Source organism: Homarus americanus, unplaced genomic scaffold (genome assembly GCF_018991925.1).
Source record: "Homarus americanus isolate GMGI-L3 unplaced genomic scaffold, GMGI_Hamer_2.0 scaffold53880, whole genome shotgun sequence".
In the NCBI taxonomy this organism is placed as follows: Eukaryota; Metazoa; Arthropoda; class Malacostraca; order Decapoda; family Nephropidae; genus Homarus; species Homarus americanus.
Genome location: NW_024742610.1, coordinates 1 through 67,500, shown reverse-complemented (window position 1 = coordinate 67,500; position 67,500 = coordinate 1). Strand labels below are relative to the sequence as shown.

Below are 67,500 nucleotides of genomic sequence, written 5' to 3'. Positions count from 1 at the left end.
ACACAGCCAAACGTTTACTCTTGGCTTCTGTCATATACCGTCAATAGGGTGGTAATTAACAGAACAGACAGACAGACTACTCCCAAGCCATAACGGAATAAGTAAGCTCTGACTTTGAGGGTTCTGACATTTTCTATTTTGAGAGCTGACAGTGACTGACTTAGACCCACACCTTTAAACGTCAGCGAGTAATGAATACGACACAAGGTTATTAATTACACACACACACACACACACACACACACACACACACACACACACACACACACACACACCTCACCTCGCCTGTGGGACTGAGTACGAGATGAAGGTTAATTGATGGCCGGAGCAGGTGAGGGAGTGAGGATGATAGAGGAGAAGAAATAAGAATGATGGAAGAGGAGAAGTTAGTAATAATAATAATGATAAATACATAAAGTATACAATAAATTTAAACTTGAATAATTAATTCAAGGTTATTCAGAGACTCGACCTGAAATTAGTGAAATGAAAACAGTGCCAAAACAAACGTAGTGTGTGTGTGTGTGTGTGTGTGTGTGTGTAATTTCATTCAATATTTACATACAGATATACATTTCATGATGTATTATATGGTTTTTACCCCTCAAACAAACCCCCCCTTTCACCCCCTCCCCTCCCACGCACACACACAGAAAAATGCGTGCACACATTTCAAGACAAAAGTGTCGGTAGTTGACTGAGGTGCGGCGGAGCGTCTGCCTTCATATGAGGGAGTCTGTGAGGCTCCCTCCTTTTGATGCCGGGGAAATTGACCTCCAGCAACCCACAAAAGATATAGGGCCTCTCTCTCTCTCTCTCTCTCTCTCTCTCTCTCTCTCTCTCTAAGGGTTAAAGGTGAATAGTTATTATATATATATCAGTTTCCTGTTTATCCTTTTCTTCCTGGTCCGTATTAACCAGTTTTTATCGAGCTCTTAGGAACCGTCAAGCTCCTAAGCAAGACTAAGACCAGTGCTTGAATAAAACATCTAGGGTGATGTTCAGAACCCTAAAGAAGAAGACCTGTAGACGAGACTTGTAGACGAGACCTGTAGACGAGTCCTGTAGACGAATCCGTAACCTGAAACACAACCAAGAGACACATTTACCTCTTTCAAGAACACACACAACGGGTATTGGAAACTTCTGAAGGAAACTATTTAGTCTGAACGCTCACTAAACACAAATTTTACAAAAGCAATATTTTTTTTTTGTTGCGCGGCCGAGTTGTAAGAGAATGAGAATCTCTTTTCCAGGTTCCCTTAAGCGTGCTTCTCTTTGCTCGATCCTCCATGGCGTCTATACTTTCAGGGAGAATTTATTCATAGTATCTATACAGTACTTTCAAAAACACATTTCGAGTCTTTGTGTTTATTTTTGTTTCTATCTCACCCAGGTTTCATCTTTCCTGACCTGACTGACTATGTTTTCGCGCGTGGGATTTTTTTTTTTTCGTCAATGAGCTGCCAATTCTTGCTGACCCGTGTGTGAGGTGTATAGGATTGTAAGGAGCAGTCAGGATATGTCAGGTATAGGGTAGGGGTGTAGGATAGATGCTAGCCAAGGTCCTCATCGTGTGTGTGTGTGTGTGTGGGAGGGTGTTCTCAAGATTCACACACACACGCACACACACGCGTACACAGAGCCTTCAGGAGGACTTTTGCATGTATGAATGACCCAATTTGAATATTTTGGTGGGTAGCGGTCCTTGCTGACTACTCCCGCTGGTGCCTCACATTTCATCACAGATTAACTTTGAGCTACAATATGTGTCCCCTGATCAGCTCTCCTCGCTCCGGAACTCCCCCTCCCTTTCTCTCTCTACTCCCTTCTATCTCCCTTACTTCATATTTCCTCCTTCTTCCCTTGCTCTCTCTTTTTTCCTTCCTTCATTACGCTCTCTTTCCTCTTTTCACTTCCACGCGCTCTTTCTCTACCTCCTCCTCCTCCCTCCTTCCTCTTTTCCTCTTCCTTCTCCCTTACTTTCTCCTCCCCCCTCATGCCCAAACTCACTCACTCTTCCTTCTTCCTCCCCCCTTCCCTTTTATTCCTCTTTCTAGCGCCTCTTTCCTTTCTTCTTCTTCTTCTCCCTCCTCCTCCACGTCTCCCCCCCCTAGTGCAGTTGCCGCCTATGTGGAGGATAACATAAAATGACCCAGAATTGAATTTGCATAAGCACTTGCTGCCGCCGTGTGTGTGTGTGTGTGTGTGTGTGTGTGTGTGTGTGTGTGTGTGTGTGTGTGTGTGTGTTAGCTCCTACCATAACAAACTTTTATTTCCTCCACGTGAAGTAATTGTAACCCTAATAATTACAACATAAACAACAACAACAGCAACAACACTCGACACGAACCATAACAACAACAACAACACGAACAAAGAATCATAATAACCATAATCAATTAAAACAACTATAAAACTATAAAAAAAAATCATAACTTATAAATAACTTACAACACTTTTATCATTTTACTCAACATTAGAACGAAAAAATAACTTCCCACTGACCCGGAGTTATTAGCCCTCGTGAAGGAGTTATAACTATTCTACTACTCGTAAATAAATAACCTTGACCACCTCACACGTCGGCAGTTTGTTCCACTCGAGGTCCTACTTCAACCACCTCCCCCCCCCCCTTTGGTCCCATCTCGACTTACGATCCCCATTTTGAACCTTTGACTTCCTCTTTTTGAACCTGTAATCCTATTCGAACCTACAACTTCATCTGGAACCATGATTTGCCCCATTTGAAGCTTACACCACCCTATCTGAACCTATGAACCTTCTAATTGAACCCATACCACCCTATCTGAGCCTATGAACCCTCTAATTGAACCCACACCACCCTATCTGAACCTATGAACCCTCTAATTGAACCCACACCACCCTATCTGAACCTATGAACCCTCTAATTGAACCCACGCCACCAATTGAACCCACAACACCCCTTATCTGAACCCACAAAACCCATATCTTAACCCACAACACCTTATCTGAACCCACGCCACCAATTGAACCCTTCTTTGGTACGAAATGGGTTTATTGTCATTATATAAGGCCACTGGTCCACCTTCGTCTTGTGATTCTCCTCTCCTATGCTGGACTACTGCCAACCATCCTCCATTCTCCCACTGTCTTCAAACTTTATTAATTTATCTCTCTCTCTCTCCTTTCTTTATCTCTATCTTTTCTCTTTCGTGTCTTAGTGTGTGTGTGTGTGTGTGTGTGTGTGTGTGTGTGTGTGTGTGTTTGTTTTATTCTTTCTTTCATCTCTCTTGTGGTTTTGATTCTCTGATTCTTTAATTCTCTCTCTCTCAATTTTTCTCTTCTCTCTATTTCTCTCTCAAAAACAAGACTGCATTAACGTTTTCATTATTCATTATATTGCTCCATTTTATCATTATTCACATTACGTCATCAGTATTTATCCCATTACCGAGATTTAGCTATGTAGGGTAATTTAGGCTCCGGTTAAATTAGGTTATTTTTGGTCTGGGCCAACGTAATAATATCTCTCTCTCTCTCTCTCTCTCTCTCTCTCTCTCTCTACACAACAGGTAGAAGCCAGCTCATACCAGGTCTTCATTACCAGGTAGAGACCAGGTCATACTAGGTCATCATTACCAGGTAGAGACCAGGTCATACTAGGTCTTCATTACCAGGTAGAGACCAGGTCATACTAGGTCATCATTACCAGGTAGAGACCAGGTCATACTAGGTCATCATTACCAGGTAGAGACCAGGTCATACTAGGTCATCATTACCAGGTAGAGACCAGGTCATACTAGGTCATCATTACCAGGTAGAGACCAGGTCATACTAGGTCATCATTACCAGGTAGAGACCAGGTCATACTAGAGTCATCATTACCAGGTAGAAACCAGATCATACCTTGTTCTCAGCCCCATCCCCTCCCCGACCTTAATTAGGAACAGCCCTCTGGGGACTGGCCACCAGAGATCATCACTCCCCCAGTCGTTCGATACAGTCCCGCCCTTGTTCCCCAGGACCTGCCTGTAGGAGAGGTCAGCAAGTAGTGTAGTGTTTACCTGGTTGGAGGGGAGGAAAGGGAGGAGAGAGGGGGGGCTTGTACTGTGGTTGTAGACAGGAAGATTTTTGGTTGGGGTTAGGTTAGGTTGGGTTGGGTTAAGTTAGCGTTAAGTTGGGCTAGGTTATAATAGGCTAGGTTAGGTTAGGATTAGTGCGGTTAATCTCAAAGCGAAATAAGCTTGGTGGTGGGGGTGGGGGGGACAAATCTTAAGCTGATCCAGATTTAGTGTATAGCCAGGGGATCCAGTCTGCCTCTGACGGACCAGTCCTTAAGGCAGTTTGGCTCATAAGTGCTGTAATATGATTTGATCATATATGAATGTCGACATTAATAACACTACAGTATGTCACCCCTCCTCCCTCCTCCCCCCTCCCCCTCCCTCCCTCCCTCCTCCCTCCCCACCCCTCCCCTTCCCTCCTCCACCCCCCCTTCTCCCCCCTTAATGTGTTGATGAGCCAGCCCGGTATTTGTGTTTACTCCTGATCACCTGTGTTTATTACCCATCATTCTACAGTAATTATAGCTCTCAGCGCGTCTGTGTTGTGTGTGTGTGTGTGTGTGTGTGTGTGTGTGTGTGTGTGTGTGTGTGTGTGTGTCCCGTGTGTGTGTGTGTGTCCGTGTTCTATGTGAGTAAATCAGTGCCCAACGCTGGAGTCCCTCATAGTTAATTGTGGAATACCTACCACTATTATCCTTGTTGTTGTAGTGAAGGACTGGCCGTGAGACTGACTGGCCGTGAGACTGACTGGCCGTGAGACTGACTGGCCGTGAGACTGATTGGCCGTGAGACTGACTGGCCGTGAGACTGACAGGCCGAGAGACTGACTGGCCGTGAGACTGACAGGCCGAGAGACTGGACTGGCCGTGAGACTGACTGGCCGTGAGACTGACTGGCCGTGAGACTGACTGGCCGTGAGACTGATTGGCCGTGAGACTGACTGGCCGTGAGACTGACAGGCCGAGAGACTGACTGGCCGTGAGACTGACAGGCCGAGAGACTGACTGACCGTGAGACTGACTGACCAACGGCTAGTAAGCACACAACCTAACACTGAGTAACCCGTATGGAGGAGAATTTCATTTTTTTGTCTTGATTTTTTTGTGCATAAATAAAACAAACAGGGTGATTATTTTCTCCTTGTGACTGTTGATAATACGAAGGTTTTGTAAGCTTCTACACACAAACACGCACACTCACACAAACACGCACACTCACACAAACACGCACACTCACACACGCGCGAGTACGTTATTTTGTGTTTTTTTAGTATCGATGAGTTTTTTTTTTTTATAATTCTCTCTCCAGGAAAAATAATATCTAGGATAGTGAAGAACTCCTGAGGATAACTTGTATAACGCGATATAAAAAATTGTGATGATTTTTCTTGTATTTTTTGGGGTTAACTCTTTTAAAATATTTTGTATTACTGTTATATTTGATGGATTTATTCATTATTTTTAAATCATGCTAAATCAGTTTCTTTTTGTGTTTATGAAGGTTAGGTTAATTTAGCGTATTTAATATTGTGAAAAAAAAACTGGGGTTAGGTTAGGTTTCTAATCATAAGGTGAGCTGGGGTTTTTTTTCGTCTGTTTGCTTTAGTGTGTTATATCAATTCTACTCATACAATTGAGGTTTTTTACCTATGATTAACTAAAATAGATCAAACAAAACACAACATCAAACATTGTAGATTTTGTAATGAAAGAAATTGAGAAGATAGAAAGTGACTTAGACTATTTTTTATTGCTTGTTAAATGTACCTTAAACCAACCTACTCGCCTTAATGACACACGAACAGACATATTTGTAAGGTGATTAGAGGCGATGCTACGTCATAACTACCTGACCAAACTTAGTTAACTCACTGTCTTTGTTGTTCCTGGTCTTTGGTGTTGATGAGTATTTGTCATTTTATTTATTTATTTGTTTATTTATTTTCTGTACTGAAACAAATCATCACTGACAGTTTTTAATGACAGGTTACATGACAGTTGACAGGTGAGTGTTTATAATGGTAACTGTATATGAGTTTAAAGTACACTCTTACGTGACAGTTAACATGACAGTCTTAAATGACAGTTCAGGCGACCATCTTACACGAAAGGGCCACTCACAGTCTCTCATTACAGTTATTACAGTTTTAAGTGACAGTGTATCACAACAGTCTTTATATGGTGGTCACTCACACGACAGTCACTCATACGACAGTCACTCACACAACAGTCACTCACACAAGTCACTCACACAACAGTCACTCACACAACAGTCACTCACACAACAGTCACTCACACAACAGTCACTCACACAACAGTCACTCACACAAGTCACTCACACAACAGTCACTAACACAACAGTCACTCATACGACAGTCACTCACACAACAGTCACTCACACAACAGTCACTCACACAACAGTCACTCACAAAACAGTCCACTAACACAACAGTGCTCTAGAGTCACTCACACAAGTCACTCACACAACAGTCACTCACACAAGGTCACTAACTTCGCCCAGTCACTAACACAACGAAGTCACTCACTGACAGTCACTAACACAGGCATTCACTCACACAGCAACAGTCACTAACACAACAGTCACTCACACAGCAGTCACTCACACAGAGTCACTCACACAACAGTCACTCACACAACAGTCACTCCACACAAGTCACTCACAAGTCACTCACATGATCCTCACAAGTCCCACTCACACAACCAGTCACTCACACAACAGTCCACTCACACAAGTCACTCACAAGTCACTCACACGACAGTCACTCACACAACAGTCACTCACACAACAGTCACTCACACAACAGTCACTCACACAACAGTCACTCACACAACAGTCACTAACACAACAGTCACTCACACAACAGTCACTCACACAACAGTCACTCACACAACAGTCACTAACACAACAGTCACTCACACAACAGTCACTCACACAACAGTCACTAACACAACAGTCACTCACACAATAGTCACTCACACAACAGTCACTCACACAACAGTCACTCACACAACAGTCACCATCCAATCAACCACTCCAATACTAATTCACAGTCACAAAACAATAAGAATAAGATAAACAAAAATGCCCCATAATTAACAAAAGTCTCTGTACCTGTTAATTCTTTTATTAATTTAATTTACTTCCCAACAAACTCAAAACGATCTATTACCTAATATTTCTACGACTCGTAATATATTCTAACTAAAAAAAAAACCTTAATTCATAATATTTTTTAATTACATTTTCAGTTCTGGGTAAACGGTAATAAACCCTGATTATATATTGTTATAAAATGCGTATATATTATTTGATATTTAGTGACACGTGGCTTATTTATACGGGGGATTATATTTATGTTCTTCGTAAATATAATTAATGATGTGTGAATTATTTTGAATTATAATTTCCTCACGTTTAGATTCAGTATTTGGTGGTGTTTTTTTTTATTGTGTGTTGATATGAGTGTTACTAATGTTGCATAGTACATGGTAGAGGAACGTTTCTCTCTCTCTATGCATGGAGATTCACCTATTGGGACCATCATGCATAATGAATCGTAAATGTTTTTAAGCTCACTCTCCCCCATGCATGACAAATCACCCATTTCCCCCAGCTCACTCACTCTCTCCCCCATGCATAACAAATCATTCATAATTCCCCATAATTGTTGATTAACTGCTGGTAGTTAGTGTTGGCACTACCAGTTATGTTTTATCACTGTCATTTCTACGATAATTAGGACTCTTGCTGTATGTGTGTGGGAGGGGGGGGGAGGGGGCACTGTCTGGGTGACTCTGGTGGTGGTGGGTGTTGCTTTTATACTAGTCTTGCCTCCTACACGTGTTCCTACACATGCTCCTACACATGCTCCTACACATGCTCCTACATAAGTCTTGCCCTACTCACCAGTTTTACTCCATTAACACTGGAACACATTAAAATAGTCGTCCATTATATATACGTCCTAATGGTAAGGTCAGGTCAGGTCAGGTCAGGTCTGGTCAGGGGCCAGTTAAGACTAGGACCAACTGCTCAATCACTTATTTAGGCCTCTTACCTGTGCGTGGTCAGTTAATTAGATGAGGGTGTGGGGCGTGGACAGGTAGGCACAGGGTGGTCTGTTTTTTTTCCTGTGTCTGACTCTGGTATCGGGAGATTTGTGATGGAGTTCTCGTATGTGTAACTCTTACGTGGGATGTGTTATATGAGATGTGTTAGAGACCTGTTATGTGAGTCGCGTTATGTGAGTCGCGTTATGTGATACCTGTTATGAGATGTATTGCTAGAAATATGTTTATTGAGACAAGTTATTTTTTCCAGTATTACAATCTTTCTACACACACACACACACACACACACACACACACACACACACACACACACACACCAGAGGTCCTAGGATGAACCACTTGTGATAATTAACACACAAACTCCTGTTAAAAGAAGGAGGCTCCGTCGGCGTCGTCCAAGTATATCCAACTTCTCAAGATCGACCTCATTAAGACGAAACTTTCTCGGACAAAATTCTTCGGCTCGAACTTTCCTTCCTCCCTCCCTCCCTTCTTCTCTCTCTCCCTCCCTTCCTCTCTCTTCCCTCCCTCCCTCTCTCTTCCCTCCCTCCCTCTCTCCTTCCCTCCCTCCCTTCTTCTCTCTCTCTCTCCCTCACTCTACGTTCAAAAATCATGCAGTCAAAACTTGTCTGGTTAAAACTTTTCGTCCACCCGACAAAATTTTCCGAAGAGTCTTTTCATTTTAGTGGATGGAAGGGGAGGATGGGGGGGGGGTGTTAGTAAGTAATTATGTGTGTGTGTGTCTGATGTACGTATGCATGTATCAGTGTCTGTATGTATGTAAGTATATTTATATATGTTGTGTGTGTGTGTACTGTATATTAGGCGCACACACACACGGATTGATTATTATATATCATGCCCTCTCCAATGTCTTGTGAGGAGGAGAGGAGGAGAAGTGGAGGAGGGACTGAGGGAGGAGGAGAGGGCTAGGATGATTAGTGGAGTCTTATCTGACGTCTCACTCACTCACTCACTCAAGAATACAGGAAATACCTACAAAAATACACATAACACAACATACAATCACCTTCTAACAACTACAGTAAATACAATCCCCTCTAACACTCTTCAAAATTACAGTCACTTTTTACAGCTACAAAATTACAGTCGACACCTTCAAAAATAATCATAAGTGACCCATTAACTAAATTCACACAATCCTGTAGACAAGGTAGCTCCATCTGTCACCCCTTACCCAACTGGCTACCATCTGTGCAGGAGGGAGGGAAGGGAACAGCTGGTGTAAGGGACAGATGGTCAACGGAGGAGGAGAAGAGGCAGGAAGAAGAGGAGGAGGAGGAGGAGAAGAAGGAAGAAAAGGAGAAGGAGGAGAAGTGGCTAGTGAGTCGACTCCTGGCTTTGAATCTCAAGATATTGGGATTCGAATTTTTCATGAAATTTTATTATTGTCTGAGTCTTTGTAATATTACTGGCACGGATATAATGTTCCCTTTAATAACACCTAACCTACCCCCTACCCCCTACCCCCCACACACACACTGATAACAGGGGAGGAAGATGTGTCTGTTTTGTACCAGATTTTCTTGTTAACGTGTTGTCTGTTGTCCGTCGGTTGTTGCTATTAACTGTGTTCCTATTCTATTGTAGTTGTGCTGTTAACTATTTCTCTTCCTCCTCCTCTTCCTCTTCCTCTTATTACCCCATCTTTATATCGTCTCCTTCCCATAATATCTCTCTACCCTTATTTCCATTATACCTCTTCCCTCCACCCTTAAACTCTCTCTCTTTCTCTCTCTCCTTCTCTTTATCTTCCCCCTTTTTCCACTTTTCTTCCTCTTCTCTATTTCTATCCCAACCTTTATCCTCTTCCTCTCTTTAATCCTCTGCCTCCTTAATTGTCCCTTTATCTTCTTCCTTCTCTACCTCTCTTCCTTCCCTTTCTCTCTGGATCTCTTCATTTCCATTTCTTATCCCTTTCTTTCCCTGTATCTCCCATCCTCTTCTCCTCTACCTCCCTTCCTCATCCCTCACCCTCCTACCCCTGTCCATGCAAGCTGGCATCCCTAAGTGAGTTTTCTCAAGCGATGATGGTGACCAGATGGTGCCGGAGGGTGCCACTTGTTCTCACACTCGAGGAAAAAGATCTCTCTCTTTCTCTCTATCTTTATCTCTTTTTATCTCTCTCTCTCTCTCTCACACACACACACATACACACACACACACACACACACACACACACACACACACACACACACACTTTCTCTCTTTTGCATGTATGAACTCCCTGTTTCCGGAACCTTTTGTTGAATTATAATACGAGGAGTCTCATTTTATTTTCGCAATGCTGTGGGGAAGAGAACTCAGTCTCGTGCATCTATCTGTCTGTCTGTCTGTTCTGTCTGTCTGTTCTGTCTGTCTGTCTGGTGTGGTCTGATCTGTCTTAACAATTTGTAATATTTCTCAACGTTTTAAATTTTTCGTAATAAATAATCCCAGCTTCTTGGAAACTTTGTGGAGAATGACCTTTTGAGTTGACCTTTTTACCCAGACTAAAACACTAAAGGGTATAGTTATTAGAGAGTGATTTGTGTTTATACCTCGCCTATTTCTGTTTGGGGGAGGGTATATATAGTGTTACCCCTGTGTGTTTGTCTGTCATTGTGACCTGTGTTCGGGGTTTGTTTTTCGTTCTGTGGCTTAAGTTCAGTGGTTTAACGAGGCCTGTCTGTCTGTCTGTCTGTCTGTCAGAAACGTGAAGAGTACAGTAACATTTTTTCCTCCTCTTCCTGGTTCTCTTCGTCCTCCTTTCCTTTTCCTCTTTCCTCTTTCTTCCTTCTCCTCCTCCTCCTCTAGTGGATAGCACTGCACCTGACCGCCACCATTTACCCAACTATAAAGTCAGGAACCCATCCACAGCTGGATAGACTAGGGGTGCCCTGGCCGTGGAACAAATACACATAGAACATAGGACAAGTGCATTACCCACTCGCCCACCGCACCCCAACCCCTAGTAGAAAAAACCCCGCGGACTCATCACTTGAATACGATATGTTAACCCTTGTAATACGATAGTTAACCCTTGTAATACGATAGTTAACCCTTGTAATACGATGACTTATTTCTCGAATGGAATAAAATTGTACAGAGGGGTTGGGTGATCGTGCTCAAGGGGTGGTATAGCTAATCCCATTAAATTTCAAGTCTGAGAGAAAAGTTATATTTGTCGAGGCTAGAATCACGATCTTTTGGTACTCCTGAGGATGCTGATTCCGAGTTTATGGTCGACAGTTCGATGGCGGGGTAATTAGTGTTCGTAATTACGCTTGGAAGATTTTAATGACCTTTTTCCTCAATGATAATTACTCTACCTCGCCAACTATGGGTTTCCGAGGTGAGTGGTTAGTGTTTTTTTTTTTGTTCACCTGGACGTAGGTAATTAGTTAATAAATTGAATTGTAAAGATTGATGAGGAAATATTGTAGTGAAGTGGGGGATTTATTGGGTAATACACAGTGAATATATATACGATATGAAAAACAAACTAAATTAAAAATGTCTTTGTATTAGAAATGATAAAATGATTTTGGTAAGTCAGTTATGCTTCCATCTTGTTCCATCTCACTCCCCTCACCCTCTCCCTCTCCCTCTCACTCTCCCCTTGGCACTATTCCATGGCCTCTGCCCTTTCTACCCAACCCTCGAAAGCAACCAGGCATGTTTTACACAGTCATTATAGTACAACACAACCCTTTCCTTGCCTCACTCCCTCTTCAATACTCTGTTTTTACTAACACCACTACTACTATTAACACTACCACCACCACCACCACTACTACTACCACTACTACTAACACTACGACCACCACTACTACTAGAGTAACACCACCACCACTACTACCACTACTACTAACACTACGACCACCACTACTACTAGAGTAACACCACCACCACTACTACCACTACTACTAACACTACGACCACCACTACTACCACTACTACTAACACCATTATCACCACCACTACTTCTAACAATATCACAACCGCCCTGTAATTCCACATGCTCTGACAACTTTTATCGGCTTGAGTGAAAACATATTGAGTGTGACGACTCTCTCTGTCCCCAGCTTGTGTTGTAATTAAATTGATTTGAGATTCACTGGACTGTTCATGGCTTCTCTTACCTGGTCTTTGTACTGTGTGTGTGGGTGTGGGTATATGTGTGTGTGTGTGTGTGTGTGGGTGTGGGTATATGTGTGGGGGTGTATGTGTGGGGGGGGTCCGTTGTATTCTCCCTCACTCCACACCCTTTACACCATATTTCCTCACGTGTTGCATGAGAGAACTTTATCACAATTTCCTCCATTCCCCTCTTTCATTAGTCCTTCCTCCCGCTCATACCTCCAGCCCTCCATCCCTCACACTCCAACACACACACACGCACACACACACACACACACACACACACACACACACACACACAGCTCACGCCTCATGTCAAACACGATATAAAAACATTTTACAAATATCACAAAAGTAAAACAAAAGAGAATTGTTGATAGAATAGATACAAGTGATCTGAACCATAATAACAATAGGGTTTATAAAGGCATTTGTTTGTATTGATGTATAACAGTTACGAGACATGATGGAATATACCCCCCTCCCCTCCCCCCTTTACCTCACGAAACATGTCCTCCCTCCTCCTCTACTCCAGCCTCCTCCTCTCTCCCATATCCCTCGTCCTCTCCTCCTCTCTCCCATCTCCTCCTCTCATCTTCCCTCCTCTCTTCCCCACCTACCCCTCCTCTCCCCCTACCTTCTCCCCCACCTTCCCTTCCTCTCTCTACCCCACCTCCTCCTCTCTCCCCACCTACCCCTCCTCTCTCCCTACCTTCTCCCCACCTCCCTTCCTCTCTCTCCCCCACCTCCCTCCTCTCTCCCCCATAAACACAAAAATAATAAACCCCACTTAATTCACACGTTTTCATAAGCCATGAAGATAAAAAAGGGAAAAAAAAGAAAAAACGGTGAAAAAAAGAAACTGTTTTATATTTGCATTTTTAACCTCAAGCGCTGGCTGATGACTGTGGTATTCTTCTTGCCTCCGGGCGTGAATTGGTTGTTTGCACATGTTGTATGCAAATGAGCTTAGAATATGCCAATGGTGTTTGCAATACCTCGAGGTGCGCAATGACTGTTTGTGTGTGTGTGTGTGTGTGTGTGTGTGTGTGTGTGTGTGTGTGCATTGAAGTGCATTGATGTACGTAATTATCGTGTATGTGAGTATGATTTTCTATGTATACATGTACTTAGTAAACACCGATACAATGTATTTAGTTGTAGTTAACCTGTACAAACTATTACGAATATTATACATGTAACGTAAAAATACATTATACATTCCTCTTATGAATACGAGTCACGAAAAATACATTATACATCATTATTACGAATACAAGTCACGAAAAAATGCATTATACATTTTTATTATGAATACATTATAGGAGAAAATCATTATACATTCCTACCCTCCATTGTGCTCCTCTACCGAGTCACTATATCACTGTAACTGCGTTTTGATGGCCCTCTCGCCTCCTCCTAACCCAAAACACAGCAACGGACTCACTTAAAGCTATATACAGGGCGGTACATTGAGCCTTGAAAAACACTACTGTATTCTGCATGAACGTCACCTGAAGAACGAACGCCCCCTTTCCCTGCATGAACGTTACCTGAAGAACCCCCCCCTTCCCTGAACGTCACCTGAAGAACCCCCCTCTGCATGAACGTCACCTGAAGAACCCCTGCGCAGACGTCTGAAGAACCCCCCCTGCATGAACGTCACCTGAAGAACCCCCCCCACCCTGCCAAGAATTTTAAGTTTAATTTGTGGGTTAATATTGTGGTTGAAAAGGTTTTAATTGGTTTGTGGTTTATGGTAGAAATGGTTTTAGGTTGAATGGGGTTTAATTTGTCAGTTTTTATGTTATAGAGAAATGTGTCTGTGTAGTGTATAAAGTTCACTCACACAACAGTAAAAGCGTAAACGTACATTTCACAAGTTATCCGTAAAGTCATTTAACTTAGAGCCAATCAACAGAGGCGTTTTAACACAAGACCTCGAGTGAGTAAACAAGCACAAAAAAAACAAGAATAAAAACAAACAAATAAATAGGGTTAGTAAAGAAGGAGTTAACCGGGACACTTAACGAGGTGTGAGGTGATTATGTAGTTAAGTAATTAGTGAGTGTAAGTGGTTCTTTTCATCTCCGTCCACTTAAGAGGATTGGAAGGGGGGAGGGAGAGAAAGAGAGAGGGAGGAAGGGAGAGAATGAGGGAGGAAGGGACAGAATGAGGGAGGAAGGGTATAGAATGAGGGAGGAATGGAGAGAATGAGGGAGTAAGGGAGAGAATAAGTAAGGGAGAGATGATATAACACAGTAAAAAACATAAAACAAACTCATTAATAACGTGAAAAACTCGATCGTAGTGAACTGCTCTGAAAAAAGAGACAAAATGTTCCTTCACTATAAATTATTCACAGGAGATACAGTAAATATTTTATAGTGTTGAATTGACGGTTCATAAGAGGATGGTTATAAAGTAGTACCAATCTCCCCCCTCCCTTCCCCCTTACTTCCCCCTCCCCTCTTCCCCCTCTCCTTTCCTTTCCCCCCTCTTCCCCTCTCCTTTCCTTTCCCCCCTCTCCCCCTCCACCCCTTAAGATATCTCTGTGTGAGTGTTGGAACCTTTCTGGGAGTGATAAGAATAAGGCCCGCGGCGACAGGGTGTTAGTTCACCTCAAAAGAATCCAATACTGTACTGTTTGTATGAGCCCTTGTAGTCGATCGTGGTATTGATAATGTTATAAGGAATTGAATCTCGTGGGTGATTTCTCTCTCTCTCTCTCTCTCTCTCTCTCTCTAAGGCATTTAAATCCATACGACCGATTGTTTATCATATACGCTTAAAGAATTGGATCTCTTATGGACGATTCTCTTTTGTTTTTAAATTTACGATTCTCTTTTGTAACTAAAATCTATACTCGATTATTTTATTACGTACTTGTAAAGGGAATAAAAACAAACCCTTTACGTGATCAACAAATGCGTTCTGGAGTATTGAATCGTCTATATGTTCCTATTATATTCTATTTAAGTAATGAAGAAGTGTTTGTAAAGCGATAATTTGTGTTGTGATCGGCTCTGGCGCGTATTGGGCGGGTAAAGTATAAGTAACGGGAGAGGGAAGTGTAAAGTATAAGTAACGGGAGAGGGAAGTGTAAAGTATAAGTAACGGGAGAGGGAGGTCTTTAGTGGTTGTAAATCCTATAATGTGTGTCGCCTCCATATGGTTTTACCGATAATGTTGCTGCTGTATAAACGTGACGGGATGGCATGTGTGTGTGTGTGTGTGTGTGTGTGTGTGTGTGTCTCATCAGGGGAGGGAGGGAAAAAGGGAGGGGAGAGGTAAGGAGGGAGGGAGAGGAGCGAGTAGCGTCAGAGAGAGGGAGGGAGGGAGGATAAATCTAGTTAGAGGTCGACCTGGGGGAGTTTTAATTCACTTCCTGGGCGGACGGTGTGAGACGCAGACCACAAGTAATTCAATTCAATGCTTCAGTTTCCCAGTGACTTAAAAGTGTCACTAAGTGTTAAGGAAAACTACCACGGCAAACAACTTAACTCTTCAAACTGATCTCTCTCTGTCACACACACACACACACACACACACACACACACACACTCACACTCACACACACACTCACACACACACACACACACACACTGACAGATTACAATAACCTCGCTCCTCCCGTCGTCTGAGTGGCGGGTGTAGCAGTGAAAAATCTCTCCAACACGTACACATTACATTAATAAATCACTGTCAGAGTATGAGAGGCAGTTCATAACTTGTGCATGTAATATGTGCCAGTGACACCACCTTTTCCCTTCTCTCCCCCTTCCTTGACGCTATTTTGTCTTCCTTTCTTCCCTCCTTCCTTCCTTCCTTCCTTCCTGACGCTACTCTGGCATCTTCCTTTCCTCCTTCCTTTCTTCTCTACTCTCCCCCCTCTCTGGCACCTAACAAGATGGCCCCAGAATTAATTTAGGAGAAGATGGTGGTATACCCTCTCTCTGTTATCTCCCTCTTAGTTACCGCTCTTCCCCCTTTCTCCACTCTCCCCCTTAGTTACCCTCTTCCACCCTTTACCCCCTTCCATTTTTGCTTCCTTTCCTTTCCACCGTAATCTCTCCCTTTCCTCACTATTCTGCTTCCCTTTTCCTCTCCTCTCACCTCACCTAACCCCTTCTCTCCCTCCTCCTACCCCACCCCACCACACCCACCCCACCCACCCCACCCACCCCCACCCCACCCCCACCCCACACACCCACCCACCCCACCCCACCCCACCCACCCCACCTCACCTCTCTCACCTCCACAGTTCCAGCCAAAGCCAATTTTACAAGGACACTCTCCCAGGACTCTCACTTGTGACTCTCAGGTTAGGTTAGGTTATGTGATTAGAGTCAATGTGGTGTGTGGCGCGCGCGCCGTGTGTGTGTGTGTGTATGTGCGTGCGTGCGTGTGTGTGTGTGTGTGTGTGTGTGTGTGTGTGTGTGTGTGTGTGTGTGTGTGTGTGTGTGTGTGTGTGTGTGTGTGTGTGTGTGTGTCTCCCCACCATATGTTAGAGTGAGTCGCCCTTCATCTTCTCACCTTCACACCTTGTATACCTGTAATCACCAGGACACACAACACCCCTTTGTTCTGTACACCTGTAGTGGTTGACTCAGTGTTGTGCAGCTTTGTATTCAAAACCTTTGCAGCATTCACCCTTGCATGCTTAAGTCTTGCAACCACAAGCCTTGCAACCACAAGCCTTGAAATCACAATCCTTGCAGAAACAGGCCTTGAAATCACGATCCTTGCAACCAATGAACCTTGCAATCACGAGCTTTGCACCCACGAACTTTACAATCACGAACCTTGCAATAATGCATTTTTCACTCATGATCTTTACAGTCTTCTTACTATGTTGAAGTCTTGCAATCTCTGAGGCTTGCAATTTCGATCCGTGCAATCTTGTAACTTGCATTCTCGAGGCTTACAATCCTGAACTTTAAAATGTTAAGCCTTGCAATAGAGAACAGTGTAATCTTATCTTCATGTTGAGCAAGAAAAGAATTTGCCTGTTATAATCTTAGTTTATTCTATGTATTTCCGAGAGCTTCTTAAAGTATAATTTTATAAGTGTATTTCATGGCATTTTTTCATCTGTATTTCATAGACTTTGAGCTGTATTTTAGTTTGCCTTTGTGACTGTATTTTGTACCCTTGTGTATATCCTGCCTAAGTGTTATGTATATCCTGCCTAAGTCTTGTGTATGGATGGGAAGTGACTTGGTGGATAGAGAGGAGGGGGATTGGTCTGTCAGTAAATGGATAGAGAGGGTGAGCGGTGGGTGGGTGGATAGATGACCTCCTTAGGCTTGAGCTAGTCGAGACCCCACTTTACCCCCAGGACTCACCACCAACCCACCACCAACCCACCACCAACCCACCAGCTCGGCCTAAATTTAACACGGGCTTTCCTTCGCCTGGAAATTTACTAAAGAAAAGTTTAGGAGTCACAAGTGTACGGGAGCAACATTGTCTCTTAAGATGGGAAACTGCTGTGGAGGGAGGAGGAGATGACACTTTCAACTTGAGTAAATGTTTTTTGTTGTTTTTTTTGGGGGGTCAGGTTTTCGTCAGGCGAGAGAGAGAGAGAGAGATCGTCTTTGTCTGTCTCTCCATTCATCTGTCTTGTTAACTTGTTTTATACACTTAATTTCTCCTCTCTTTTTGTTTTTTGCATAATTCCTTACAGCTCGAGGAAGGGACCACAGGTAGCTAACAAAGACCTATTGTTACACTGGTGACTGAAACCTTTTCTCTTAACACGTGTGTATGTTTTATGTATTATGTATATGTTTTGTGTATATTATGGTGGGGATTAATACACGTCATGTACCAACACTTAGGGCAGAACGATTAATTTCAGGTGGGTGGGTGGGTGGGTGTGGGTGAGTGGGTAAAATAGTGTATTTAAATGCTAAGGCTTTTTAGTCTCAATGTGTATGAACACTTCCCAGACGTCTGAAATGGAGACTCACAAGACTTTCTCGCAATAAAGATATTCTCACATGAACACTTAAGTAAGAGAAGGGGAGAGAGAGAGAGAGAGAAGAAGAGAGGGGGATGATAGAGATGATGATGAGAGAGAATAAGGAGGAGAAGAGAGAGAGGGGGAGAGAAGAGGGTGAAAGTATTACAGAAGGTAAGGAATAGGAGAGGGAGGGTGAAGGAGGAGGAAAAGCCATGACTCTCTCTCTCTCTCTCTCGGGGTGTAACTTCTCCTCCGCCTCAGGGAAAACTCTCACGGTAACCCAAGACTTGACAAATTTACACAGGTATTTCTTAATTAATTTTCCAGGATGACGTAATTCCCGGTGTCAACAAAAGCTGTACCAGGAAACCTCTTGTTGTGCGTCTGTGCTGAAGGAGAAGGTGTAAACATTTCTTGGGCGTAATTAACTTTTCGTATCGTCGTGTTATTACCGGGTGTTATTCTTGTTATTACTGTTATTGTTTTGTTAGTGTTATTATTATTGTTATTTACTTGCCTTCATTGCCGAGAGTATTATTATTATTATTATTATTATTATTATTATTATTATTATTATTATTATTATTATTATTATTATTATTAGTTTTTATATTCCGTACAACTAAACCCCCCCCCCCCCCTACATGTTCCAAACAGAAACTCGAACAGAAATTAATATTTTTAAGTATTTTTTGTCATCTGAACGAAAATCCAAAAATTCCCGTAAAAATTTTGTTGGGATTATATATATTAAATAAAATAAAAAATCCCAGACACAGCTTTTACCAGGTCGTTTCACGGTCACCGAACAAGGCTAGTGAACTCGATAAACTGGGGGGGGGGCTGTGGAGGGGGGATGGGGGGGTTGGTGTGAGTGGGGGGAGGGGTTGGGGGGAGGTATTTTGTCCCGGTTCTACAGCGCTAAGGCAATTATTCGGCTCATAGCCTCGAATCACCGTGTTGTTTAAAAGATTCCCGGTTGTGCTAGAGTCTGTGATTCTCCGACGTTTAGAGTGAATCGCAGTTCGACCCCCGTGTGAGACAGCGCCTTCTATAGGGAGAGTTTGACCAACTTTACACCATGAGCCGCCATTTTGTAAACCTCGTGTTGTGAACTGTCAGGTTTATTGATGATTTTATATACCCAAACTCTTTAAACGTTAATCTATCACCCCAACGCAACCGGATGACGCCATGTTTTAATAAGTAAGCTTAATTGTTTATTTTCCTGATCATTACTGTTACCAGACGCCATTTTGTAAACCTCACACTCAAACCAAGTTGGCATAGCTCGCCCTACTAAAGACGCTCGTGTAACTATGAGCCGCCTACTGAAGCCATCTGTTAACGTCTGGGATAACTACACCTAGAAAGTGGTCTATTTAGTGCTTATACTCATACAAAAAGAACAAAATACGTTTATTGTTATTTAATTCAATCCGCGATCCTCTTAGTCAAACCCACCTCGGTCTCACAGCCACACATCTGACTGAGCTGATTGAAAGGTGCTCAGGTGTGTGTGTCAGGTGTGTGTCTGTCCTGGTGATTGTGATAAGATAATTTCCTTTTTTATCATCTGAAGATTAGCCTAGGGTGTGTGTGTGTGTGTGTGTGTGTGTGTGTGTGTGTGTGTGTGTGTGTGTGTGTGTGTGTGTGTGTGTGTCAAATAAACACTATAGGGTTTAACTTCACTGGATCATGTAAGAAACTTTTCCCAAGGTAAATAATTTATGTAGAGTCTTTCAGTCCTTACAGCGGGTTTTGTAGAGTAATTCCTTTGTTTTTAAATGTCAAATGAAGCTCTAGTCGGTTAGGTTAGAATAGGTCGTCGTTTGTGTATTGAATATATAATTTTTACAATGTTATACTTTAAAAAATAGCTATGATAATCAATGAATATATTTTACAGTGTATTGATCTGATTCTATACAATACATTATAATTTTATCTTATTATTTTTACTTCATATTTTATTTATTTATTTTTTATTATGATTTATTATTTTTAATACCTTGGAATAAATCGTCGTGTTGTTTTATATAAAGATGAAAAGTTTTGTATTTTCTTTAATTATTTTCAAGATAATAAAATAATATATGCCTTATGACTGAAGTATAAAGGTTGAAGAATAAAATGAATATTATGAAAAAAAAAAAAGATTAGTTTTTGATTATTTTTGTACGTACCTGTCTCGGCGGTAACACAAAACTCAGGTGACTCAGGCGTAAATGTAACCTGTAAATAGTACACGTGTAATTTTGTTTCACTAGCCTTATGGAAATGTAGTAAAAAAGAGTGTGTGAAAAAATGATACAAACTCTTTTTATAACCAGAGTTTTAATGCACGTAGACATTTAATTAGAAAGCGAATATGTTCTTTATAATTTGTGTTTTTTAATAGTGATGTGAGGTTTAGTTTGTGGTGTTTGATCTACCTGTATGCATTATATATATATCGCCAACCTAACCTAACCTAACCATTAGAAGTGGGGTCCCAAACAACAACCATCCTACACGTCAAACAGCAACAACTATCCTACACCAAACAACAACCATCTCCATCTTGCCGTATAAGACGTCTTTCAACACCCTCTTAGTATTGAAGATTTATCGCTTCTTCTCTCTTTCGTCATCTTTTTGTCTTCTCGTCGCTTTCCATATCGCCTGTAAAGAGTGATGATGGTGATGGTGATGATGGTGGTTGGTGATGGTGGTGATGGTGGTTGGTGGTGGTTGGTGGTGATGGTGGTGGGTGGTGGTTGGTGGTGATGGTGGTAATGGTGGTGGTGATATTAATGTTGGTGATGGTGGTAATGGTGGTAATGGTGGTGGTGATATTAATGTTGGTGATGGTGGTAATGGTGGTTGATGGTGGTAATGGTGGTGGTGATTGAGATATTTATGCTTCTCTCCCTCTCAGCCCCCATATTCCCACTCCCTTTATCCTTCTTTCTCTCTCCCTCCTTCCACCTATCTCTCATCCTCACGCCTTCTCCTACACCCTCTCTCCCTCCTTCCCTCCCATCACCTCTCTCTCCCACTCCTTTCATCCCTCTCGCCCCACTCCACCAGGGTTGGCAGGGCCGGGTTAAGACACTCTTCCATATTATATAGTGTAGCGATTTATTGGATATAAGTCAGTACAACCTGGGCCCTCACCTGCCCTAATTACACCCAGCCCTCAATATGGGGCCTCGGGGTCGATAAGGGCCGCGAGGGGTGGGCTGTAGAGGGTGGAGGGGTAGCTGTGGGGGGGGGGGGCAGGGAAAAGGAGAGGGAAGAGGTCCCACTCCCTTCCTTCTCTCCTCCTCCCTCTCCCCATTCCCTCCCCACGTCCCTCCTTTCCCCCTCGTAGGACCCTCCCAACACTCCCTCAGGACACCGGGTGCGTGTTCGTGTCCCTGTAGCTTTGATAATATAATAATTATTAATAATACTGTGAAATTATTGCGCTTATAATTATATTAATTATTAGAATCTCTCTCTCTCTCTCTTCCTCCTTCATCTTTCTCTCTCAATTCCTTCCTCCATCCCTTCCTCCCTCCCTTTCTCCCTTCAGGTTGGACATGGTAAGAGCCTCAAGGACTCAACTTGTCACTTAAGGGTAGAGTTCTCCTTCCCTCCCTCCCTTCGTCCCTCCCCCTTCTCCCCCCTCCCCAAGCTGACAAGATTGGACAGCCAGCGTCAAAGGATTGGGTCGATGGAATGTAGTAGATTAATCTCAAGATGAGATTAGGATCATAGGATTGGGGTGAAATAATGAAGAATCAGAGTTCCAAAGTTGATCAGGAGACTGAGACTAGAAGGATGAGCTTAGGATGAAGGACGTGGATGGTCTCGACAATGCTCAGTAACGCGAAGAGTAAAAGTAAAGTGAAAATAACTTATCTCGTGTCCTCGAAAAACAATAAATAAATAACACGGAAGGGAAAAGGTAAAGTAAAAAAAATAATTGGTTCTCGGTCTCGTGGTCTCGTTGCCTCCAGACGTCGAGTATAATTAGGAAGTTCATTAAGGAAAAATTACACCCCTGAGAATTGCTCGATCATTCCTAATATCTGGAGAAACCCTCCTCTTCCTATTCCCCCTAGTGTTTGGTGTGGGGGTAGGGGTGTGTGTTGAGAAGGGATGAGTGTGTATGTATGTGAAAGAGAGAGAGAGAGCAGTATAACAATACACACCCAGTATAGCGCCATGAAAGTCTACGGTCCCACCCACCCACATTTCACTTACTCTCTAGTCTCTGCTCTTCATCGTGCTATGTGACCGTCCCTCCCCTACATCCTCCCCTTTCATGGTGTGGGTGGGGGGAGAAATATGACCTTCTATCACTCCTCCCTCACGTTGATGGTGTGGGAGTAGGGGAGAGGGGAATATGATCACCTATCCCATGCACTCCCCTACACCTTATAATATTGTCGTCAAAGTCTACGGTCCCACCCACCCACATTTCACTTACTCAGTCCCCTGCCCTTCACCACCCATAAGGCGACGTGGTGTGTTGAATCCATCTGTCCGTCCGCCCATGACAGTGATACAATAACCTAACCAAATCTCGTCAATTTATAATGTTTTTATATATATTTTAACCTGTTGTTTGACCTTTTGACCTGTTATTTGACCTTTTTTACCTCAAAGCTATACCAACTTTTGGGTTTTATTATAGCCTATATACTCGTATGTACCAAGTATATATATATAGTATACCTCTGACCTTTATCAAGTTACAGGCGTTTATAATTCGACAGACACCTGAATCACTTGACCTCCAACAACTACCTGACTCACTCGACCCCCAACAACAACCTGACTCACTTGACCTCCAACAACCACCTAAAGCATTCGACCTCCAACGACACGAATAATAACACCAGATATCAGATTTGAAAAGCTCTTAATATTAGCGTCATGTAATTACCATTTTAATCATATATGTTGATCTGAAAGCATAATAATTATATCCCTTTTATGTAATTCGACCCCTCGCCTCATATTAATTACATGAGAATTATTTTTTTTCATAACTGAATAGAATTTTTAGGTGAACTTGACGGAACTTTTCATTAAAACTTTTAGAATATAATTGGAACTTTAGATCTGTTCTGGGGTTCTGTTCTGTGTTTGTTTGTGTATTTATTTGTTTTTCTTTACAGTGAGGGAGTTTATCTAGTGAGCTTCTTTCCTTTTTAATTTTTTCTCTCCCTTTCTCATTCCCTCCCTTCTTTATTACCGCCTTTCCTCCCCTTCTTTATTCCCTCCTTTCCTCAATTCTTTATTCCCTCCCACATTATCTTCCTCCTTCCCTCCCTCCCTTCCTTCTTCCTTTCCTTCCTTATTTCCTATATTTACTACAGTTTTTCGTCTATCTTCACCCTGCTCTCTCTCTCTCTCTCTCTCTCTCTCTCTCTCTCTAACCTGGAAACAAACATTTAATTTACTGTTTGGGTCTCGCGTAAACAGTATCGCCAGCCCCTTGATGAATCGTTGCTACAACACTCTCTACCACACACTCTGCTGCCGCTACCACACTCTACCACACTTTACCGCCGCTACCACACTTTACTACCGCTACCACACTCCACCGCCGCTACCACACTCTTTCTCAATATACCGCTGCTACGACACTTTACCGCCGCAACCACACAGTATCACACTTTATCACCGCTTCCACACTCTACCACACTTTACTACCGCTACCACACTATACCACACTTTACTGCCGTTACCACACTGTATCATACTTTACTACCTCTACCACACTCCACCATACTACCACACTCACCACACTTCAACACCACGTTCATTCTGTTTTTGAAGTGTTTTTTTTTTTCGTTTTGGTGTCAAGCGTAAAATGCAAAAGGTTATACGCCACATTAGGGGGAGTAACAAATATTCTTTTTCATTTTGCGAACACGTTATTTACCTGATATATTTTTCAGAGTATGCGTCAGAGGGAAAGATGTTTATACGCAGAGTGAGGGTTGATGGGGACTTTATATTGAGTAAAAATGAAAAAAAAAATAACTTGAACTCAAATGTAAAATTATGCAGAATACTTTGGGATTTTCTTTTGCACTTATATTAATTTTGTTTTATATTAAGTTAATTTATTGTTGAATCTTAACCCCGAGTAAGTTTGTTTCTGTTAAATTGTTTTTTTTATTGCTTTAGTTAGGAATTTATTTCATTTTAATTCAAGTGGCATATTTTTTTTTTCAAGTTCATTATGAGTGCAAGTATTCTTTTGTCAGGTCTGTCTCTCTCCTCCTCCTCCTCCTCCTCCTCCTCCTCCTCTCATCAACTGGACGGCTTCCGTATATTACTTATACAGACCAACAAAAAATAGACATTTTAAATTCGTTTCTTAAGATGGTGAAAAAAATACTCCTCGTTTCTTAGGCTAGACCAACAAATAAACCTTTGTCGTGTGAGAAAAAGAAAAAAAAATTGTATGGAAAGTTTAATAAAAATAAACCTTTTATTTTAAGGGTAATGAAAAATAAAACTCGTGTCGTCAGGAAATGAAAAAAAAATAAACTTCGTTTCTTTAGGATGAAAAAACCTCCAGGTCCCGAGCTCACTAACAGGGCAGTTATGGTGACTGTAACCTTGTCCATATCTCCCGAAGATACAGAGTCCGTACGACCTTATTTCCGCCTTGTAGAAGCATACGGGTGTTCAGAGGTCACCGTATCTTATGGTGTACGATAACATCTGTCATGACCGCCGGAAGTCGTTAGTGAATCACCCGTTCAGCCCTAAGGTTGACCGTCACCGTAAGTCGTTAGTGAATACCACCCAGATGGTTAGTATAGTCTTTGATGGCTGTGGCCCTTGGTCTTCAAGAGTTGTCAACGTTTATATTTTATTCAGCAGAAGAAACCATTTTTCTGTGTGAGGTTCTGAGGCTTTTTGGTGGTGGTGTGTGTGTGTGTGTGTGTGTGTGTGTGTGTGTGTGTGTGTGTGTGTGTGTGTGTGTGTGTCGTGCCAACTGCTAAACTTTGACCAGCCATAGATCATCATCACAACTGACCTTTGACCCAACACACAGTGCCACTGAACGTCGCCCACCCGCCCCTCCTTCTTTCACCCTCCGTCCCTTAACCTCCCTCCTTTACCCTCACTCCTTCTCCCTTACCCTCCCTCACCCCTCCTCTCTCCCCCATCCCCCATGCCTAAAACCAATAAGGGTGATCGTCATGCCTCCGAGGGCCCCTAAGACCCTGCCCTTCCTACCTGTGCTGCAGGTAAAAGAAACGTAATTAAGACCGTCCCTTCTGCCGACTCGACTACAAACGACTCGACAAGACAGGTTCCTTCCCCTAACCCCTACCCCCCACGTTTCCTTCCTTTCCTAGATTTCCTTTCCTACCTCTTAAGTTCCCTCTCCTACCCCCTTAAGTTCCCTCCCCGTACCTCCAGATATACTTCCCTCCCCACCCACTCCAAGTTACTACCAAGTTTCTGTTATTTGTATAATTATTTTGTTATTAATGAAACCGTATGAGGAATAACAGGTGACATTCTACCAGCAGGTGACTGGTGGCATCAAGTGTATCGAGTTACCAAGTAGTATTAATGGGGCTTGTATCTCGAGCTTCTCACACTCCCTCATCTCTCAACCTTCCCCTCACGTGTGACATCTCATACTTCAATGATCCTGACCATAAAAACAACACCACCTTGAGCAATTAACAGCGTCTGGCGTTTCCCTCCATCCCGAAATGTTAAGATTATGATGTTACGCCAGACGATCGTTCTCCTGCCTTTTAACTTTACTAGCGATTATTTGACGACGTGAATGTAGGAGGTCTTGTATGTCTGTCTTCTATACGTAAGATTTAATGGTATTAATAATTAGTGTCCGGGCTTATGGCTGCCTAGGGCAAGGTTCACAACGTACGGTAATATACGTTTATTTCAGGGTTTTATTCTGGCGTACAGTATCCAGTTTACGTAAGGAGTGCTTATGTGTCTTTGGTACGCGTGTTTCATAAAGGTTACATTATGGAGAGATTTAAGGTTCTACAATTTATTTCAGTGTTGGTTTACTGGGTGGTGGTGGGTAGTTCATGGGTAGCTTTCAGGAGTCGTGGGTAGATCATGGGTACCTTTGAGGGCTTATGGGTACCTCATCGATACTTACGACAAGTCAAGTTTAGCACAACAACACGTGAACAGTTCGTGTGTATCTTGGTAATCCTTTCGACGACCTTAGAGGAAGATCTAGCAGAGTTGGGTCATGTTGTCGTCAAGCGTCTCAACGACCATTCCGACGACTGAGAGACAATGCTGGTTCTCGTGGCCTTCTCTCGACAGCCTCGTCCCACGACCTCAGGCAGCTTTAAGGAAGGGTCTTGAAACCCACCCAAACGACCCTTCTGACGACTCCAGGCCATTCCAGGATCTCGCGGTCTTCCTCAACGATCTTTAACGACCACCTCAACTGATCCAGACTGTCCCCAGCACCTCCCAACCGCCTCCACATTATCGGAGCTTATATGACAGCGGCTCCGTTTATTCCACCACTCTCCTCCTGGACCAATTATAGCCTTGTGCTCACAGGAGTTGGCGACTATCCTGAATTTCCACGACGTATCAAGAGTTATTGTTGGATGGGAGAATGATATTGTTTGGGTCTCGTATCTTACACCCTAATCCTTCCCTTACACCAACCCTTCCCTTCCCTGATACCTCAATCCTTCCCTTACACCCCCAACCCTATCCTTACCTCATCCCTTCTCAATCCTCACCAGAAATGAGAACCGAGTCCTTCTACCTCCAGGAGGGGGGGGGGGGATCTTAGTTCCTGTAAACAGTCTTAACAAAAGCACTCGACCAAGCTCCGTTGTTTTCTGCCCCAGGTACGGAGAACAAAGATGGCGGCGGGGGAAGGAGAAGAGGAGTAGGAGGAGATGGAGATGGAGGAAGAAGAGAGAAGGAGAAGGAGGGGGAGGAGGATGATGAGGAAGAAGAAGAAGAATGATGGTGATGCTTACCACATTTTACCACTTAAAAGAAAGGTAAGAACATGAGAATAAAAGAATGTTGTAAGAGAAAACAAACTCACAAATGAAAGAAAAGAAGATAAACAAGAGAAGAAAGAAACTTACAAGAATGAAAGACAAAATCCCAAGGAGAAAAAAAAAGGAGACGAGGGAGAGAGAGAGAAAGATGATAAAGAACTCGTTAACCTTTGACCTTGGTGTTTGAGAGAGACAAGAGAGAGAGAGAGAGAGTAAGCACGAGAATGACAAAATACACAACATAATGAAGATATAACAAGGAAAGAGGGAGAGAAAAATGGTACGAACAACATTAGTGATAAAGATAAACGAAACATAATGACATTCGTTCAGCTGTTTTGTCATTTTTGTTTAACTTATAAAGAAATTTGTTTTAACCTTAATTAGATTAGAGCAAATAAGCTTTGTTACTGAGTTGGGTGGTTTAGCGTTCACGGAAGAATTGGTTAATTTTATGGAAGTTCGCGTATTTTGAGGACGATGGGTAACAAAGACGAGGACAGGTAAATTACAGGTGTGAAGGAAGGACTATGTATAATTCTTGTAAATGATTTATTGATTATACGTGATTTGTATTAGATAAGTCGTGTGTTGTATGATTCTCTCTATCTTTCTCTCTCTCTCTCAAGCTGAGGTCTATAATCAGCTTATTCCAGCTTAATTTACCAGAGCTTAGACTGCTATTTGATACTCACATATATATATATACATTACCTTCAATAATTGTTTTGTCTCGTAAATATTAGATCAATTTGAGTAGTTTCTTCTATAATTAAGACTTGATATTTTATACAATTAATTTGTATATCCCCAAAGAACGTAATTCCACTGACTTTCATTATTATTCTCTTTTATCGTTCACTTACGTCTTTCTCTGCGTTTCGGTCACTTCACAGGCACCCAAGCGATGGTCGAGTCACCCAAACCTAACCAATGAGACGACCAACCTAACTGTATCTGACTTAAGAGGAATTATATATGAATCACCTCAGATATATATATTTTTTTAATAATTCGTATTTTATTTTCCTCATTTATTTTACAGTAATATATAATCTAAATTGGAGCATCGTTTATGGATGAATCTCAAAGCCAGTGTCCTTGTGTGGTGTATATGTTAGTGGCTATAATGCTTAGACGTCTACAGGTTTACAGTGAGTGAAAAAATGTTCCTTAAAAGTACAAGCTAACAAGCGTCGTTTAGATTGTGTGCTTTTGTGTGTGTGTTTTTTCGCGACGATCCAGAATCTATGTTTTTGTGTCGTTACGTCTTGGGGGTTTTGTGACTCAGTGTATGGATAATTAATCGATCGTGTTGGTATAGATGGGGATAATTCTGGTTGATGCTGTTGTCATTATTGTTATGATTAGAAGACTTTCGTTCATATTGTCAGAGAAATATTATTATTTATTCAGTTTTTATTTTCATCTTTTGTCTTTTGTTCGATTTTTTATGATTTGATTATAATTTCTGTATTATTTTTCTTTATTTTTATTTTATTATCCTTATTTACTTATTTTTTGCTCTTGTTTTGTTTTTATTTTGCTCTTGTTTTGTTTCGCCTGGTTGAGAGTTGCGACATATACAAAATGGGGAAACACAAAGCTCTTGACGAAATCCTCTCTCTGAACATTACATTAAATGACTCAATTTTGCAATATATCAACTAAGAGGATTACTGTAATTGTTTCCACTCGCTTATGCAACAATTCGCTCAATATGTTCACCATTTTACATCTTTATTTCATATCATTTTTATAGGGAGTAATTAAGGGAACGGTGTACAGGTAATGGGATACTATTGTGATTACTTTTCTCAACTAATTAAGGGCAAATACAGGTATAAGTACAGGTGCAGAGATATCATAATGGTTACAGTACTTAAATGGTGGAATGGATCTTTTCCCTTCCTGTTCCTCCTTTCCCTTCCCCTTCATCCTTTCCCCTTCCTCTCTCTCTTCATCCTTTCCCCTTCCTCTTATCCCTCCTTCTTCTACTTATCCCTCCCTCTTCATCTTATCCTTCCCTCTTCCTCCTTCCCTTCCTCTTCTTATTACCCCTCCCACTTCCTCCTTCCCTTCCTCTTCCCCCTTTCTCTTTCTCATATCCCTTCTCTCTCTCTCTCTCTCTCTCTCCTATCGCCTCCTCCTCCTCCTCCTTCTTGACGTGAATTATAAGTTACCCCTTGGAGTTTATTAAAGAAAACGGGAATCCAATTAAAGGAAATTCCGAGAAAGAGTTTTAATATTTATGTCAGTTTACCGAGACTAATTTCGAGCCATCAGAATCCGTCGCTCGAAGCTTTTCATTCTTCCTACTTAATGTTTTATTTATTATTTGTAGACCATTTTTTTTTTTAGATTTTTTTTTCTTTCTTTTATAAGGAGAGAGAGTTGTTGCCGGACGCTTGTGTGTGTATTATGTTACACGTCTTGGGTATTCTTGTGTGTGTGTGTGTGTGTGTGTGTGTGTGTGTGTGTGTGTGTGTACATGGCGTTATGAGTCTCGTCAGGGAAGTAGTGGTTTGATTTTTTAAATATTTATGTTGTGTGTGTTTTGGTTTGTCTGTCTGTCTGTCTGTCTGTCTGTCTGTCTGTCTCTCTGTCTGTCTGTCTGTCTGTCTGTCTGTCAACACTAGTAAGGTGGACAATATAACCTCTTAATCTCTGTCATCCCGAAAAAGAGAGACCCAACGCTCTCTCTCTCTCTCTATCTCTGTCAATGAACGAGCCGCTTGTTCACAGGCGTTCAACTTGACCCAGTTTATGTTCCGTCAAGAGGACAACTTGACAAAGAAGACAACGTGATGAAAGAACGATAAACATCACCGACTTTTACCTCTTAGTCTTTAAAACTTTTCTTCTTTTTTATCTTTCATTTTTGCATTTTATTTTTGCCTTTGGGATTTTATCTTTGGATTTTATTTTTTGAATTTTGTTTTTTGCATTTTGTTTAGGAGTTTATTTTTGTATATTATTGATGACTTAATGCAAAAAATATATAAAAAGAAGGACAGAGATTTAGAATGACATTTACAGAAACAAAGCTTTTCATCCTAACTAATATATATTAAACCGTATTTTTTTATTATCTAATGAATACTAATACGTATTTTATCCCTTTTGAAATGTTTATATAGACATTTATAGAGATACACATAATATATTTTAAGTTCATTAGTGAATATTTAAGTCAGGGAATGTTTATAGGAGGTATATGGCTTCGAGTGGATGAACTAACACCCATTAAGGACCTATTATGACTGGGACCTAACATAACAGTGACTTACTATAATTCGAACCTATTATAACATGAACCTCAATATAACCAACCATCACCCCCACGCAATTTAACCAACCCCCATAATTTAACCAACCCCCCACAATTTAACCACCCCCACACAATTTAACCACCCCCCACACAATTTAACCACCCCCCACAATTTAACCACCCCCACAATTTAACAATTTAACCACAATTTACCCCACAATTTAACCACTCCGACAATTTAACCACCACCCCCACAATTTATCCCCCACAATTTAACCACCACCCCACAATTTACCCCCACAATTTACCCCCACAATTTAACCCCCCACAATTTAACCAGCTACCCAAAACAGACCATTTACCCCTAATACACTCGACCTCCTCATGTGTAGGAAAGAAAATATTTGGATAACCTCGAAACCCATATTTTTTAGCGTTCCAGTTTAATTTCGCATAGCAAGAAGTTTTAGCGAAGATTTGCTACATTAGAATAACAAGGAGCCGCGTTAAGACAACTTGGCTCTCTGGGTTAATGCAGATTCAAGCAGTTTCAATGCATTAAATCTACATAGAAGTGTTCTAATCTCAGCTGTGAATTCTGATGATGATTATAATTGTGTGTTTTCTTTTCTTTCTTTCTTTCTTTCTTTCTTTCTTTATGTTATTTTTATTTTTTTACTTTTTATTGTGATTTTGTTTTGTTTTTTCCTCTCTCTCTCTCTCTCTCTCTCTCTTATTTATTCCTTCATGAATTTTATTGTGGGGAACTATTTTATTTTTGTACTATTAAACACGAAGGAGATTTAGGACTTTTAGTCAAGGGAATTGTGAGTATTTTACTGTCACTAGATAAGAATTTCCCCGGAGCCTCACATAAATATATAACACACGTGAAAAAGTTGCATGATATTCAATGATATGTTGACGCAAAATGCAAAACACGACGACGACTCTGTAGTGCATTACCAGAGAGAGAGAGAGAGAGAGAGAGAGAGAGAGATGCACCCATTATCACGGTAAGAGAAGTTTATGTGAGATTTTCTCTTATAGGAATCGGTTTTAACATTATTACGTAAATTACATATATAAAGCTTAAAAAAAAAAACATTATATTATGTATGTATTATGTTAAATATATCATCAACCTTGAAAAAATAAGTCATTTCATAGATGTGGTTGAAAGTATATAATAAAAATTCAGTATAAGAATATTCATGTCTTAACTTACAGGTCGCTGGAGATATTGTATTCAGGGGACACTTAGTTATAAAATACCTCTTTCTTAACTTATATGTAATATTTACCTTCCTCACTGTCATGGGGGAATCATTATCCATTTTTCTTGTAAGGAATTTAACCCTGAATTCTCCGCAGTTCTTAAATTTACCGTTTTTATTACCACGTTGGATAAAAACAGATTCTCGTATTAAGAATTATTTCATTTCCAGCTTTGTATAGATCATTTTTATGTCTTGAGATGAATTACAGCGTTTAAGTGTGTGTGTTTAAAAGGTTAATTAGAGGGAAAATACCTGGACTTACCTGTACCTTTGAGAATGTTGATCCAATGTAAATAATTTTGCTGTTTTGTCGTATTAAGTGATTGATGTTTGCTGGGTAGGGACATTCACACCTCACATGACCTCCTCACGCCTCATATGACCTCCTAACACCTCACATGACCACCTCACATAACCTCCTAACACTTTACATGACCTCCTAACACCTCACATGACCTCCTAACACCTCACATGACCTCCTAACACCTCACATGACCTCCTCACACCTCACATGACCTCCTAACACTTCACATGACCTCCAAACACCTCTCATGACCTCCTAACACCTCACATGACCTCCTCACACCTCACATGACCTCCCACACCTCACATGACCTCCTCACACCTCACATGACCTCCTAACACCTCACATGACCTCCTCACACCTCACATGACCTCCTCACACCTCACATGATACTCGAGTAGGAAAACTTTTTTAAATCAAGTCTAATCTTCACCTTGCATGATTCACCTGACCTAACCTAACCTGACGTGACCTTCATGTTACTGATGGTCATTCTCTTTCACTTATTCTCTCCTCTGTTATTCTTTTTTTATTGAATTTGTTTCTGTATCTTTAATTCCCTCATTCGTGTGTGTGTGTGTGTATGTGTATGTGTGTGTGTGCGTTAAGGTCTTACACACATCAAAAGAACACTTTAAGGTGATTTTAATCTTTTGTTATGTAGACAGTTAATGAAAGTGCTTACTGACATTGTTAGTTGATATAAATAAATGAAAATAAGAATCAACAACAACAAATTTTGGCAAAGATTGAATTTTTGACTATTTTTTAAAAGTTTTCTCGTTAAAAGTTTGGAAACTCTTATACTTTGATGTTTGATAACCAAGGTAATAGAAGAAGCTAAACTCTCACGTGATAACTTGTGGCATTAAGCAGGGAAAGTTTACTTATATTTTATTTCATCAAAGTTGTAGACATTAGACAGAGTAACGATCGCTTCATAATAATAATAGTTATGTTCTTATTTATCTGTTAATAAATAGGCAATCATAGTGGAGTCTTCTAATAGCTATAAATAGACACCTGATGTTACAGTTGGGGAAGTGAAGGCTGTCGAGTACAATGCCGACAGTGTACCTTATCCACACTGTCCCTGTCTCCCTATCGTGTTCATTGGACCCCACTGCCACTTGTCATGTCCTTCAGCAATAAAAGTTGAAATCTGACCCAAACTTAAAGAAAAATTCGAGAAAAATAGAATAAAAATATACGAAATACCTTCTTTTTTTATTAGGATTTGCCCTTATATTATTCCCAGGTAATGAGGAGCTTAGGTTTATATATCACAGGAAGGTGAAAGTGTTGATGTCCTAAATGACCTTCGCTCGTCCTATGAATAGAAACCTCAATTTGTTGCTATATTATTTACCTGGGGTTTGAGTTTCTTATTATGGTGTTGGTCTTCGAAATATAGTCTTGGGTAAAGTGTTATAAACGCCCACACCCATAAATTCGGATATATTTTATGACCATGGGTGTATATTATTTTACCCTTTAAATTTATACGCATAGGCAACTCTCTCTCTCTATATTCAGTGATGCCATCTTGTGTTCATGTAAATAAAAGAACTAATGATAGTGTTAGTTCATTAGTTTTGGGGGAGATTTTTATTATTATTTCATATTTGTAGTGTTTTTGGTTATAGGTGAGTGACTGGTAACTGGAGGTTCAGAAACTGGCGCGTTTAGACTGTATGTTAAAGACTGTTTACATCCACTTCCCACTCACCCACCCCAATTCAGTCATCTCCCTCCTCTGTCACCCTCTCCACCCACCTTCCTTACCCTCTCCATTCACCTCCTCCTCCTCTCATCCTCTCTACCCATTTCCACACCTCCCTAACCCTCCCCCTCCCACCACCACCTATTTCCACCCCTCCCTGACCCTCCCCCACCCACCCCCACCTATTTCCACCCGTCACACTCTCAAGGGCGAAGTTCAAGGGTGAGGCATTTTCTTTTTTCTTTTGTTAGGAAGATGAGGGGGTCAGCCATAACGAGACCACGACTGCCTGGAATAACTCAAAATGGAAAAAAATGGAAATCTGAGGAGTGGCCGCCTGAAGAAAGTGTATTAAGGGGGAGAAGTAAGCCTATTTCTCTCTCTCTCTAGCAACAACCAATTAAGATAAGGCTTCCGGAAACTGACCAATCATAAGCCAGGAGACAAACCGTAAAAGTGCCAGTCAGCGTTGTCATCTATAAGCTGTGCGCTAATTGGCTGGAGGACTTGTGTAAAGACGTAAGGCTCATCAGTGATTGGTGGGTGATTGTCGTAGTGTTGATGGTAGTGAAGTTGAGATTGGTTTAAAGTTTAGTTTGAGGTAGATAAGAGGTTAAGCGAATTCTTCCTCATCTATCCTGAAGTCTAGATCCTTCTTGCCCCCCTCCTTCTTTTCCTCTCCCCTCCCTCATCTCCCCCCTCTCCCTCCCTCTTCCCCCTCTCCCTCCCTCTTCCCCCTATCCCTCCCTCTTCCCACTCTCCCTCCCTCCCCTCTTCCTCCCTCCCTTCCCCTCTCTCTCCCCGTATCCTCCACACGAGACAAATTTGACGGTCGTAATTCTTAGCGACGGATGGAATGAGGTTCACCATCAGAACACCCGAAATTAAACTCCCCCGAACAAAGTTATGGCAGCGGGTCATATTGCTCTCGTCTGGTCCCTTTACGAATTTGGGAAACTAGTCACTGAGTCGCTGTTAAACTGAGGGGGGGTGGGGCTGGGAACTAAGGGAAGGTGGTTTTAAGGGAAGTCACGTTGCCATAGATCTGAGGTGAAGTTTGATTGTTTTTTCTTTTTTTCCATTTTTTTTACGGGGATTAGCTCACCCGGGCACAAGTCACTGACCCACATCGGGGCCTGGGGGGCGAAAATGAAATAATAATAATAATAATAATAATAATAATAATAATAATAATAATAATAATATGAACCGTAAATATAAAAGTGAAAAAAAAAATAGTGAGAAACAATACATGTATGTTGTGTTGTCAATAGTAAGAGAAACAATTGAGACCCTCCAATTGTGTGTAAATGAGGCAGAAAGTCAGATCAGTAACCTGGGACTTGGTCACATATGGCAGCAGGGTCTACCATTGACAACACATTATGCTTCCAATATCTTCCCAGGCGGTAGTACCTCCCTGTTTGGTAGCTGCCCATTACCTACTACCAGTTCTATTAGGTCCTAGTTTTAATAGTTTCCAGTTCAAATAGGTCCCAGTTCTAATAGGTCCCAGTTCTAATAGGTCCCAGTTCTAATAGGTCCCAGTTCTAATAGGTCCCAGTTCTAATAAGTCCCAGTTCTAATAGGTCCCAGTTCTAATAGGTCCCAGTTCTAATAGGTCCCTAAACTAAACTGTTGGTAGTGTGGTGTATTACGATTGGGGTCCACTGGGAATCGGGGGGTCCAGTATGATTGGGGTCCCGAAAACCGAGTCTTATTAGGGTTGAGGCTCAGAGACTCATAGTTCTTGTCTTATTAACAATGTATCCAGGTAAATAACTGCTAATTACCAGGTAAATACAAAGTCAATGACCAGGTAAACAAAATGTCAATAATTACCTACGAGCTTCACATAAATACAGGTACAGTAATAACAAGGCACAGGTGTGGTTATGTAGGTACGGTCGTTATTGCAATTACCTGTAGCAAGGCGGCCCTCGTATTGGTCGAAGCCAGGCTCAAATGACCAATTAATATTTGTTAATTATACCTAACTACCGTATCTAATTACTCCCTAATGTGAAATCAAAGAGGGAGGGGAAGCTGGGGAGTAGATGTACGTGGTGGGGTGAGTGTTGGAGAGTGTACGTGGGAGATGGTGGGTGGTGTTGGGGAGTTAGTTAATTAATTATAGTTATTTTGTTAGTTACTTATAGTTAGTTGGGAAAAGTATTCATTGAGCTAACTAACGAAGACGAACCAATAAAACTTGTCATCAAACTCGAAAAAAAATCTCAAGTTCGACCCCGAAAAAATAAAATACTATTAAACACAAAAATAAAAAATAAAATAAAAAATTCCACAAACATTTAATATCTAAAATATTAAAATAAAAACAAAGCAAAAATATCTAACAGCTAAAGGATATAAAACCTTGTGTTCGCATTTTCTCAACCAATTTTTTCACTGTTTTTTACGACTAAATTTTACGAGTCTAAATATTTTAACAAGTGAGGAAATAATATATGAGTTTTGTTAGTTGCTGAAGAAAAATATTTGTGTTAAGCTTTTTAGACTGGAAATATTATCAAGGTTTAATATCACATAGGAAGATCATGGTAAAATTGTAGTACCCTTTTTTACATACATACATACATACATACATACATACATACATACATACAAAAATAGAGTTATATGTAAATGGAGTGATATCGGTTCTCCATGGACTATGGTGTGTGTGTGTGTGTGTATGTGTGTGTATGTGTGTGTGTGTGTGTGTGTACAGTAACGTGTATTCAAAGGGTAGCAGGAAACAAGAGAGTGACAGAGAGGAGGGGTGTTGGTGTGTGTATTGTGTGTGTGTGTGTGTGTGTATGTGTGTGTGTATTGTGTACAGTGTTTGGGTGAGGTAGAGTATCGGTCACAGGCCTTGGTGTTGTGTATTGTGGAGAGAGAGAGAGAGAGAGAGAGAGAGAGAGAGAGAGAGAGAGAGAGAGAGAGAGAGAGAGAGAGAGAGAGAGAGAGAGAGAGAGAGAGCCGAACAATTGATTCAATTCATAGTAACTAGAGGGAGAAAGACAGAAAGGTAAACAGATATACAGACAGAGAGAGAAACAGAAAGAGTGAAAGGGAGAGACCGACAGACAGACAGACCGACAGACCGACAGACAGACAGAGGAGGCAGTACAATCGCTTCATCTCGCCCACACGGTAACTTAGGCCAAATAATACCTGTAAACTACCATTAAACTCTACATAAAACTGGTAGGCGGTAATTAACGCGTAAATAAGTGTGAATATTAGCGTTTTCCTTACTTAACTGCAATGGTTACCTGCAAGTTTACACCTAAATCTCGGTTCAGTGGATCATAGTAATAAAAAATAACCTAACCTAACCTTTACAATTCATGAACTAAGATATTATAGAGAATATCTTATCCTACTGCATAAAAACATCAGGAAATGGTCAAGTGGAATTCATATTTTTGTGGTCGGAAAAAAACTACAAACACAATTAGCGAAAAGGTTTTTATTTTTATACGTCAGGGGGAATCCGGATTAGTCCCATGGGAGCGTTTCTCAAGTAATCCGGATTTAAGCTACGAATGCCTGCAAGAACTCATTACCCTCTGTGTTTATCGGACGTTTATGGGGAGGCTCATCTGTTTATCCGGACTGGGGGGAGGCTCATCTGTTTATCCGACTGGGGGAGGCTCATCTGTTTATCCGGACTGGGGGCTATCTGTTTATCCGACTGGGAGGCTCATCTGTTTATCCGAATGGGGGAGGCTATCTGTTTATCCGGACTGGGGGGAGGCTCATCTGTTTATCCGGACTGCTGCGTTTTTATGGTAAAGTTCTATGTATTTTTTTTTTTCATGGCGTAATGATGTGGAAGAAGTAAGGGGAAGAACGAGGTGTGAGCAGTGATGATGACAGGGGAGGAGGTGGGGGGAGATACAGTGTTATGGTGATGGTGGTGATAATGATGGTGATGATGATAGTGGTGTTCTTAGGAGTGGTGATGGTGTTGGTGTTTGTGATTATTTATATTCGTAAACAAACAACAAGGCAGTTAATTTTGCATACAGTATTATTATTATTAGTAGTAGTAGTAGTAATAGTAGTAGTAGTAGTAGTAGTAGTAGTAGTAGTAGTATTAGTAGTAGTAGTAGTATTCCCATTCTTACTAAAAACACTTTATTCTCAATAGTAAAATATAGTAACGCAGATCCCGATTTTGAGATAAACGAGTCTCCCGGTAATTCAAGAACCGGGATTATGGACCGGGACAGCCACTTGGTCCACTAACCCGGTCCATCACGTCGTAACCCGGTATCTCTTGAGCCAGACGGCGTGACCAGGGTACCTCAGTCTGGTTATACGGCTAATTGTACACTCCTATTGGACGATGGTTGCCGACGCTTAACGAGGCTGTTTGTACCTTGGGGTCTGTCTGTCTGTCTGTCTGTCTGTCTATGATCTCTACCCTAAAAGCTTAATCTTTTGGCGTGTGCACAGACAGACAGACAGACTTATGATGCCGTAGACAGGAAAATCTTTATTAAAACTGCTTCCCAATTTTCCCTGAATTAAAAATATCTCCAGAGTATAATTTTTCTCAACTAACCGTCATCATTTTCCACTGACTGCCCCCTCCTACTGAGTCAACCTAACCTAACCTAACGTAATGTAACGTAACCTAATCTAACCTATTATGTATGTATGTGAATGAACTCTGTCACTGAAATATATATCATCCCTGTATCAGTATACCGGAAAAAATATATAAGTTAACCGGAAAAAAATGTATCAATGCAACGGAAAAATATCGAAACAAGGGGAAAATCCGAGCGAAATTCCGTTCCGTTAGTCGTATTAAATTATTACCGAACAAAATTGAATTCAGAGGATTGTACAAAAATCATGTCGACGACCATCGCTTTTGCCTTGACGTACGTGTGTGTGTGTACACCTATATACGATGATTATTAACTTCTATACGTTTTGTATTAATCCTCTAAGAAAATTGTCAATAATTTTTTTCTGTAATTTTAACAACTTTCTACGTAAATAAAATAATAATAATAATAATACTTTTCATTGGAATGGCTCAGTGCGGTTCACCAATCGCTTCACTAAACATATCAAATTCCTCAAACATTACCAATTTTTTTTATTTCACTTCCAATTTCAACTACCCCTTTTATTTAACTGGGAAATAATTACACAAAAATACAAGTAAAGAAATTTCCCCTTTTCACTACACGACACTTTAACAAATTCCCTGTTTCCTCTCGCCACCCGCCTGTAATCACCTGGGAATGTACTCTTGATCTACATAAGCTACAGTAATCTCTCTACCTTCAGCTCTCCCATTTGTCTTTCACTATCCGATTGTATTTTTTTTTATGTTATTTTTCCTGTCGAGATGAAAGAGCCCAAGTTATATTTTCTCGTCTCGTTTAATTTTCCATTTCTGATACTATCTCTGTGTATCGCTGTGTTGAGTGAAGGCTATAACTCTCACTTAAATATAACCAGTTTATATTATTTAGTTATGAATTGATATAGTGTATTTTTTTTAATTGATTTGGTGTCGTTGTTTAATGGCCTTCGTAGTTGTAGCGTAGGGAAGGGAATACAATACAATACAATACAATACAATACAATACAATACAGTACAATACAACGGCAATGAATCGCCATACATTACCCAGGACAAAATTTTATCTATTGTATTGTGTTTTGTGTTGTTACGTGAAATTATAACGACTTGGCGAATACTTGCAACACTAGATTACTTGCAAAAACTTGGCCACTACTTGCAACACTTGGCCGCTACTTGGAACACTGGGCCGTTACTTGCAACACTTGGCCACTAGCAACACTGGGCTACTTGCAACACTGGGTCACTACTTACAACACTTGGCCACTTATAACACTGGGCTACTTGCAACACTGGGTCACTACTTGCAACACTTGGCCACTAATTGCAACACTGTGCCGTTACTTGCAACACTTGGCCACTAGCAACACTGGACTACTTGCAACACTGGGTCAGTACGCTTGCTATAAATTATAGAGAGAGAAAAAAATATAATCGAATTACCTTAACCTATAAATTTAACTCCCGGAAGTTGAAGCTTGTGACACGTAATAATTCTCAATCGACATTTTTGCCTTTAAATGAACAAGGAGGACCTTAAAGCATTCTGTACCCAACACTCGTGGACAAAAAAAGGTGTCAGTTGGGGTTATTTATATATCGCTCCCTCGGTTATAAAACACCACAATATCGCTACTGTGTTGACCTGCTTGGAATGGTGAATATTTTTGTATTTATTTTTTTGTTATATTTGAATGGCCACTATATCGTTCTTATATTTAAAGAGGTAAGTACAATATATTATAGCCTGTGTTTGGACTATCACCATATATATGTATAATAGTAGATATATACATGATCACATATATTAGCACCATACATGTAGGTTACACCATAAATACACAAATTATCATCATATACGTGAACACATACTAGCACAATACAGGTACACAACAGGTAGGTACAGCAGTATATATTGTACACCTGCATATTCTCTTAACACCTTAACCTGACACACTCCCCTTGATTACTCTTGCCCAACCATCGTCCACCACGGAACACACGTCAACACATTTTATTGTTCCTTCTCTTATAATATTAAACACATTTCCAGAATTACATATTGTTATTACTCAACCAAAACGTGACCTACGCTGGGGCTTTGTGATTCACTGATTTCTCCTGCAACATCACGACAGGTAAAGTCGTATTTGCCACGTGTGTTTCACCTGTTTTACCTGTTGATGATGACCTGTTTACTTGTAGGGTCATAAAGTGGGTTTCATGTATCTAGTCAACTCGTAAAATTCATATGTTTTTGTAGTGTTTTGTTCTGATTTTAAAGTTAATTTAGATAAGTCATAATCCATCAATAAACATTACAAAGTCGCTTGTCTAAAATGAGTTACAGTTCTCTTTACCATCATTGTTTCTTTCTTGTTGTTGTTATATTATTGAAATTATTTAAATCCAACAACTTTCTAAAAAAAAACATTTCTCTATAACCTACAAGCATGAAGTTCACCTCCTCCTCCTCCTCCTCCTCCTCCTCCTTCTCCTCTCATCACAAATTACAAAGACAATATTTTTATATGATATTTTATTTCACGTATCAGCTAGTGTTCTGTTTTATCATTCATTCTGGCACAACATACACACGAGGATGGTGTTAATGTACCCAAGGTCGCTTTGGTGATTTTGTTGTCTATATCTCACATCTCTTCAGCACACCTTCCCTTACGTGGGTGTGTGGGGATCTGCTTAAGGTTTTGTGATGTGTTGATACTCACTAACTCACGAACGAACACATACAATCACTCTTTATCTCACTTTCTCACTCACTAACACACACGCACATACACTCACTCACTAACACACACGCACATATACTCACTCACTAACACACACGCATATACACTCACTCACTAACACACACGCACATACACTCACTCACTAACACACACGCACATACACTCACTCACTTTATGTAAGGAATACAGTTATCAGGGTGAGATATATTACCTCAGGGGCTACAGTTTTTAGTGAAATTACACATGATGAAATTGCACTTTCATCAAGGTATTAGTTCATATCACCTACAAGTAATAGTGAGATTACAGTAACAATAAGGTACAAAATACAGTAGTATATTGTGTACATAGACTACGAGCTATGTATTTTTTTCACAGGGTTACAGTAATGTACCCCCAACCTTTTATTCAGTTGGATTCAGTGCCCTTAGCAACTTCATGTTTTCAGTGGGATTATAGTACTTCTGTGTTTTGTATTCGGTGGGGTTATAGAACGTGCTGGGTGCTGTATTCCCGGGGATTATAGGCCTCTGTTTTCACGTAGAGAGCTTTTTTTTCATACAGTTGGGTTATAGCACTTTGTTGACGCAGCAGCCAGTAGGGGTTAATTTCTCTGATGGGAAATAGTTCGTCAGTGGACATAGAGACAGACTGGCTATTCTGATAGGAAGACAGACAGGTTATATTGACAGGGAGACACACAGACTATATTGACGGGGACAGATAGGCTCACTGATATAGGGTACAGACAGACAGGCTATATTGACAGGTGGACAGATAGGCTCACTGATATAGGGTAGAGACAGACAGGCTACTCTGACAGGGAGACAGACAGACTACCAGGAAAAAGAGCTAAAACGGATCCATTACCTGGGCACTCGTCACCTGGCTCTCAGGGCTGTGTAAAATGGAACAGGATTTTGGTGATGAAATGATGAAATGTCGAGACTCAAACTGTAACCGTAATTAATGCGTGAAATTTACTTATGAAAGACTGGTGACTGGTCGACTGAGTCCCAACCAAACCTGACCTAACCTAACCTAACCTAGTCTAACCTAACCTCAATATCGTTCTTGTTCAGTCACTTACGATAAATAAAACTCGGTTAATGATGTAAGAGAATAAAAGTTATCTGCGGTATCAATTAGCAAAATTACTTAATTATCAAACTTTCATAATCTAGGGTACTATTAAAACAATTAATTATCAATATTTCACCATAAATCCTTGATCAGTGTATGGAGGTCGACCTATACTGAGATTTTGAGCCAAATTAATTGGGTCCAAAAATTAAATTCGCACCACGCCTCGCCTCACCTCTCCTCGCCTCGCCTCGCCTCACATCACCTCACCTCGCCTCGCCTCACCTTGCCTCGCCTCGCCTCACTTATTGAATTACTCTGCTCTCCAGCGACGCGTTTTCTGTGGGAATCCCCCGGGCAGCTGTCGCATTGTCATCTAACGTCATTTTAAATCATTATCATCCATTATTATTATTCATCATAGCTTCACGTGGCGTTATTAGCTTCTCACGCTGTCTGTATAGCTGATGAGGTGTCCCAAGGGTGAGGTCTATTGTGGAGGGGTGACGGGGGTGATGGATGGATGTGGTATGCATCCATCCATCTGTCAGTCCGCCCGTCCTTTTCTCAATCCGCCTGTCCGTCTGTCAATCCGCCTGTCCGTCTGTCAATCCGCCTGTCCGTCTGTCAATCCGCCCGTCTGTCCGTCTTTCAATCCACCTGTCCGTCTTTCAATCCGCAACCGCCCGTCCGTCAATTCTCCCGACCCCTTACCCGTTTGTTCAGATTTCTTTTGAAGGTGATAACTTAAACAAAATGAAGTTGATTTAGATATAACTCTACAGGTGGATGTAAAAGACTATTATCTCGCAGGTAATCGATAATGAGGACTTTCCCATCATATTTTTGGAAGTTATTGCTCATTATGTTGAAGGGGTGAGAGAAGGGTGAAGGGGGAGGGGAAGAGGAAGGGGAGGGCGTAGAACTCTCGTCGTCAACTCGTTAAAACTAACACCAGGTTCTGTTGGTGGTTTGTGTATTCATCTTTTGTTTCATTCATGGTAAGAGAACCTGTCTGGAAAGTATAGATTTTCAATAGATTTACTTTGTTGTTTTTTCCAACATTTTTTTTTTCTATTGCTTAAGTCTCTCTCGTAGGTTGAGAAATATCATCTAGACCTTAAGATGCCAAGATTTGGTGAATTCACTGTAGTGTTGATCAATAGTCATACATTATCACTTTATCAAATGTTTATGTTTAAATATATATTGTATACGTATATAATATATATTGTCTAGGTGTATTAAATTGCCATAATGTTACAATTGTCATGTCATTAATGCCAAACCTCATAAAATAATATTCAACCGCTGTAACATAATCATACTAGACTGGCGGGTTACCTTTTAAAACAATTGAAAAATGAAAACATCATTCCATAAATAATAAAACAAATAATAAATAAAATCTCACACACACTTTTGTCGTTTGAAATTTTTTGGGGGAGGTGAATTTATGAAACGAAAAATTCATAACAAACATTAATCTGTGTTGTCGCAAACCTGTGTTTAGTATTTTATTTCCCAGCAGGTAAATGATGTCTGACAGGTGAGGTTGTGGTGGTTGTGGTGGTAGGCGAGGTTGTGGTGGTTGTGGTGGTAGGCGAGGTTGTGGTGGTTGTGGTGGTAGGCGAGGTTGTGGTGGTTGTGGTGTTGGTAGGTGAGGTGGAGGAAGTGGACGAGAGATGGTGGTAGTTGAAGTGGTGGTGGTGAGAAAGGTGGAAATGATGAGTGGGTAAAGTGGGGGGACGGAAGGTAAGGAGAGGGTAAACAAACACACACGCATACACAATTCCTCCCTCCCTCCTTTCTTCTCTCCTTCCCTCCCTCCCTCCTTCCCTCCCTCTCTCCCTCCCTCCTTCCTTCTTTCCTTCCCTCCCTCCTTCATCCAACACCCTTTCCTGTAGGACACATGGGCCACATTACACCTGACAGAGAAGAGATATGTGTTGGGTGTTATGAGGGAGATGCAGGGAGGTGACCGCCGCCGTTTGACAGTCGATGGAAGGAGAGAGAGAGAGAGAGAGAGAGAGAGAGAGAGAGAGAGAGAGGAGAGAGCGCATCGCTTTAAGTTGTCAATAAGAGTGTTGCTTTTAACCCAGTATAAAATATGTCTTTGTGGATAACTGTGTCTATAGGAAGGTGTACTAACTAGGACTTAGGAAGTTCTTATCATTGACTTGAGGTTAAGACGGCAGTAGCAGATGGTTAGAACACACACACACACACACACACACACACAAATATAGGGCGTGGCTTCAGAAGGACAACACCCGCGCCACGCCAGGTTACGTAATAACACGCCTCTTACACGCCACCCCTCGATCTTCCGTCTCCTCACCCACAAGATATATTATCGTATGGAAATATTACGTTTTGGAGATACCTTTTGGATATATTATCTATGTACATATTGTATTTTCGAAATATTATTGTAAACACCTTTTGGAAATATCTCTGGGAAATACCTAAGAAGCTTTTAATAGATCAGGGGGGAAGAAGCTCTATGGAAATAATATAACCCCAAGAAAAACAAATTAAAGTAAAATAATATATAGAGTAAATATTATTGTATTTTATATATGAAGGAGAAATATTACCTTGGCAACACCTTAATTAACCGCCTGTGTAATATTTAAAACACGCTCAGGTGTGTGATTCTTTATACCTAGAGGAAGGGGTGAGGGGAGGGGGTATATAGCAATCGATGTGTATGTGTGCGTGTGCCTGTCATTCTGTCAGTCTGTCTGTAATCAAAACGTCACATAATCAACTCATGCCCTGGTTTTTGACGATATTTCACGTAACACGGTAAAAAATTGCGTATATGGATGGTCATTCTGCATGTGTTTAGACAGACGTTTTCGGATGAGTCTGTCTGTCCGTAGTGACTAGCACAACATGGTTCCTCAATGGGGATCCAACGCACGATCAATGGACTGTCACCTGAGTACGATAACCACTCCGCCACCGCATCCATAAATAATAAGAATTGACACACTAAAGGGATATTGCCGAGAACAACATGTACTATGTTACAAGAAACTACCACGAACAGGATGGCGTGATTTTTTTTTTCAGGCAATTTAAACCATTTACACCCAAACCTAACCTAACCTAACCTAGAAAAGTTTTGGTTAGGTTTAGTAACTACGAATCAATTATATCCCGATAAGAATAAAGTACAGCGATCTTGTTCGTGGTAGATGCTATTAACATTAATCAAGTGGCTATATCATAGAAAACGGGAACCTTAGTAGCGGGGATAACTAATTCCGGGGAGAGGAAGAGTGACAGGTGCCGATTAACTTTGGCTTTGATTAATGGTAATGACCGATAATAGTTTCACTCTCGCTCTCGATGCTGTATTGGTGAAGCATAAATTATGAATCTGTGAACACCAACGATAGGAGAGTGTTTTTGCCAGTGGGGTTTTGGGGTTCGTGGCCGGTTTAGCTGGTTTTTTTGTTGGGTTTAATATGAACGGGGCTCGTTAGAGCTGGGGCCTATTAGAATCGAGACCCATTAGAACCGGGGCCTATTAGAACTAGAACCCATTAGCACTAGAACCCATTACCACTAGTATCCATTACCACTAGTACCCATTAGCACTAGAACCCATTACCACTAGTACCCATAAGCACTAGTACCCATTAGCACTGAAACCCATTAGAAGTAGTGGCTCATTTTGACCCATTACGACAGACTTGTTCACCACCTCAAGGAACCCATTGAGGTGTAGGGAGTGAGTGTACATGAAGGGAGACATCAAACACAGTGACAAACTTCTCTATAGCTGTGAGGGAATGGTCGACCTCCTCACTAATGCTCCAAGATGAAGGTGGAGAGGTGAGGGAAAGAGAGAGAGAGAGACACAGACAGAGAGATAGAGATAGAGAGTGAGAGAGAGAGACACACAAACAGACAGAGAAAGACAGTGAGCCGTATACAGAGACACACACAAACACACACACATAGACAAACAGACAGACAGACAGACAGACAGACAGAGAGAGAACCATCTTTACTAATGCAGCGAACTGAGAGTAATAGGATTCTCTGAAACTGTTTCCCAATTAGGATTATTTTCACCGTAACCTACACGTCTCTCTACTGCTCACCACTAGCCTCGCCTCCTACCCACCAGTCTTCTTCCTCTTCTTCCTCTTCTCCTCCTCCTCCTCCTCTGATAGTTGTAAACTCCACCTGTTGTAATCCTATTAAGTAATAGTGACGTAAAATCCACCAATAATAATGATACTATAACAACGTAGTATCAAGGGAGACAAACCTGGAAATATGTGCCTATGTGTGTGTCTATATATCCGAGTTATAGACACGATAATCCCTCAAAAATATATATTAATTTATATACTTGTTTTAATTATTCTGGATATACGCGTAGGTGTTTGATCTAGGAATTATGTATTGTTCTTGTTTGTGTTAAATGTACAAGAACAGAAAATAGTTTATTATTGTCGTTGTTGGTGTCTGTTGAAGCTTTTGTCTGTCTGTGTCTTTTAGCCTTGAGTCTAGAGATTTAACGATAGATTGTAAATGTCAGAAAGGGTGACACGTCGGGCTGGAGGCGAGTTATGTAGTTCAGGTGAGAATATTTAGAAAGAGTTGGGAGCGAAGGTAATCAAGGTGAGAGTGTGAGAAGCCTGGGGCATATTAGCTGTGAACTAGTGACCTTGGTATACTCTCTCTCTCTCTCTCTCTCTCTCTCTCTCTCTCTCTCTCTCTCACAAAGACAAGCATATAACATGTTGGTAAGAGATAAAGTGAGAGAGAAAAGAGGTTATAAATATATACAATAGAAATGAGAATCAGATAATGAGAGATAAAGGTGGAGAAAGAATGATTGACCTAGAGAAAGAGACGAGAGAACAAAAGATTAAAAAAAATCAGTTATCGAATATTTTAGAATTCAGTTTAAAGTTCATTTATATTAACTTTGATTTGAAATAGTTCAGGATAATACCACTTGACACCTGACACGACATATGACACCTGACATATGACACATAACACAAAACAGAGCTAACCTAACCTAACCTCACCTAATCCCGAGTATTCTCTTGACAGCCAAATTGACTACCCAAGTCACGCCTGATTCGGACGGGGGGGGGGGGATCCGGGGACCCGAGGGTGCTCTACCTGGTCCTGTGCCACCTGCGTCACTATACGCATCACCTGGCATACCTCAAAGGTCAACAGGTCCTTTACCATACACTTACCAGGTCACCAGGTTAATTATATACTCCCAGTTCATCAGGTCCCGTTGTCAGTAATAATAATAATAATAATAATAATAATAATAATAATAATAATAATAATAGATATATATAATAATGATAATAATGATAATAATAATAATAATGATAATAATAATAATAATGATAATAATAATAATAATAATAATAATAATAATAATAATGATAGTAATAATAATAAGATAATAATGATAATAATAATAATAATAATAATAATAATAATAATAATAATAATAATAATGATAATAATAGATAGGAATAACAACAGCAAGAACAATAACATTCAAAATATCTTCCATTGTTATCTACCTCCTTAACATTTAAGATAACAGGTGACAAGAGGAAGAGGTGTTATAACATAAAGCTTAAGACTTACATTTTGGTTGTCTTTTTTGGGACAAAATTAGATTTTGCTGAAAATCACAGTATGGGTACTCCTGAGCTTGCTGATTATGACTATGTGGTCCACGATTCGATTGCAGAGTAATCACGCTGCATTAGAAAATGACACCTTGAAAGATTTTACTGACATTTTTCAATGCTAATTACTCATCAACTATGGGTTTCCAAGGTGTGATTTAGGGTTTGTGTGTTATTCTGAATGTACTTAATTAGTTAAACCCCTTAAATTTCAATTCTGAGAAAAAAGTATATTTTGGTCAAAAATTTTGTAAGGTGATAGACTTACATTTTTTGGTGGTTTTTAGCCAAAAATTAGATTTTGCTGAAAATCACAGTATGGGTACTCCTGAGCTTGCTGATTATGACTTTGTGGTCCACGATTCGATTGCAGAGTAATAAGTGGCCAAAATGACCCTTGAATGATTTTACTGACATTTTTCAATGCTAATTACTCATCAACTATGGGTTTCCAAGGTGTGATTTAGGGTTTGTGTGTTATTCTGATTGTACTTAATTAGTTAAACCCCTTAAATTTCAATTCTGAGGAGAAAGTATATTATGGTCAAAAATTTTGTAAGGTGTTAGACAGGGGTGTCAAACTCATGGTCCGCGGGCCAAATGTGGCCCCTGGAATGGCCAGGTGTGGCCCGCTGGATGACGGTACAATTTATAATCCCGTGAAATTATGAAAGAAATAGATATAATCATGTTTATTTAGTAAAATGAATTTTACATACTTAAGATCAGACAAACCCAAATGAGGTATTCCTGGTAACCCAGGTAAGGCAATGTGTGAAGCTGTAAACTTCAATCCTGCAAATATGTGATATAGCACTTGTGTTGGCCGTGAAGAGGATAACTAAAATAAGAATTGGCCCTCGATAGGTTTTAAGTTTGACACCACTGATCTAAACTGTTGTCTTCTTTTCCTATACAGTTCATATCAGTGAGGGAAGGAGGTAAAGGGAAGAAGGAAGGAGGGAGGGAAAGGGAAGGGGGGAGGGAGAGAGAGAGCCGATAACGCTGATTAATGGCGATTCCGAAATTTTTGTTGGAGTGAAAAAAAAAATGGGTTGTCGGCAGGTCCAGCTGATGTATAACCTGTATGATAGAGGAGGGATGGATGGCTGAGTGGATGGTTGACGGATGGCTGAGTGGATGGTTGATGGATGGCTTAGTGGATGGATGATTGATGGGTGGATAGGTGGATGGTTAGTTGGAAGGATGATGAAAGGATGGAAGAGTGGAAGGTTGATGTGTTAATGGGTGGGTGGGTGAGTCATGAAGCGATGATGGCTGGATGGTTGCTGGATAGATAGATTAATAGACAAATAGATAAATACAATCTCACATACTTACATAATTGAAGCATTAAGTAACATAAAACACATTCCACTTTCCTAATTTAACACCATTTAACACACACACACCTGTCCTTGGTCAGTTAACACACACACCTGTCCTTGGTCAGTTAACACACACACACCTGTCCTTGGTCAGTTAACATACACACCTGTCCTTGGTCAGTTAACATACACACCTGTCCTTGGTCAGTTAACATACACACCTGTTCTTGGTCAGAAAACACACACCTTCAGTCACTGCGTCATTTGTGATTTAGTCATCCAAATAAATCACAAAAAAATGTTATTTACGTCACTACAGTTGTCTCTCTGGTCTGACGTACAAATAATTAATTAAGTTGGTGTTTGTGTAAGTAATTATACCAGGAGTTTAGCTGTGAAATTAATTAATGGTCGTGATATAATTTCTGTATATGAGCACATAATCTATATTACGTTATATAATGAATATTTGAATGAAATGAAAATAAGAAGTATGGCTGTATGATATTTTTTCCCTCCCTCCCTCTTTCTCTCCCTCCCTCCCTCCCTTTCTCCCTTCTTCTCTCCCTCCCTTTCTCCCTCCCTCCCGTGTCTCTCTGGATAGCGAGTTAGCCAATCAGATGCTCTCTCTCTCTGTGTCTATATAAGTGTTTACGATCTAAAGTTGTAATCTGATTCACGCATTTATAATTATGTAAAAAAAATGAATAAAAAAAAGCTATTTACTTCCTTCTCAGTGATAAAATGGCGACCCCCCACCCCCCCCTAAACACACGGACTCTCGCCCCCACACACGCTGACACACACACAGGTATACATTATCTAACTCCTACCTTGTTTAATTTGGTCTCTTATATAAACAATAATTTACAATCAACAGTAGATCACAAGGGGGGGTGGGATGGTCTTCCTGTTGGCTATGATTGTTCCGCTACACGCACCTGCTGTCCTCCCGTCTGTCTGTCTGTTAGGTCGTCTGTCTGATTGTCTGTGTATCTTACCTGGTTGTTTAGTTGTTTGGATACTTTTTTCTCCCGTTGTTTAATGTTTGTTTGGTTGTCTTGTATCTCTCTCACTCTCTTGTTCTCTCTCTTGTTCTCTCTCTTGTTCTCTCTCTTGTTCTCTCTCACTCATATTTTTTTTTCTTCTGCCTAGGTACCGCCATTGTCACGCCTTATCACGGCCAGGGTCCCCGCCAATCGCCTTAACTCATCGACTGGAGGAGAGGGCGAGCCCTTTGTGGGTTGCTGACGGAGTGGGTGCTTCAGGGTCGGCCTCCCGGGGGCGGACGTGAGTGCACACACACACACAGACACGCACGCACACACACACACACACACACACACACACACACACACACACACACACACACACACACACACACAGACACACACACACACACACACACACACACACACACACACACACACACACACACACACACACTCCCTCCCTGGTGCTATTGTCGTCAAGAGTAACACATCACACTCTGTCCTGTTGTTGCTGTGTCAGGTATTGTTATTCTTGATTCCTCTTCCTTCCCCTACCTTTGCCCTCATCATTCCCTTCCTATTCCTCCTATCCTTCCCTTTTCCACTTTTTCCTCTATCCCCTTCCTGCTTTCCTTTCCCTATCCCCTCCTCCTCCTCCTTTCTTTTACTTACTCTCCTCCCTACTCTTTTCCTTAGTCCTTTCTCTCCTTCTTAGTCCCTCTCTCTTCTCTCCCTCCTCACTCCCTCTCCCATCCCTCCACACTCTCTCTCTCCCTCAGATACTTCACCCTACCCCCCTTATCTCCAGTACCCTCCCAGGCCCTTCATCTGACCCCCAGGTATAATAAATTCCATTGTTAATTAACCTCCCATGATTTACCTATAACCAGACACCTGAGGCTGATTACCTACCTGAGGCTTATTATTCCTCCATTAGTCTCCAGGTAATACTCATAATTATAATGGTTAAAAGTTTATTAAGGGGAAGTAACTGAAAGCTCGAGTTTTATATAGTGACGTTGACTGTGTAATGTGTGGTGGTATTAAGTATTGGTGTGTGTGTGTGTGTGTGTGTGTGTGTGTGTGTGTGTGTGTGTGTGTGTGTGTGTCCCCGTACGACTACCATCTGCGTGTGGTCACCCTCCTCACCACTCTGACACCCTGGTTACCCTATTCTCCCTTATTATTGTTTATTTTCTCTATTTACCGTTCCTCTTCCCTCTCTAGTTACTTTCCCTCGTTCACCAACCACCCCCCCTCCTCCTTTATCAACTGCTATACCTCCCCTTTGTCATTGGCCACAGGCTTCTCCCTCCCCATCCCCCTCCTTTCCCATTTTTCATATCTCCCTCAGGCTCCCTCTCACTCCCCTTCCCTCTCCCATCCGTCTTGCATTCCTTTTTCACTCTCACTTTCCCATTACCCCTTACCTCCCCTTCCTTATCCTCGTCACTGACTGTCTAATCCTCCCCCTCCTCTCTTTCCCCTACCCCTTTTCCCTCCCCTCTCTACCTTGCCCTCGCACCCCCCTCCCCCTCTGCTGCAGGCGTGACGTCATTAGGTATTCATCCCCCCGCGGCTCCTCTATTTACCTCCGTCAGGCAGTGAGGATTGCCTGCTCCGTCTCCTGCAGTTTAAGTAACTTTGCTAAACCTTGTGTCGACTTGTGCTTGACTGCCCGCTTGATTGTCTACTTCCTGGCTTGTCTGCTTCCTTGGTTCATTGTCTGCTTCCTTGGTTGATTTGTCTGCTTCCTTGGTTGATTTGTCTGCTTCCTTGGTTGATTTGTCTGCTTGTTTGGTTGATTTGTCTGCTAAACTATAGTCCAAATTACCTACAATGTTTTTATATCATTATACAAGCTTAATATAACGCAGTTTATTAAGTCACAATATTTTTTGTTCAGTTATAAAAAATCAATATTGTATTTATTTTATGTTGTAGAAATTGGTTGTTATAGAAATTGGTTGTTATAGAAATTTGTTATTATAGAAATTGGTTGTATAAATTGGTTGTTATAAAAATTGGTTGTTATCAAAATTAGTTGTTATAGAAATTGGTTGCTGTACTTACAAAATTGTTTAGTGAAAGGATTGATTATTGTGTCCACGAAATTGATTGTGTCTCGGGAAATTGGTTGTTACGTTGGAGAAATTGATCTAACTCGAGGAAATTGGCGGCAACATCACTATCAAAACACTACTTGTCACTTTCACTTTATAGCATGTAAGAAAGCAGGGTGGACTAGATTAGGGGTTAGGTTAGGCCACAGTACTCACCACAAGGCCACAGTACTTACCACAAGGCCACAGTACTTACCACAAGGCCACAGTGCTTACCACAAGGCCACAGTACGCACCACTGGGCCACACTATGCACCACAAGGCCACACTATGCACCACAATGCCAACACTATGAACCATAGGGCCACACTATGCACCCTGGGCTCAGACAAAACCCCTGAAATCTCTTATCCATTGCAGTAGGGGAAGAACCTCGTTAGTTTTGAAGTCGGTAATAACGAGTAGTTCATCTTACAGTTCGTTAGGGGCAGATCACCCAGCACAATAACCTCTCTATTATATCCGGCCATGTCCTATATTCTATCCGGCTAGTCATCTGTTCTATCCAGGGTCCGTCCTCTATTCTCTGGGGAGCTCAATAAATCCGGCTCAGGTTCCAGGAAGAGAGATATAAGGCTTCTAGGTTATTGCGGTTTATAAAGTACCAGAAAAATCTATCCGGTTCCCGAGTATCTGTTTATATTATCCGAAACTCCTAGGGTGGGAGTTGGTTGAATCCAGTTTTATGAGGAGCCACGAAAATGCGAATGCCCCTTTTTAGATTTCTTATCCGTATATATGTATTTCTTCTTGTAATCTATCCGGTTCTGGGGATATATTTCGAGAATTATCCTAAGCAGTGGGGTGTAGGGATCAGTTATAAATGATATGACAGAAGTGTAGTGTTTTAGGGAGATATTTTGGGTGAGGTAGGGTGGGTGTGGGTGGGGTAGGGTGGGTGTGGGTGAGGTAGGGTGGGTGTGGGTGGGGTAGGGTGGGGTAGGGCCGGTGAGGGAGGGGGTGAGGTAAGCCCGGCCGCCCTCTCATTGTTCCATCAACGCCCCGTTTTCTCTGGGAATTTTCGTCGGAAATGAGGTAACGTGACTTGTGTTCTCCCCTTGATGCCTGGCCGGGTTGGGGCTGTGTTGGTGATGTGTTGGTGATGTGTTGGTGCTTACTTTTCCTTGCTGTTGTTGCTGTCCCCTTCGCGTTGGTATTACTGCCTCCTCCTCCTCCTCCTCCTCCTCCTTCTTCTCTTCACCTGATAAACATACTGATCTCTGTAATAAATAAAATACATAGAAAAACATCAAATAGAGCAAAGAAAATAACAAAAACAAGAAGAAAACAAACAACAAGTCACAACAACAACAAACACTAACGCCAGCTAATTTGTGTATGTGTGTGTGTGTTGGTGTAAGTGTGGTGTGATCTAGCAGGTGTAAGTGTTCCAATACTTCACCTGGGTGTTACACAGACTACACCCATTGTACGTGTCGTGGGTAAGATATGGTCCAGTAAAGCTTGCCGTAAAGGTTATGGGAAAATTAATTTATAAAAAAGGAAGAAATAAGTTGTTTTTGTTGTAGTAGTTGTTATTTTTGTTTTTGTTATTGTAGCTGTTATTGTTATTTTTGTTGTTGTAGTGGTTGTTATTGTTGTTTTTCAGGTGTTTTAGCTACTGATATATATACACCGCCGAGAAAACCAAAACAAACAAAGAAATTAACGGAAAAATACGAAAAAAAATTGCACAAAAAATGTATAAATATATCCCTTAGATCAAACATAATTTTGCCGGATATAAATGAATCTTTAAGAATATGAATGTGTTATTTTCCAGTTTGTCGTGATAAATGTGAGGGCAGACTCGAGTTCGTTCACATACACTATAGATCATAACCTGCTGATGGCTATAGTATACTAATTTTACCCACACAGTACAGAGCCATAATGCTATATCATATGTAGGGAGGTGCAGGGAAAAATGTCCATCATGTCTACGCCAGAGAGAAGGGGTGAGGGAGGGGAGAGGGGGTGAGGGAGGTAGGAGAGGGTGGGGTAAAGAGGGAAAGGGTGGGGTAGAGAGGGGGTAGGGTGGGGGGAGATGAGGTGACGGAGTGAAGGAAGGGATGTGGGAGAGAGGGAGTAGGGTGGGGGAGAGGGGATGAGGGCGAGGGAGGAACGGAGGGGGTGAGGGAGGAATGGAGGGGGTGAGGGAGAGAAGGAGAGGGGAAGGAATTTTCCCTTATTCCTCGTACACGATCCGTAGTAGAAAATGGATATGCTGTCAGGGGTAACATGTTTATTTCCTTCTCTTGTCCTTTTTCGTAAATCCACAAAGCATTGACAAACAAAATCTCATAGACGCAAATATAGAAATTTTGAGATATACTTTGTGTATATCTTTGCCTAGCTCCTCTTATTCCTCGTTCGTGAGTTATAACAAAAATTGGAAAAAAAAGCCAAGAAAGCTTTTTTTTTCTTTCTATCTCTGTCCTTTTTTCGTAAAATGCATTGACAACAAAATCCAATAGTGGAGGGTATAAAAGGCGTGATATATAATGGGGTAGGTATTGCGCGGGGGCAGATGACACCCACATGGAGGCTCCACCTTCTTTACGGCCGAATAAGCGACATGTTGAGAACCGAGCGGGACATTTACAACCAATATGGCTCAGCCCGGATACGGAGGGCCCGTTGTCGCAGGAGCGGATACCTGTCAAGCCACTGTATCGTCCTGCTATATCGCCGCGCTATACCCGTTCTGCTATACACTTTGTCTTGCGATGTCGGTATTGATGCCGTGTGGGGGTGGGGTTAGGGGGGTTGGTAAGGGGAGGGATACCAATGGTTGCTTCTTCAATGTCATGTTAGATGGGTCTTCTTTCAGGCCGGTGCTTGGTGGGTGTCTGTCCCTCCCTTCCTCAGTCCTTTCCGTCTATCCCCCTCTCCTACTTGGAACCTAACCTAACCTAATTAAACATAACCTAACACACACACACACACACACACACACACACATATAAAACAACATAACATAACAACAATCATAACAGGTCAAATAAAACAATAGAAAAAATAATGGGTGGGAGTAATTAGCGGAAGACAACGAGTGATATTAATTCAAGGGTCATTAGCGAGACTAATTACGAGAATTATACTATTTTGTCTCAGGAACTATTGCCACACGATGAAATTTTGGACGATTTTAGTTTATTAAAAGAAAATATTCCATAATAATTGGGTTACTTACTTTTAGGTCAAAAATATAGGAACTGTAATTGATATATTTACCTGGTTCAGAATTTTTGGTCATGGAGTAATTAATTGGTACAAATATATATAAAATACTTTCAAGAGTCGTTATCAAGATTAATTTCCGGAATTATAACTTTTTGTGACCTGTGATACTTAATTAGTATGTTGGAGGAGTTTACCTGTGTTGGAGTTTACCTGTGTTGGAGATTACCTGTGTTGAAGGAGATTATCTGTGTTGAAGGAGATTACCTGTGTTGGAGAAGATTACCTGTGTTGGAGTTTACCTGTGTTGAAGGAGATTACCTGTGTTGAAGGAGATTACCTGTGTTGAAGGAGATTACCTGTGTTGAAGGAGATTACCTGTGTTGGAGATTACTTGTGTTGGAGATTTAATGCCTTAACTGTGGCAAAGTAAACGAATCAAGTAATCGTAGAGTCTCGGGGTAAATATGACGCCATTTTACACACCTGAGACACCCAAGTCTAAGCCCTTGATCACCTGAGACTTATCTAATACAGGGTGTCTATTGGTTTGGAAAACCTGGAAAAGCCAGGAAATTTTACAAATAAACCTGGAATTGTCTGTGAATTCAGTTTAACTTCTAAATATTGTTATTTTGACAGCAAACTTACCATAAATTGATGATGTACTTTATAATAGGTAAATAATTAAACTATTAGGAGCAAATTCCAGTAAATAGTTCACTCCAATAACTGAATTGTTTATGTACATATCATGTTTCATGTTAGTGATCAAATAACCAAATATTACAGGTTATACCAACTAATTCTGCAATGATTATTGTCAGAGATGAATTGTTCTTATATTTAAGTGATTTTATTTAAATATATTATTCCACATATTAATTATGGGTCATGTAGGTGGATCAGGAGTGTGATTTTCGGTTTTTGCCGCATTTCCGGCTTTTTGGGAACGTCCAGGTCGACCCACGTGAATCACACAAATCAGTGGAGAAAATATGGGAGGGGGGGGGTGTCAAGGTCTTTGCCAATGTTCATCACTCGGCTTGGGTGGGGCACGAAAGGGCCTCAATTTCTCGATTAATATAATTTATATCATCTTTAAATTTCCAAATAGTATATACATATTACTGAAAACTTCTAATTTTGTTATTCTGTCGTAATAAATACCAAATTGATGTACCTGAAAATTTCCAAAACTTATACCTGGAAAAACTGGAAAAGCCAGGGAACTTTGTTTTGTCTAGACACCTGACTATCTTTACAATATAAACATGTTAGCTTTCACTTTCCCCAAAAAATGTCGTTTTGGGTGAAAAATACGCCTGACCGAATACCTTAGTTTTGTACTGAAGTATAACAAGGTTCATGATTCTGCAGATACTTAATATGAGATTTTAGATCACTTAAAATACATAAATCTACCAGAGTTCATTCTTGCTCTCAATAGTATTTCAGTAGCTTCCGTATAAATGTTTTAAAGTCTAATTTCCTTCATACCACAACCTGTCAGGAATTCACTGGATAATTAGTTCCCCCCCCCCCCCACAGCAGTTACCTAACCATCAGAAGTGGCCACTAGAGTGTACAGTATTGATGTTGTTACTGACCATATGGTTTATAGCTAATGTGAATATAATTTTCAGAATTACCCAAGTTGATGACCGGTCCTCCACTGACAGGATAAAAAGAAATGTGGGATATTGTGCAGAGGGTTACGGCAATGGCTGGTGGTGGTCTGAAGATGAGGGGAAAGTGAGTATTGTACAGCATTGTATAATTTATACTGTAATGAGTTTCACAATCATGGCTAAGACACATAAACATATAAAAGTTCTGTTACCAGACTGAAAACGTTGCCTGAATTATGGATATTATTGACTGTTGCCCAGACGAAGTATAGAAGAGGAAATAAGTTTATCAAGAGGTCAGGGTCATTGTTGAAGGCCAATATATGTGGCATTTTAAACAGGTAATGCATGTGATAATAAAGATAATACTAATACTATTACTAATAATAATAATAGTAATAATTATTACTATTATTATTATCATTATTATTATTATTATTATTATTATTATTATTATTATTCAGTAAAATTGTCATACAGGTTTACAAGTGGGTAAACATGTTTCTAAACTATATAGTTGGGAGTGTCTGATGGTGTACAGGAGAGAGGAGTGTGATGTGGTGTACTCGCATGTCAAGAACCTATCACAAGCAATATATTAATAACATTACTATTTTTGGCTAATAAAATATTCATTTTACAGATACAAACTGAAAATACGTCTCCATGGAGGATGGGAACCATAACTTGGTGTCCAGATGACGAAGCACCATCAATATGGACAAGAGAAACGATCAAGAGTACAGAAAAAGATGAATATGCCTCAAGAGAGACAGTCTACCCTACATAACAGGAAGATGTATCGTGTAGGAGTAAATGTTGGTTGGATACGTCCACATAAATACTAAAACAGATTGTATTAGTGTATTAAGATGTTTATCAACCGTCTACTGTAGCAGTATTGTATAGGACTGAGAGAAGGGCTCACTGTGTTGTGTAGGAGTGAGAGGAGGACTCATTGAATTACGTAGGAGTGAGGAAACAACTCTGTGTTGTGTAGGAGAGAGAAGGACTGATTGTGCTATGTCGGAGTGAGGAAAGGACTCCTTGTGATGTACAAAATATTGATCAACAATGTCATAACATTGCTGATTTTAACATTATCATTTTGTACAGTATTTTAATTTCATAACAGAATATTTAACTAGTTCAACAATTTACTTTATTTTCAGTAAGTAATAGTATTACATCTTTACAACTTCTTTGTAAACAAGGAGTTTTTCCTTTGTGGACAAACTTTAGTAATTGTATAATTTTTGTACTGTATACCTGTATATTGTTCACGTTAGAAATAGTTATTTTCTGCGGCAGTGTGTCACTGCAAGTGGCCGTGTGAGGGCCCCCCAGGGTGTATGAGAGGCCGGCAGGGGCTGTGTGTTGCTCATAGAAAGTTGTATAAGGAATTTAAGGACTATGTATGGCGGTCAGGGGCTTTCTGATGCCATTAGAGGCTACTTACGGCCACTACGGGCCACGTATGGCCACTAGGGGCTACATACAGCCACTAGGGGCTACGTACGGCCACTAGGGGCTACGTACGGTCACTAGGGGCTACGTACGGCCACTAGGGGCTACGTACGGTCACTAAGGGCTAAGTAAATCGACTAGGGGCTGTTTGTGGCAACTTTGGGATGTGTGAGGCTCTTTGAGAGCTACTTGTGGCTCTGAGGGGGCTCATTGATGCTCCAAGGGGGCTTGTGACGATGCCAGGACCTATGGGAGACTACCAGGGGCTGGAGACTATATATAAGATCCCCATGGTCTGTGAGAGTCTACCAAGGGCTGTTATGAGTTTGCTAGTTGTGAAGAGCCACACAGTTTTTAACAATGACAGCCTCTGGTGGCATTAACAACCATTGCAACTGTTTGTAATAACTCAATTGTACCAGGTAAATAAAACAATACATACTTTTCATTGTATTTATATCTCCTAAGAAAAACACATCGCCCCTTATGTTGTCCCAATTATCCATATAATATGATAAAAATTTCCTGTTTTTGGTCAGAATTTCTCATTTGCTATGATCAAAATCCAAGGGACTACGGGGGCCCCTTGGACACTCGCAGGAACGGTGGATTCACCATGTAACCTCCCAGGGACGGCTGGGGCACCTGGGACCCTCTCAAGGGTGGTGCGGGCCCCAGGGACGCCCCCAAAGGCAGTGGGGACGCCTGAGACATTCTAGGAGCCGCACTTCCAGGGGCCTTATAGCATACTTGGTCATGGCGTCATACATATTACATACGTCCATCAATTCCTTACTTAAATGTGATTGGTGGACTAAAATATATAACCACCAAATAACAGCCAATAGGAGAAGAGAACAGTCAGTCAGCACAACACCCCAACTTATGTTTTCCTGTTGGATATTACTCTCCATTCCGTTGTTAAGGAAGCGATAATACTGAAAATGTTATGATGGGCGTTGTATTCGCATCTACCAGAGTTCTAAATAGCACAAAAACAACTGCCCATAGCATTTTCAGTATTATCTCAACCTGAACAATGAAAAGGAGAATAAATATCCAACAGCAAAGCATAAGTTGGGGTGTTGTGCTGACTGGTTGCTCTGTTTTTCTATTGGCTGTAATTTGATGACGTTACCTCTTATTCCACCAATCACAGTTAAGTAAGAGATTACTGAAAGAATGCAATATTTACGACATCAGTATCCATTTTTTTGGGGCGCCGCCTCCCCTAGGAGGACCTATTGTGAGCCACAGGCGTTGGCAGGGTCCCTGGGAGCAGTGGCGCCCTCCTAGTGGCAGTGGGTGTCTTTCCAGGGGCGGCAGGATCTCTGCCAGGGGCGACGGCGCCCCCAGGGGCCCTTCCACATGCAGCTTTACCCCAAGAACTTCATATTTTTGTCGTACATTTTGCATTCGTCCAGTAATCCCTTACTTAAACGTGATTGGTGGAGTAAGATGTGACGTCATAAAATTACAGCCAATAGGAGAACAGAGCAATCAGTCAGCACAACACCCCAACTTATGCTTTGCTGTTGGATATTTATTCTCGTTTCACTATTTTAAACTCTGGGAGATATGATGTTAAATAAAATACACACTGCCCATAGCATTTTCAGTATTATCGCAACCTGAACAATGAAAAGGAGAATAAATATCCAACAGCAAAGCATAAGTTGGGGTGTTGTGCTGACTGGTTGCTCTGTTTTCCTATTGGCTGTAATTTGATGACGTTACCTCTTATTCCACCAATCACAGTTAAGTAAGAGATTACTGAAAGAATGCAATATTTACGACACCAGTATCCATTTTTTTGGGGCGCCGCCTCCCCTAGGAGGACCTATTGTGAGCCACAGGCGTTGGCAGGGTCCCTGGGAGCAGTGGCGCCCTCCTAGTGGCAGTGGGTGTCTTTCCAGGGGCGGCAGGATCTCTGCCAGGGGCGACGGCGCCCCCAGGGGCCCTTCCACATGCAGCTTTACCCCAAGAACTTCATATTTTTGTCGTACATTTTGCATTCGTCCAGTAATCCCTTACTTAAACGTGATTGGTGGAGTAAGATGTGACGTCATAAAATTACAGCCAATAGGAGAACAGAGCAATCAGTCAGCACAACACCCCAACTTATGCTTTGCTGTTGGATATTTATTCTCGTTTCACTATTTTAAACTCTGGGAGATATGATGTTAAATAAAATACACACTGCCCATAGCATTTTCAGTATTATCGCAACCTGAACAATGAAAAGGAGAATAAATATCCAACAGCAAAGCATAAGTTGGGGTGTTGTGCTGACTGGTTGCTCTGTTTTCCTATTGGCTGTAATTTGATGACGTTACCTCTTATTCCACCAATCACAGTTAAGTAAGAGATTACTGAAAGAATGCAATATTTACGACACCAGTATCCATTTTTTTGGGGCGCCGCCTCCCCTAGGAGGACCTATTGTGAGCCACAGGCGTTGGCAGGGTCCCTGGGAGCAGTGGCGCCCTCCTAGTGGCAGTGGGTGTCTTTCCAGGGGCGGCAGGATCTCTGCCAGGGGCGACGGCGCCCCCAGGGGCCCTTCCACATGCAGCTTTACCCCAAGAACTTCATATTTTTGTCGTACATTTTGCATTCGTCCAGTAATCCCTTACTTAAACGTGATTGGTGGAGTAAGATGTGACGTCATAAAATTACAGCCAATAGGAGAACAGAGCAATCAGTCAGCACAACACCCCAACTTATGCTTTGCTGTTGGATATTTATTCTCGTTTTACTATTTTAAACTCTGGGAGATATGATGTTAAATAAAATACACACTGCCCATAGCATTTTCAGTATTATCGCAACCTGAACAATGAAAAGGAGAATAAATATCCAACAGCAAAGCATAAGTTGGGGTGTTGTGCTGACTGGTTGCTCTGTTTTCCTATTGGCTGTAATTTGATGACGTTACCTCTTATTCCACCAATCACAGTTAAGTAAGAGATTACTGAAAGAATGCAATATTTACGACACCAATATCCATTTTTTTGGGGCGCCGCCTCCCCTAGGAGGACCTATTGTGAGCCACAGGCGTTGGCAGGGTCCCTGGGAGCAGTGGCGCCCTCCTAGTGGCAGTGGGTGTCTTTCCAGGGGCGGCAGGATCTCTGCCAGGGGCGACGGCGCCCCCAGGGGCCCTTCCACATGCAGCTTTACCCCAAGAACTTCATATTTTTGTCGTACATTTTGCATTCGTCCAGTAATCCCTTACTTAAACGTGATTGGTGGAGTAAGATGTGACGTCATAAAATTACAGCCAATAGGAGAACAGAGCAATCAGTCAGCACAACACCCCAACTTATGCTTTGCTGTTGGATATTTATTCTCGTTTCACTATTTTAAACTCTGGGAGATATGATGTTAAATAAAATACACACTGCCCATAGCATTTTCAGTATTATCGCAACCTGAACAATGAAAAGGAGAATAAATATCCAACAGCAAAGCATAAGTTGGTGTGTTGTGCTGACTGGTTGCTCTGTTTTCCTATTGGCTTTAATTTGATGACGTTACCTCTTATTCCACTAATCACAGTTAAGTAAGAGATTACTGAAAGAATGCAATATGTACGACACCATTATCCATTTTTTGGGGGCGCCGCCTCCCCTAGGAGGACCTATTGTGAGCCACAGGCCTTGGCAGGGTCCCTGGGAGCAGTGGGGCCCTCCTAGTGGCAGTGGGTGTCTTTCCAGGGGCGGCAGGGTCTCTGCCAGGGGCGACGGCGCCCCCAGGGGCCCTTCCACATGCAGCTTTACCCCAAGAACTTCATATTTTTGTCGTACATTTTGCATTCGTCCAGTAATCCCTTACTTAAACGTGATTGGTGGAGTAAGATGTGACGTCATAAAATTACAGCCAATAGGAGAACAGAGCAATCAGTCAGCACAACACCCCAACTTATGCTTTGCTGTTGGATATTTATTCTCATTTCACTATTTTAAACTCTGGGAGATATGATGTTAAATAAAATACACACTGCCCATAGCATTTTCAGTATTATCGCAACCTGAACAATGAAAAGGAGAATAAATATCCAACAGCAAAGCATAAGTTGGGGTGTTGTGCTGACTGGTTGCTCTGTTTTCCTATTGGCTGTAATTTGATGACGTTACCTCTTATTCCACCAATCACAGTTAAGCAAGAGATTACTGAAAGAATGCAATATTTACGACACCAGTATCCATTTTTTTGGGGCGCCGCCTCCCCTAGGAGGACCTATTGGGAGCCACAGGCGTTGGCAGGGTCCCTGGGAGCAGTGGCGCCCTCCTAGTGGCAGTGGGTGTCTTTCCAGGGGCGGCAGGATCTCTGCCAGGGGCGACGGCGCCCCCAGGGGCCCTTCCACATGCAGCTTTACCCCAAGAACTTCATATTTTTGTCGTACATTTTGCATTCGTCCAGTAATCCCTTACTTAAACGTGATTGGTGGAGTAAGATGTGACGTCATAAAATTACAGCCAATAGGAGAACAGAGCAATCAGTCAGCACAACACCCCAACTTATGCTTTGCTGTTGGATATTTATTCTCGTTTCACTATTTTAAACTCTGGGAGATATGATGTTAAATGAAATACACACTGCCCATAGCATTTTCAGTATTATCGCAACCTGAACAATGAAAAGGAGAATAAATATCCAACAGCAAAGCATAAGTTGGGGTGTTGTGCTGACTGGTTGCTCTGTTTTCCTATTGGCTGTAATTTGATGACGTTACCTCTTATTCCACCAATCACAGTTAAGTAAGAGATTACTGAAAGAATGCAATATTTATGACACCAGTATCCATTTTTTTGGGGCGCCGCCTCCCCTAGGAGGACCTATTGTGAGCCACAGGCGTTGGCAGGGTCCCTGGGAGCAGTGGCCCCCTCCTAGTGGCAGTGGGTGTCTTTCCAGGGGCGGCAGGATCTCTGCCAGGGGCGACGGCGCCCCCAGGGGCCCTTCCACATGCAGCTTTACCCCAAGAACTTCATATTTTTGTCGTACATTTTGCATTCGTCCAGTAATCCCTTACTTAAACGTGATTGGTGGAGTAAGATAAAGACTCATAAAATTACACAGCCAATAGGAGAACAGATAAACGTTTAAATAGCACAACACCCCCAACTTATGCTTTGCTGCTGATATTTATTCTCGTCAATTATTTTAAACTCTGGGAGATATGATGTTAACAAAATACACACTGCCCATAGCATTTTCAGTATTATCGCAACTTGAACAATGAAATGGAGAATAAATATCCAACAGCAAAGCATAAGTTGGGGTGTTGTGCTGACTGGTTGCTCTGTTTTCCTATTGGCTGTAATTTGATGACGTTACCTCTTATTCCACCAATCACAGTTAAGTAAGAGTTTACTGAAAGAATGCAATATGTACGACACCAGTATCCATTTTTTTGGGGCGCCGCCTCCCCTAGGAGGACCTATTGTGAGCCACAGGCCTTGGCAGGGTCCCTGGGAGCAGTGGCGCCCTCCTAGTGGCAGTGGGTGTCTTTCCAGAGGCGGCAGGGTCTCTGCCAGGGGCGACGGCGCTGCCAGGGGCCCTTCCACATGCAGCTTTACCCCAAGAACTTCATATTTTTGTCGTACATTTTGCATTCGTCCAGTAATCCCTTACTTAAACGTGATTGGTGGAGTAAGATGTGACGTTATAAAATTACAGCCAATAGGAGAACAGAGCAATCAGTCAGCACAACACCCCAACTTATGCTTTGCTGTTGGATATTTATTCTCGTTTCACTATTTTTATACTCTGGGAGATATGACGTTAAATAAATACACACTGCCCATAGCATTTCGCATGGGCTACAAACCCAAATTGATAAAGAGGAATTAAAGAAGATAAGTTAAAGAAGTTATCTACTGTCATCACCGATGATCACACTCTGGCATCTGTTAAGTAAGAGATTACTGAAAGAACGGCATTACAACGGTATCCTCAGCCCCCCAGGAGGGACCTATTGTACGCTATGTTGGCAGGGTCCCTGGGAGCAGGAGCCTCCTAGTGGCAGCAAAAGCCCTTCAGGCAGGATCTCTGGGTTAGGGTGACGGTGTTTCAGGCCCCTCTACATGCAGCTTTACCCCAAGAACTTCATATTTTTGTCGCATATTTGCATTCGGCCCAGTAACCTTACTTAAACGTGATTGGTGGAGTAAGATGTCGTCATAAAATTACAGCCATAGGAGAACAGAGCAATCAGTCAGCACAACACCCCAACTTATGCTTTGCTGTTGGATATTTATTCTGCTTTAATTTAATAAACTCGGAGACAAACAATAACACTGCCCGCCATACTTTCAGTATTATCGCAACCTGAACAATGAAAGGAGAATAAATATCCACGGCAAAAGAAGGTTAAAGTACAAAGTTGATCAAGTTGTTTCTGTTTTTATTGGTTGTAAATTTGATGGACGTTACTCTTATTCCACCAATCACAGTTAAGTAAGATATCACGGTGAAATGCAATATTTACGAATACCAGTATCCATTTTTTTTTTAGCGCCGCTCTAGGAGGACCTACATTGTGAAATACAGGCGCCAAGTAGGGTCCCTGGGAGCAGTGGCGCCCTCCCTAGTGGCAGGTAGTGGGTGTCTTCCAGGGGCGCGGATCTCTGCCAGGGCGAATGTTCAGACTTCAGGCTCTACATGCAGCTTACCCCCAAGAACTCAATTTTGTCGTGACATTTGCATCCGTCCGTAACTCTACTAAACGCGATTGGTGGAGTAAGATGACGTCATAAAATTACAGCCACAGAAACAGAGCAACAAACAGCACAACACCAACTTATGCTTGCTGTTGATATTTATCTCGCTTCAATTATTTTAAACCTGGGAGATGCATGTTAAATAAAATACACACTGCCCATAGCATTTTCAGTATTATCGCAACCCCGAATAATAAAAGGAGAATAAATATCCAACAAAGATAAGCAGTGAAAGCACTGGTTGTCTTTTTTTATTGGCTTTAATTCTGATGACTTTATTTATTCAACCAATCACAGAAGTAAGAGATTGAAAGAACGCAACATTTACGACACCATTATCCATTTTTGGGGCGCCGCCCCCAGGATACCCACGATACAGGCCACAGCAGGTCCCTGGGAGCAGTGGCGTCCTCCTAGTGGCAGGTGTTTATATGATTCTGCCAGGCGCACGGCACCTAGGCCCCACATGCAGCTTTACCTCAAGAACCTCACATATTTGTCGACATTTTGCATTCGTCCGCAACTTTAATAAACGACGGTGATAGATGACGTCACAAATTAAAGCCAATAGGAGAACAGAGCAATCAGTCAGCACAACAACCTCCAACTTATGCTTACGTTGATATTTACCCGCTTTCAATTATTTCAAAACTCTTGATATATAAACAATGCCCATATCAGCATTACAAAGAACCTGAACACAAAAGAAAATCCAACAGCAAAGTTTGGCTTTAATTTGACCCAAAAAATGACGTCTAATTAACCACAGTCAAGAGACACTGAAAGAATGCAACATTTACCACACCATTATCCATTTTTTAAACGCCCCCAGAGGACCTATTGTGAGCCACAGGCAGAGGTCCCGCAAGTGCGCCTCCCAGTGGCAGGGTGTCTTCAGGCGGCAGGATCTCTGCCACACAAGACTTCAGGCCTCCACATGCAGCTTACCCTACTACGATATTTTGCATTCACAGTAACCTTACTTAAACGGATTGGTGAGCAAGATATGACACATAAAACAAAGCCAATAGGATAAACAATAACGCACAACAACCCCAACTCTATGCTTGCTGTTGATATTTATTCTCGCTTCAACCATTTTAAACTTCGAGATATACGTTAAATACACCGCCCATAGCATTTTCAGTACACGCAAACCCGAACACAGAATGAATTCAACACAAGCATAAGTTAAACCAGCACTGTTGATTCGTTTTTCTAATATTTCAATTTGACGCCATTTATTCCCACCAATCACAGAAGAAGAGATTAAAGAACATGACAATCATCCATGCCACCTCCCCCAGAGGACCCCACAGAGCCACAGGCTTTGGCAGGGTCCCTGGGAGCAGGGCGCCTGAGGCAGGGGTGCCTGGCGGTGACCTGCCAGGGCGACGGCACCTCCCAGGCTCACATGCAGCTTCCACAGAACCTAATATTTTATTTACATCCTGCATCCGTCCAGCAATCCCCACTTAAACGCAACGGTGAGAAGATGACAAATTATGTCGCAGGAGAACAGAGCAATCAGTCAGCACAACACCCCCAACCTATGTTGATATTTATTCTCGCTTTCACCATTTTAAAACTATGAGATATAATCACACACTGCCCATAGCATTTTCCAGTATTATCCAACCTTAACAATAAAAGAGAACAAATATCAACAGCAAAGCATGCCAGCGTTGCTGACTGGTTGTTTGTTTCTATTAATTTAATTCTGATGACGCTATTCTTCTCCACCAATCACAGTTATAGAGATTACTGAAAGAATGCAATATTTACGACACCATTATCCATCTTTTGGGCCCCCCAAAGAGGAATGCATGGTTACAGGCCTTGGCATGGTCCCTGGGAGCAGGCGCCCTAGTGAAGTTCAGTGCAGTATCTTCACAGGCGACGGCCAAATATTCTGCATGCAGTTTACCTCAAGAACTATATTTTCTGCTTCTAAATACCCCACAACTTAAGAAACAAAAAAACCAAAAAACAAAACACAAACACCCCAAACCCCTTTGCTGCTGGATATTTATTCGCCACTATTTTAAACTCTGGGAG

At 41.4% G+C, this 67,500-nt stretch overlaps 1 protein-coding gene across 1 annotated transcript; it reads left to right on the top strand.

Annotated features, from left to right (window-relative positions):
• The first annotated feature begins 27,757 nt into the window (after positions 1 to 27,757).
• LOC121876970 lies at positions 27,758 to 59,140 on the top strand. Its single transcript, XM_042382550.1, has 4 exons — positions 27,758 to 27,780; positions 50,483 to 50,617; positions 57,272 to 57,380; positions 57,900 to 59,140. Exons 1-4 carry the CDS (start codon positions 27,758 to 27,760, stop codon positions 58,044 to 58,046), a joined length of 414 nt encoding a protein of 137 aa, XP_042238484.1. The 3' UTR covers positions 58,047 to 59,140.
• Positions 59,141 to 67,500: the final 8,360 nt, after the last annotated feature.

Coding starts and splice junctions, on each gene's coding strand:
- LOC121876970 (XM_042382550.1), top strand. CDS start 27,758: ATGGGTAACAAAGACGAGGACAG. Junction 27,781..50,482: donor GGTAACAAAGACGAGGACAG/GTAAATTACAGG, acceptor TCTTCTGCCTAG/GTACCGCCATTGTCACGCCT. Junction 57,381..57,899: donor GGTCTGAAGATGAGGGGAAA/GTGAGTATTGTA, acceptor TTCATTTTACAG/ATACAAACTGAAAATACGTC.